The following is a 72089-nucleotide window of genomic DNA, read 5'->3' on the forward strand; positions in this document are numbered from 1 at the left end:
TTTGCAGCAAATGCAGCAGCTAGTGGTTTAGTCAGTGGAAACCAAAGAAGGTCAACACTGTAGTTACAAAGTCCCTGCATTCCTGCCCAGCTGGGGTATAACGTTCCCACTACCTCTCCCCCTTTGGAAATAATCCACTAGATAGATGAGGGAACAGAGTTTTTCGTTATCCTGTTGGAATATATTCAGTGAGATGTAAAGCAGTGAATCCTGAGAAATGAGATGTAAAGCAGTGGATAAAAAGTCTGTGCAGATAACCACTGCTGTCATCTGGGTTACCAGTTATAATCAAAGGTTTTAAGATATTCATGCCAGTACTCCCAGAGATTCCCTGCAAATGGGTGTCTGTGTCAAATAATGTGTAAGATACTGGGGCAACTTCGAGATTATCCCTCAGCTTTTTTTCTTTTAGTCAGTGTGAATTTGCCCATAGAAGCTAAGTAAAAACACAGGATTATTACTAACAGTAGTTATACTTTTCACAAACACTCCTTCCATGTCAATCACGCTTGTTAGCTGTCTGGATGATCTCTGTAACATACATCTCTCACAGACTGTTCAAATTATTCATATGCCATCCTAAGACATGGTCCATGTACAAGATTCATTTTAGTATCCTTCATCACCTCATTCTTCAGTCCTTTCTGGACCTTTCCACATCTTATTTCTCAGTATTGTCTATATTTTCTCTGACAGTATCCGGCAGAGTTGTGTCAATAATCTTTCCCAAAGTGCATCCAACATCAGATACATTAATTCCAGATTTTTCCCATCTGAATTATCCATATTATATGCCATCTTATATTAGCATTAAATTAAAAACATTTTTATTCAGGGTTCTTTTCTTAATTGCTCTCTGAAAAAGGAAGAAAAAGAATATCAAATGAAATATAGACAGGGATACATCTTTATGTTCCAATTAGGATCTATGATGATCTATTAACATACTGCTTATTATTAGCCAATCTGTGTATAATGAACATGTACTTGCTCCAATGAAATAGTGCTGATTTTATTTTCTATTGAATATTTATTTCAAGCTCTTCACATAGAGCTGGTTCCTACAGAATAAAAGGGAAGAACTTGGTCTCTGTAACACTGATGTGGAATTTGGCATTGAGGAATGCCGGGTGGGGAACAGAAATTAAATTTTAGATCTCATGGAGGATTTCAGGGTTTCAGTTCAGGAATAAATAATTTAAAAATCCTGAAATTCTTTGTGAAAATACCCTGGTAGGTTGGTATTCCAAACATTTTTCTACGTAGGCTGCCAAAGAGCGAGGCAGGATGAGTAGCAGGAAACTAAGATGTATTTAGGTCAGAGATCTGCCTACTTTCCAAGAAAATTTATAGAGCCCTAATTTATATCAGCATTCAGCAGCAGTACCTTTGTCAGTGCAGGATGTGTCTGTACTGTTCGAGCTCCGTTCAGAGGCGCATGATGACAGTGAACCCCTCAACCCTAGCCACTTAACTGGGCTTCGGTGAGCGTCTTGCGGTGGCCTGGGAGAGCACAGACTGTATTCTTGGCATACGAAAGTAAAATAAAAGATGTTCTCCAAGAGTGCATCTAGTAAGGTTCAGCCACTAATGGGCACCCGTTCCGTGCGATTACACTCGCCTGAAGCAAAATCCCCCGAAAAGCTTGAAGTGAGGCCATCAGGTCCTCAAACACTGACCTTTTGGCTCTAGAGACCTACTTCTGTGCATAGACTTCCTCTCAGTATTATACAGCCTTCCTCTACTGGACAGCATGCAATGTTCTTCATTGCAGAGCAAACAGAGACCTGCTAGTGAGGTCGCTTGATGAAGCATTTGTCACTATTAAATTTAGTCCGCTGTGGATGGAGTCACTAAAGACTAGTCAGGTGCCAAATTTTATATACATACTGCATTTTTAAAAGATCAAGCCAACACAAAATTGAAATAGATTTAGATGTAGATTTCTGTTCTGATTCCACAAATCAGGCTGTGAAGAAACACTGTATAACAATATAGCATATTGGGAGATTAGACATAATCTGTTATTTATGTTTCATTTTTTTTCCTTAATGCTGAGATAGTGCTAACAATATCTCATACTTAGTTTACAGAGGATGTTCCAAAAATGCATCTGATAAATAACATTAATTATCTTGGAATCACTGAAAGTTTATTCTCTTGTGATGTCTTTTGCATCTTTCGTAAAGCAGAAATAATAATTAGAGTTCATGTCAGGAAGAAATTAATTTTAAAATGTTAGTTAAATCTTACTTCTTTTCAAATTACCTTCTCATAGCCCTCACTAAGCCTGATTAAGCATGCATATACAAATCTGTACTTTGTTTTAAAATTTCCTGTGCAAGTCAACGTTCTAAAAGCATTTTAAGTAATAAAAAGTAATATTAAAACTTCTATGGTATATAATACATTCATTCTTAACTAATCTTGTATTGTGGTATGAATGAGTAGAAGGTCTCTTCAGTTTTAGAAATGAATGGATTGAAAACTCAGTAGAGCTTCTATTCCTGAGTATCTTTTGCAACTCTACATTTATCAATTGTTTTAATGAATTATCAGACTATAATTGTTTTGGGAAATACAGTTCTTCTAATGTAAAAGCCTGGTAGAACACATTTTCAGACTAAGTCAATCCAGGTTGCAGTGCAAAAAGAATAGGGGAAGTTAATATATTTCTACAAAGTTATAGCACTTGGAAACAGGAATTACTTATGAGAGAGATTTCCAGTAGTGTGTGCATGAACCCCTCAAGATAAGCACTTCCTCCTTTAGGAGCTTCAGGAAAAAAAAAATCCAGTTACAGAGGCAAACTCTATTTCTCTCAGAAAGCTCTTTACAAAACCTATCAACTTTTCCCCCCCTATTTGGATAGTTTTAAATCTATTCCCTTGGCTGAATGAAATCCTACCAAAAAAGCACAGCCTGTTCAGGAGTGTTCAAAGAGCCTTTGCTAAGCTAGAATATCATAAATGAGTCTTCTTGTCTTAGAGGCTCTGAATATTATTTTAGGTCTCCTCTCTTCAGCCTGCATTTTTCTCCAGTGGAATTTCACATTATGTTGAGTTAACTGGGATGGATCACACTTGACAACATTTACCCTACAAATTCTGCTAAACTATGAAATTTGATTTACTATGTGAAAGCGGTATTCTATCATGAAACTAATATACGAGTATGTCTTTTTTTTTGTAAAATAATAAACCACTAACAAAAATATCAGGGGCTTTGCAGAAGAAAGTAATATTTTTGCAGAATTATTAAAGGAAGCAGTACTTTTAATATTTAATGAACAATAAAAAAAAATAAAACAAGAAAATAGTGTTCGGAGTACATGATACTTACATTCACCTAACCAAACTCTGTCCTCAGGAAGAAAGAAATCATTCTGTTTGGGGGAAAATAGTCTAGTAGTTTCATGTGTTTGGTTCAACTCAGGTTAATCTTTTTAGTGAGATGTGTTATTTTTCAGACACTGCGAGTATTGTACCTATGTCATAAGCCATGTTCCTGTAGCAATTACATTATAGAATAGTAGGATGTGCTTCCCTAAGGTTTTGAAGAAAAGATTCTCAGCAAGGCATCCAAAATGAAAAAAATATTCAATACTGTTGTCACAATGTAGTCACAGGTATGCTACTGCAGTGTGAACCGTGGCTTGTTCATTTAGCTAAGCCTTTAAAGCAAGCAGATCCTCAGTAACGATCTTAAGAGCTAAATCAAATGGACACTAGCATCTAGTTCTGAAGTTTTAAATACAAAAGGTAAAACGTTTATAGCTCTGATAAAAAGATCTTAAGACTGCTGCAGAGCCGGTACACACAGCGCCGCGTTTCCCTAAGATATATTTTCAGGGATAGAATGCCACTTGGTGGCTGTGGTACTCTGTTCCCACTGTGTTTAGAAAAGGTGGAGGAAGATACACTTGTTGCAGTTACACTGCCTTATATCAGCACAAAAATGCCTTTTTAAGTGATCTCAGACATTGTATTATGACCCCGGCGATACCGAGAGCACAGTAGCTTTATATAAATGTGTGGGTTTTTGAAGAAAAATTTCTGGATGGAAAAAGCAATTCTCACTCACTTCAAAAAGAAATTAATGATCTGGGTTTTGCATCTTCCTTTGCTCTACTTTTGCATATATTGTGACCCTTAGCAGACATTAGTGCTCATGTTAGCAGTTCAAATACACTTAGAGAAACATCCAAATTTCCATCAGTGTTCAATTTCCACTCTCAGTTTCACTGTTGCTTTATATGGCCTAGTTCAGCCCTTGCCCTAGTTCTCATCTCAGCTGAAGTTTCTGTTTTCAGTGAATGATATTTCATATTTTTCACTGAGTATCACGTCTTTATTGTAGGTTTTCCTCTTCACTCCAGTGTCACTGTTGGGCTTGGTCCATGCAGGTTATGCTTCCAAAAAGAAACCTTCAGGTTTTCCCTAACCTTACGCTGGGACTACTCAGATGAGCTAAGGAGCCCTAAGCCTAATACTCTTTTTGGGTAACTGTATGCCTTCTAGTTTGAATTTCCTGTGAATCTAGTTTTCCATTGCTCCCTCTCTGTTTCTTCTACAGGGACTCTTGGTCCCTCTGTAACTTCTGGTTGAGTGTTTTTCTTAGCCTTGATCCGTGCACTAGCCCATGATGGGGACAAGGTTCAGTGGAAGCCCCAGGAAGCGTCCTGGGTTTTTGGGCTGACAGAGGTTTGGAAGAGGAATTTTTCTGTTCAACTTGGGGTCCTTTTCCCCTGAGGTCTTTACGCTTATGCCCCACTGTTTCTAATTTATAGTTCCTAACCCTAAGCCAAACCCAGCAGAATGTGTAGGGTTTTTTTTTTTTTTTTTTCATTTTCTGTTGAAAACTGTTTTCAGTTTCATCTTCTCACTCTGAAATCAAATTAAATCCTAAACATATTTTTTATGCACTTTCTCAAGCTGCTGTAATTGTCACTACAGAGTTTCTGGACTAACAAATCTCCCACACTACTCCTTACTGTCAATGAAAAATGGGAGTAAGTTCTTGGTCTCCTAAAGGAATGCCATTCGCTATTTTCTCAGTGAATAATCTAATGTAACATGTCTTAACTGGCTGTGGTCTCTTTCTTCCAACGGCCGTCCTACTTTCCTGAACCTCTGAACCAGAAATGGAAGGGTTGGGGTTGGGGTGGGCGTGGAGGGGTTTGGTTTGGGTTTTTGGCAGCATGCATGGGGGTGGTGGGACAGAGGGGAGGTTGCTTGTGTTTTTGGCCTCATAGAAACTAGACTGAAAAGGTACATGACATGAAACCAAGTTTGAATTACTGAGATATGTAGCCTGACTTTATTTTCACTATATTTTTTTCTTTTTTTTTTCCTGTCTGTTGCTTATGTTGAGGTTTAACAGCCTTCACTTTTAAGGAAAAAAAATAATTGTTATTGAGGATGTCTTTTGATATTTTTTAATTGGGTTTTGAACAATTGTCAAAATCACACAACATTCCTAGAATAAGATCTTGACATGAGCATTTCAATACCATGTAGCACCTGTAGCTTCTATTTTTATTTAATAATGGAGTAAATATTGCATTAAATGCATTAATCTGTTGGTGAATAAATCACAGATGCTCTAGAATTTCCCTTTCACTCATTCATTTTTATGGCAGGTTGCAGACATTTAAAGATAATTGAGTGTATATGACATGTAAAAGATCAGTCAAAAACAATTTACAGCAGCAAGGGAAAGTGAAACTCAGATTTTATTTCAGAACTTGGCAGATGTTCCCCTAAGAAATCCCTCACCGATCTCAATATATATAGTGTGTATACATATATATGCATATGTAAATACATATACATATACAAATGAAGGCTTGCAGGAATAGAGGTCAGAGCTATGAAAATGTTGTTAAGCTGTATTTTGAAGTGCCCTTCACCATGTGTCTACCTGCATACACATAATGCACATATTAAAATGTCCAGTTACTAAGTAGCATCAGTGAGCTAGATGAATGAAGCACAATATTACTCATGAAAATGTTGGCAAATTTCAAATCACTGTTCAGTGTCTGGCACTCAGTGGTTGGCATTCTCAGGAGGTAACTTCTCAAATTTTTTGTTGTTTACACAAACATTTGGCAAGAAGATTCTCTTTGCACAAACACAGGTATTTGCATGAATGCACATATTCATGTCCAGGTGAATGTTTTTCCTCTCACAGCCTAATATTCATGACAGAAGGCTTGCTTGCCCACCTTGTATGTTTGGAAGTCAATGGGAGTTTTAGCAGGCAAGGAGAGACAGTTTTGCAAAGGACAGCATTTCATAAACAAAATAAATAAATGCAACATCAGAAAGCTGTTAATAGGGAGGGAAACAAAAAGTACAAAGACTATTGTTTAGTGGCAGAAGAATTTGCTGCCAAATAGCCAGACATGGACCCGAGGGAGCTGCTGTATGGGGCTGGCTCTGCATGTGGCATGAACCCAGCCAGCCTGCTCATGCCCTGCTAGTGGGACACCAAGGAGGCGCAGGAGTTTGCAGCCACCATTGACAGTGGTGAAGGGTGACAAAAACGAAGAATCGGTGGTTAAATCGGAAATTCCTAGCCTCTTCTTCACCAGGCCAGAGCTGTTTCTGGAGACAAGAGCTGAATGAGGCACATGGGCATACCTAGCCATAGTAATGCTGCTTACACTGTGCACCCGTTGTGATAGCATGATCTAAAGAAGGCACTGTAAAATTCAGTCCATTCTCTTGACAATATATGAATTAATAAAAATGTCATCTTTTCATTTTTATTAGAATAAATCAGAACCCACCCTATTTAAGTAATTTCAGTTGCAACAGTATATACTTTAAATAATCAAGCCCAGTGTCATCACTGGCCCACTGGAGCAATGGAAGAGACTGGGTAAGTCTGTTTTAGATACTTCTCAACAGTAGATTTATATGTGGACCAGGTACAATGATATTCATAGCCTTTAATGGAGTTACTCTAGAGGTTTTGTTTTTTTACTGGAAACCAGTAAATAGTTCTCCATTCCTAATTTCTGCTTCTGAGGATTGATAGATAGACAGATACTTGTGGTATTGCATATTGACATGCAACTGGAATAGGCATTGCATAAATATGCAGATTTATCTGCACAGCTGCACCAATGCTTTCAAGCTAGCTGTGAGGCAGCTCCAATCCAGAAGCCATGAAACTGTGGCAGCATGTACTTGATTCAGAGTTAATATACTCTGCATTTACTTTCCAGAGAAAAGGAAAACATACTGAGCTTTCTTAAAGGGAATATACCCTGCTTTTTCCTTTCAAGGAAAGCATCGTTATACAAGAGGAAAAACGCTGATTATTTTTTGTAAGTCACATTATAAAAGCATCTTCTAACAGTGAATCTCTTGCTGTTGTCATTAAGGGAAGACAAATACAAGTGTGAACACTACCATGCTGAGACTCAGCAGCACCATTCTGGAAAAACACACAAAGCCTATTTTAATCTCTACTGTTCTAGTGTCCCTAGTTCATTTAATCAAATAGTAGAAGTTCAGATATATACCGCTACACACAGCTATTATATCTGGCAAAACACTGCTACAGCCTGTTCAAAATCTTTTAAGCAGTTACACAAAAAAAAAGGATGTATAAAAGGGCATGTATTTAAATGGGTATATAAATTAGATTTAAAAATCACAACTCTACAGACTTTGGAAAGCTTGTTAAACTTTTTATTTCTCTATTAATTAAAAACTTCCAGTGCCGGTTGTGTATCCATTTTTAGATTAAAGTACTCCAGTAATTGGAACCTGTCCATGAACATACATATATATATATATACATAAAAATATATAATGTTCATATATATTTATCTCAAATATATATATATATTAAAAATACAGTATCTTTCAGTAAGATAACTCTCCTTTGCTTATTAATCTGCCAACAAGTACTATTCCATGCTGGAATGTAGTTGTTTCTGAAATGTTTCTGTTTATAAATTGTTTTCATATATAATCTCCACAATACGGTGTGATGCAGGATTTGCTGTACAGAAATAACACAAATTTTTGCTAAGAGTTCTGTTTCAGGTATTTTAGAACTGCAGCGTATTTTAAAAATTTTGAAGCATATATAATCACAATTTTAAGTAATTTTCATTTGATTTTTTCCTGTAGAACATAGAAGAATAAAGCTAGTATATTGCTCACAGCAACAAGCTAATATATTGTGCACAAACGTTACAGGCAAAAGCACTCATCTTTCCAGACACTTTCATGAAAGTATGATAGCTATGGGTCTGGTTTATGTTTAGCAAAACACACTGAGACGTCTAGTCTTTTCTGCAATATCTGTGATTTGTGTTTCATATTCAAAAGGGTAGGAAAATGTTTAGTTGCTCAGCAAAGGCTCATGGTGCATTATGCTTCACATGTGATGAAAAAGGGTGATTCAAAGAGGATATTTATTGTAATATAATGGTGTTATTTATGAATGCTAGACTTCTCATCTGTTTTGCCTGTACATTTCCTGGATGCCTCTGCTGGAAGACAAAGGTCTGGGCTCATGCGAGGAAGTCAGAAGATGGTAATGCCGTGGGTACATACTTAAGAATTAGATATAAACACGCTGAGTGCTTAGGTCTGTCCTTGTCATTAATTTTCCAGAATGGTGCTACAGCCTGTGTAAATACAGTCTGTATACATACAATGGTTCTGAGCCACAGTATCTGCCTTATAACTAGTAGTTTCCGAGTGTTTCTTGAAGTGATAAAAAAGACGTATAATAACATCTTCCTGAGCTAACAAAGAACATTACTTACACTGTGGGGAACTGCGTTTCAGAGGTTACAAGATTGCTTGCAACTCAAAAACTGAATGAATGTGTTCTCTGCTAAAATCTTTCCGATATGCTCTGAACAGCACAGTGTCACCTCTGTAGACTCCAGTAGAAGACAACTTTGCATGGGTACACAGAGCATCCTGAAGTAAGTAGAGGTTAGCTGGGGATTTTTCACGTTGGTGAAATTCACCTTCCATATTTAACATTTAACAAGAGCGGTTTTGCCATTTCCTGTACAGTTATTTGGCCAGGTAAGTATTTTATTGCCTGGCCCTTCCAAAAGCTGATATCTCCAGGATTTGTTGTTAATAGATTTAGCACCTGATTCTCTTTCTATCAAGATTTCTTCATAATAACCAACAGACAAATTCATTTAAGGCAATGTATCATTTTCAATTTCACTGCAAGAAAAATATTATAATTTTTCTAGCTGATAATATAAAGCTCAGTTCTATGCTGATATATTCAGACATGCAAATGAGAGTGAAATTACTGGGTGTCAGACATAAAAACCAAGAGCAGAGCTTGGTTCCATGAATCTTGAGATAACCTGAGTTTACCAAAAATAACTCTGAGATTTTCCATCTACTTGATATTCTTTAACACAGAACTCTCTGTCCCCCTGAGCTTGTGTCTATCAGCTACATTTCCTTATTTTTTAATGGTATTCTGAAAGACTCTGTCACCTTACTACTGACTGAGGTATAAATGTCTGTCTAGCTAAGTAGGAGATAAAAAATAGTCTTTGTTTTCTTGGTTTCATTGTGATATACTCAGAACGTTGCCATGGACGATAGTTCAGGTATCATAACAGGGACAAAAGAAGTAAGTAAAATCATCTTAAAAAGAGAAATGTTTAAAAGAACGGGAGCAAAACATTTACTTCTGAGCAAACGTCTTAAAAAGGACGAAAAACATATCCATTCAGTGTAAAAGTTACACCTTGCTTCCTTTTATTTTGAGTGATATTAAAAACAATTTTCCTCCACTTTTCAGTGTCCATCAACATCCTCTCGTTGCCTCCCAAACTCTGTTGTCAGACTGTAACTAGAGTCTCGCCCTATTCCCGACCACGGAGGTGTCACCTGCACTGCAAGCATGTGTTCATGAACGTTGCAGAGAGCTGAAAGGACGAGCTTCTTGGACAGAGGGACAGAATGGCTTTGAAACAGCTGTGGGAGTAATTTTAGCAGGAGAAGCAAATCAGTAGGAGAAAACAACTCTTCATATGTATAGAGGCATTTTGCTCTCGCACTGCTTTCTCGGACAGGTTCCTAATCCATTTCCCTCATAAAAAGTTCTGGGAAGTGGGGAGATTTATTTTCGTAAGAATTAGTTGTTTAGGAGACTGTTTGATGCCACTTAATGAAAATGTGATAGGAGCTCATAGTCACATAGCTGTTTCAAATGGTGTTGGCTAGTGATTCTTAGGGGGCAAATGGTTTCTTTTTTTGCATAGATTGCCCACGTTCTGTGTTCCTTTTCATTGACTTTGATAATATCAAACTCCACAGTTCTTGTTACAGTTAAACTCCCTATGCTCGTTTGTAGAAAAAAACAGATAGCACAAATCCAACAGGGGAATCAAACACCCCACCCCACCCCCCACCCCGCACAACCCAAACGCAAACTTTCAACCGGGGCTTTAGCTGAACAAAGCACAGCAAGAGCAGATTTATTCATGAGAAATTTGTAACCCTTTGGGGACCTCAGATTCCATTTACATGTACTTTACTCTGGTTTACGCATTTCTTGACAAATTAATGTTGAGAAGCTTCTATATAAAGTATTAGCATAATTACTGTCTCTTTTCTTCTTGTTAAAATGGGACTTTTTAATAATGTAGTAAGAGAAACAGGCTTTTAATAATAACTTGAAAGGCCTTGGAAAAGAATTCCAAGAAAATATGAGCTGTCAAAAAGTATTGTCAATCTTTGATTGACTTGTGTCACATCTGTTAGTTATGCATTCTTTGAAGGGCTCCTTAGGGGTGTCTAAGTCATATTATATTTTATACTTAGTTTATTCTCACAGAATAATCACATACACAAAATAAATATTTCCATTATTAATATCTATTCTAAAAATGTCATTGGCTTAAAAATAGCCTCAATATCCTGCATTATAAACTTCATAAAAAAAAACCTAGCTATAGCATTATATATATTAGCCTACCATAAATAATTTCCTTAACGATCCTTCATCTGCCAACAGAAGAAATTTTAGTTTCCAGATAAACCATCTCATATGAAATTTATATTTATTTAACAGTACACATGCTGGAGGAATTCCGGAGAAAAAATCATTAAAAGAATTTGAAGGAAAAATGCATTTAGTAGGAAACAAGCCCACAAAGGCAACCTAGAAGTGTATTTCCAGAATATTTATGAATATTTCTCCAGAGATTTGATTTTCTTTGAAATAAACAGATGAGTAATTATACATTGCTGTCCAGGGCCCCAGTTATGCTTTTTTATAATCTTGTGTGACTCCTATCAGCTTTAATATAGGCTTTGCCCATGAAGACAATGGCATAATTTCATTTTGGTAATACAGATTGAAATTGTGATGCACTAAGTAGGAAAACTGTAAATAAGTAAGAATATAGGAGCCAGTTTCTGGTCATGCCTCCTATGTTGTGCTGTTCGATGGAATCAACTATGGTCCAACAAAAGTATTACATTTGGTCACAGCTGTTCTTGTTGAAACCCAGTTCTGCCTAAATTCCCTATAATAAGAGCTTCTGAAGCCCTTTATCTGAAGAAGCATACAGTACCTTCTGTCCCTTTTAAACCCTGTGTAACTTAATATGTAAATAATCAATCATAACCAAGCATATAGACAGAATCATTTGGGAAAGAGGTTTTAATTTGCTTTTTTGGAATATTTTAATTTTGTTTTGTAAGCATGCTAGTGAAATCCTCCTAGTAAAGGATAGTTTTGACATCGATTTCTATGTGTCTCATATTCAACCCTTGAATATAATGGTGCAGTAGCACCTTGCCTAGCATCAGCAAAGTGTTCTTATAGAGTTTATGAACCTGCAGATATTCTAGGGTATTCTTTAGGAGGCATATAGATGTATTTGATAGCAGAAAGATAGGTAATTTAACCAGTTTTAAAAGATTCTTTGAATAGAAGAAAACTCAGCAGGAGTAGTAGCACTGTAACGTTTTTGATGATAATATGCAGTGGCTTTATAGCAAACTCCTGGATGTCGGCACTTGTTTTTAATGTCTAACAGCTATAAATATGTACATATAGGACTTGAGGACTAAACTGGATAAACACCCGAGTCTTTCTCATGCTTTGTAAGTGTTAAAAATCCTTTTAATGTGCTTCTCCCTTCATTTAATTCCCGATTTGTTTCTGCCTTCGACCACTTTTACATCTGTTTCTCCATCTGCTAGTGTTCTTGAAGCACCAAAAGCCTGATTGTTTAACTTTAAATGCAATAGAGAGATTTGTCAAAAATTTCAAATGGAAATGGATCAAGACCTGGGTGTTAGCCACCATTGTAGCTCAGCAAATATGTTTTTTTTTCAGCTTTTACTAAAGGCCACATGCTTCATATTAACTTACCAGTGCAGGCCTCAGGACTCATCTGGACTTGTCTCAGCCTGAGTGCATTTGAGCTTGTTTTAGCTGTGATAGCAATTGTCTAGCTGTCAGACAACTATTACCTAACTTGTTTAAGCTGATCTCTGTGAATACCAAATGTGGTAAATGTCTGATAAGCCTGAGCAGCCACTGCATAACAAACAAAAGACCTCTTCTGATAACGGGGGCTGTGGGAGGCTGCTGTGTGGCTTTAATAGCCAACAGGCAAGGATAGTTAAACTGTAGCTGGGAGCCAGTGGGAAGAAAGTGCATGGGAGCAAACTGTCTTAAGAAAACACATAGTAATAGCCTCAGGCATCTCCAAGACTGGGGAGAAAGAAACCCCCACCATGATCACCGTACTCTTCCCAGCAAAGTCCTCAGGATGCTGACAAGTTATCGATAACACCTCCCTCTCCAATTTTGTGAAGACCATGGTTGCTGTGGACCTTGGGACCTACAGGGACATTAGAAGGGTGAGCATGACACTAGAGAAACGGGGTAGGTCCTTGAAAGCTTATCTATAACTATATAATTTTAACTCCGTTATTAATGAGGTTTTTCTGTATCAGTTTGGGCTGTGAGTGGTAGTATCATTGTAAATAAGCTGATAAAACCTATTCCTTCTATTTTGGTTAGACTGTTAAGACTTTGTTTGGACTGGTGATAAATACATGGATCCAATCTTTTGCCCGTAACAGGATTTTACGGGTAACACTGTTGTGTTACAACAAAACAGCAGACTTTGGGGGCATGATGAAGTTGCCTAAACTTAGGTATCTAGTGCCATTTGAGATACCCAACCATATCTGAGACATCCACAGTGGAGTAATGACATTGACCTTAAATTAATATACAAGTGCAAGATTCGTTCACTTCCAGAACACGATAAGAAATCCAGGTTGGATACCCAACGATGTCTAAAATGACACTAGGCACCTGTGTTTAGGGTACTGCATTGCACCTTCTATGTCATATTGCGAAATACCACCATCAGGAAAGTAAAATTAATTAGGTTTACTAACCTAACTTGTACGTAAGGGTTAGGGCCACAGTCCTGCAAAGACTTATGCAGATCTGTAAATTCCCCAGGTCCTTGATACGTTGTTAATTTGACTGTGGAGAATTAAAAAGTATGGCACTAGGCACCAGCCTTCTGGGTTCTGCAATTTGGAGATGATCAAAAATCAAGGGAACATAGAGGAAGAAGTATGGACCCAAAGAAAAAGCAAATAAACAAACCTGAGATTCTTTACTAAATCACTAAAAAAGTTCTAGCCTGCTATGGAATCACCAAAATCTGGAAACAAATTCTTGGTTTTTTTCCTGCTTTTGTTCAAAATGTTGAACTAACTAACTTAAATTTTGGACTGTATTAGCTCTGCAATGCTTTCTGATAAAGTAGCTTTGCAACAAGTCTGCTTTCTCTGTAAAAAACAAAGCTAGGCAGGTCAGTCTCAATGGCACAGTTGTAGAAGCTGAGTTAGGAAGGGCTTACAGTTTTAAAAGTACATAAGCAGGCTATAGGATAATTCCACTTACAACCTGCTGGCACATAAAACAAGGTATCACGATAGTAAAAATTTTACCAACATACGATGCAGAATATGAATTTTGTTCTTTCCAAGATATTTCCAAGATAATGTAGTTCTTTCCAAGAGAGAATCATTTTTGTTTTGTTTTGTTTTAGAGATGAATTAGTTAGTGTCTCCTTCTTTCATTCTTAATTCCTTCCATTCCTTAAAGAAAATCGTACAGCCATTTAAGAACTAATTCGTCATTGCTAAGATTCAAGTAAGGGATGATATGTTCCAGTGAGATCATCAGTGCCACTTCACACTGATTCCTCAGAGAAATATCCACTACAAGAAAAACAAAACCCTCAGCTGCTGGACTCTTTTCTTTTCCCAAAGCAGCTGCATTTCTATTTCTCTTTCTATATCACACATAATTTTCTTGTAAACCAGACTAATTCAGGAAGGCCTGGCAAAAGCTTTTAAGCAGCTCAGAAATGAAGTAATTTTCAAGGTTAGGAGAAAGAAGAAAAAATTTCCATATGTTTGTCCGTGAGTATTTTCTTCTAGCCAAAATAAAACACCTAAAAAGCCTTGTGGGTAATATAACCTAAAGAGAGGTAGGACAAAAAGCTTTGTCCTTGGAGAAACATTTTTTTATATGAGCATAAATATATATATACACACACTCAACAGCAGAAGTCAGGTTTGGATTTAATATTACATGAAAACACCAAGAACTACTGGAAATCTCATCCTGGTCTTCTGCCTTCCTAGCCAGTCACATTATACTGCTGAATGAAAGGTATTGGTACTTATTCGCACCTTTAGGTTGTACTTTCTTCTGACATAAACATTGTTTTCCCAGTGCATTTTAAAATGCCTATTTAAAACACTATATTCAATTTAATATCTTACAGCTGTATTTGTCCCTGTATTTTAAACTCAAGCATTCTGTGAATTTTAGTGTAATATTTTAGTATTTATATTTCTATGATTGAAAAAAATCCAAATCTTTTTAAAATGATTAAATAATCCATGAATGCCACTGTGGATGATTTGAAACAGCTTGCAATCGATGGTTCAAAGGCTTAGTTGCTCTTTTCCATTTTGTATTCAAAGAAGAATTGTAACTTTGGTAGTTGGGGATATGGAAGACAGCTCACATTATTACAATAAAATAAAATAAAACTGTAGGTCAATAATTTTCTAATCTCAAACTGGGAATGGTTGACCAACCATTGACTGATGTCAAAAGAGATGAGCCAAGCTTTATTTTGTTGTTTAAAGCTAATAAAACCTAATTTAAAATGAGAGCTAGGAAGGCAACACTGGAAAGTAATTGATTTAGAAATGCAACTTGAAGGCAGCGATTGGTATATCCCATGGATTTCAGAATGTACTGTCAAGTAGACATGTCACTTCATGTAATTCAAGATACTGTTTTTCAGTCATACATCTTGAAGTATTAGTTCCTAAGATGTGAAATATGTCTTATAAGAATATATGATAAATTCCCAGAGATTCTTATGTAATCTTATCATCATTTATCAAAGAGAAATACATATCTTTTAATTTTTATTTTTATTGAGTATTTGAATAAAAATAAAGAATAGAAAGAGTCAGCTGTGTCCTGATGTTCATGGTGGAAACCCCTGTAATAGCTGACAAAAAGGAAGCAGTTCCTGTAGTTTCACTGTGTTGAGCTAGGTTCTCTCTGGACTAAGGACCAAACATAACACCTCATTTCACAGATTTAGAAAATTGCAAATGTATAAAACCATAATTTTGCAATAGGAACAGCTTTGCAGTTATCCAGTTATGGTTTTTATGTGTTGAAAATGATTTTTAATAATACAAGGAAAAGAAAAGCATCACACAATTATCATCTCTGTGGATGATGTCAGGAATGTTGGGATCTGGGCATCCATGGCAGGTCAGGAATTTATGGATGCTTGTTGTCTCAGGTATAATGGTAAATCAAGGTAGTCTGATGTACAAATGACTTTTTGCTGTGCTGGTATAGCAAAATAGCATAAGAATTTGTTTAAGATTCTTCAAGATTTTATTTAAATATAGGTAATTGCAAGGTATAGCTAGTGAAGAATTTATGGTATTTCAGGTGCCCTTGGCCAATCTGCTTACTTCAGATTTTCTGTTTTCTACAAGCTGAAATGCTGTTTTCCCCAAATCCCTGTTTCTTCCAGATGTGTTGTCAATATCTGTAAATAATGCAAAAGGCACTTTCAAAATTTAAATTCTATCACATCACCATTTTCCTTGTGGAATTACTTTCTATGAAATATGTTTTCCTTTACAACTGGAAGTGGAAATGTTCTTCAGATTTTTGAGGCAACAGATGATGAGGCAACAGGCTTTTCTTCATTCTTTCTGCATTTCATCATCGGTACCAGACATTCTTTTTCAAAAATTAAATTAAAAAAATACGTAGTGTTGCATGCTGATAATTTGCTTTTCACAAAACAAGGCTGACATGCATTGGCTGTTGTTAGAATCCCATTTTACCCCTAACAGGGGAAGGGAATGTCTTACTGTATCAGAGTTAGTGATGAGTTTGACTTAGATAAATGCTATAAGTTGTCAGAGCACTAGTAAAACACTAATGGCAGTTTTTCAATAGGAAATGTGGCCATTTTAAGCATTTAATCACTATTGCATGAATTCCAAGAGAAAACTTTGCTTTTGTTTTTGATCTACTTGACGTGGTTTACCAAAATGTTTGCTTGTAGGTAGTCTTGTGACTAGCTAATGCTGCAGGTGAGGTTTGTGGCATCTGTGAAGTTGCTGGTTTTCCAAATATCTGTGTATAATAAATAATGAATGAAATATTCTTCTCTAACATGTAATGCAGATAAGTCATCTGAGTATAGGAATTAAATGTGAAACAGATGCTTTTAGATTTTAAAGTGTTGCCAGGATAGCACCAATATAGTACAAGGACACTGTCGGGACAGCTGTTATACACGCTGAGTCCCAGCTGCAAATGTGATGTACCTTTCTGAAAGCAATCCAGAATTGCCATAAATCCTTTGCTAATAAGTTTCTCTAAGGCTTCAAAAGAACTCTGGCAATGATTAGATTTCTGAAATAACAAGATTTACTTGCTGACAAGTTCTAATATACAACATACACTAGAACTGAGATTTATAGTGAATGCTCACTCTTGAGAACCTTTCATTTGTCATTGCCTTGGTCACCAGGTTATCACATGTTTCTGTATTATTTACTTTTAGTAGAAAAAGTACTGTAATAATTGAGTCTGGTGATAGAAGATGAGGCTAGACAGTAACACCTTTGAAGCAGAACATCGAACAGTGAAGGAAAAAAAAGGGCCAAAAATTGTTTTTCTTTTGAGACAAGTTTTTATAACAGTGAGCAAGCCGTATGTGTGCCTAACTTCAAGCACTTCTGACACCGCTTAAATATCTTACTGGATCGGACCCATATCACACTCCAAGTCGGAAAGTTGAGATTAAAGTTAATCCCAAAAGAAAACAGAAGCCTCTCATATTCTTCCTCTTGTTTTTTTGTAATTTGTACACACTGTTCTTCCTCTGTTTGTCATTTTAGCTTAAATATTTGCCTGTGGAATCTTTGCTTTTTTCTTCTAAATTATTCTGTTTGGGGAGCTTTTAGGTGTCAATCATTGCAAAAAGAACTAGTAGTAAACAACAAACCGCAATCCTCCTTCATCTGAAAAAACAAAAAAGATTCTGAGAGTCTCTCAAAGGACAAACTTTAAAGTTATATTCTTTCACCAAGAAAATCATAACCAAAATAGATTAATTTAAAAGCATACCAAAGGGAATTTGCAAAGTATACAGATCAATAGAAAATAAGGTTTGTTTATTCCCCAATGGGTGCTGCTTCATTTAGTACATTGTTATCATGGATGGTTTACTGCTCATGTGAACTAAAAGGAAAAGAAAGAGCAGAAATATTGCAGCAGAGGAGGATATGAATTAAGGATGAACAACAAGATGGATTACTGTCAAAGAGTGCTAGTCATTAGTAGGGGTACACCAGTTTAGGGCATTTCCAGAGCATGTAGTTTAGGGTTTATATGAGCTGTGAACCTTGTAACAAGCTGCTGAAGCGATAGATTTCTGGGACTTCAGGGGCCAGTATTTGCTGTGTACTTACTTCAGGTTATGTATATTTTCTCCCTCCAGTGGTTTTTTGTTTGTTTTTTTTTTTTTTTTTTGATTGTACAAGTCCTTCAGCAGCACATAATTCATTGCAAAGAAAATCACTGTCTGTCACTGACTTTTACAAGTGTTAACTGTCTAAGAGTTTGGTCTACAATTTTGCTTATACATGTGTGTAACGTGCGTTTAAATATAGATATATAAAATATGCATATATCCACATGCATGTATGTGAGTGGATATTTGGGTATATATCTCCATATATATATATTGTATGCATAATATATGTATACATTATATGTGTGCATGTGTGAATAGATACAATAAATCTATTAGAAATGTGTGCAATAATGTGTAGTAATAAAACTGTTCGTCTTCTTGTCATGGAAGTAATTCTTAACTCTTTATCAATATTGGGACTATCATATGACTAAAACCCCTATAAAATTTTTCATTTTAAATATATATTTTAGAGACTTTAGTTGCATATCTTTAGTGGTCACATTCTTTGCTGCAAAATGCAACTTCACTGAGAACAGGAGCAAGAACTGTCAGATCAAATACCTGATCCTGCATCACTTAGTTAAAGTTGAAGACAGAGGTGTTGCAAAATTAAGTGGCAGCTGTGTATGTGTGCATGTGGATGAGAGACAGAAATTGACTTATCAGCCTGAATTCAAGAGTCTCTTAGCTTAAAATCCCAACACAAAAGAATATAGCAACAGATTAACATCCTTTTCGGTTTATTCTTTGTCAGCATTTATCCTTTCTGTTATAGAAGATATTTGGGAAATAATAATTTGCTTTTCTCTAGATAGTGAGTGATATTCTGTGTAGGAAAATTAAAAGGGACAAATTCAGGAAAATGTCTATATAGGTGCCCAACAGCACAGTGCTAAAATTATAAGGTATTAATTCTGGCAGTGCAGTTCATGAAGGTGGGGTGGCTAACGAAGAGAGCTGGGCTTCTAGACTAGTCCTTCAGGAGTGCTGCGATGCTGCAAATGAATGCGAAACACACACACTCACACATACACATGCTCCTGTCTGAAATGTCATATTTTGCATAAAATTATAGGGTGGTTTCATACCAGGCCAACCTAAGTGTGCTGTTATAATGTCACTGCTGCTGTACAATGTGTTGTGCTGCTCATTTGACAAAGCTGTGGTCAAACCCAGGCCACTTAGCCAAATATTGGCAGACCTGGGATTTACTACGTCTGAGCCCATAGATGCCCACAGTGTCGCAAGCAAAGAGCATCATCACCAGGCTGTCTGCCCTTCCAGTCTGGGAACTTGACTCCCATAAAGCCAAGAGTACAAAAATTCACATCCATAGTTACTGAAAAAGAGCTTAACTCAACAACATCTGCCTCCAAGACTGTTGCAGTAGTATATTTGTTGTTGTTGCGATAGTAACTGGATAAGTAACAGAAATACTTTAAGGAAAGGGGAGATTCCTTTTCCCAGGTAAGAAGTATGAAATCCAAGTGCAATCCTAGATTCTCTTTCATCTTTTCTTCTGACTCCATAAATTTTGCATAATGCTTTTTATCCCTTTTAAACCACAGTCACAAGCCATAATTATAATGGAGTCCAGGGTATGTGAGCAGCTTAAGCTGTTTCTGAGTAGATAATAAGACTCCTCCAATACAAAAGGTATAATACATCTGTTTTCTGGACTCCAAACAGGCTTATTTAGAAAATAATCACCTGAAAAGGAAGTTAGGAAATAAAATAACTCTTACTAGACACATTTGGTGGCTCAAATTTTGATTCCAGTGGAAAGTGGAGCCATAAATTCTGCATAAATTTTGCATAAATTGCCCTTGGGAGTTGCCCTTGATGTTTAAGTTGTATATCACTTCTTTCTTGAAAGAGTTTTTATTTTTATTTGACTGAGAAGTAGAACATAATGTCTAATCAAGTGACACCATAGAGTATATAAAAAAATTAGTGAGACCTATGTTTCTAGCCAAGCAGGAGAAAAATAAGTACTAAAAGTATTTGTATAAAAAGATAATTAAAATAAATCTGATACTTTTAGAGAGAACAGGGGTTTATGAGAGATAAAGTGAAGAGATTTAACATGCTTTTTTATAAGCAGTAGCCAGTATTCTCAAACTGAAAAGGAAAGGATGGTACAGCCTAGTAACAGACTACTGCTAAAATTAGGTTATCACTCTATGAAATATTGTTAAAGGCAGAAAGAAAGCCAACAAAGAGGTCTAGCTAAATATTTACCATCTGAACCTTGTAAAGGACTCAGTCATACAACAACTAGCAATGCACTTGATGTCTTTCTTTAGGAAGAGTCAGATTCCTTGGAACTAGATCGTAATTCTTTCTTATAAGAAGGCAATGTTTAAGGGTCACAAAACTAACAGAGAGGCATGGAACTGCATTTGTCTGGATTGTTGAGAGATTAATGGGAAAAAAAAGCAGTCGAGTATACTATATGGCCAAAAAGCATAGGCTGAAAAATACTCAACTGTGTACAAAGCAGATATAGATGAAAACACTTAGCGGAAAGTCTTAACCATTAAATTTGTCTGACTGCACAGAGATACTTATTCAACACCAAGATGGAAGACATAAGATTAGACAACCATAACAATGCAATAGTCTCATCCTGTTTTAAAGATTGTTTTAGTTAGAATTGTCAAGTAGTAGAAGAAATTACCCAATTAACAACCCTCTATGAAATTTTTACACTTGTAAATTTTGTTTACATATGGAGCCCCATTCCCCAACAGGAGAAATATTCCACATTCATAATTATGCGCTTATATCTACAAAAGATAGACAGACAGATGATGCATGAGAAGCCTATAGAGTGGCCACCCACAGCCATCTTAGTGAAAAATAAATAACTGAAATTCCCATGTGTTTCTTGCCAGAGCCATGGAGACGTCCAATGAGTGGATGCCCAGATTTTCTAAAATAACATAAGTGTCTCAAGATCTGTTTGCGGGCATGCCAAGAATGTGATAGTTCTTTAAACATTAACCAATTATGTGTGCGTATTTAACCTAGGGAGACATTCTCAGAGCATATCTGCCAAACTCGTACATCAGTTACATGAACTGTTACAGTTAATGTTGATTTCCACTCAATTACCTTGCCTTCTGGGGAGAATCAGAAGCATTTCTTTACTTTAGGTTCTAAAAGCAAAGTTAGTAGGTTTGGAGGATGGAAGATGATGCTGACTTTGCTCTCACAGTAAAATATTCTTTGGATATGAGCGTGTCCAGTGCTGAGCACGAGATAGGGGAGCAGCTTGTTCAGGTGAATGTCTTAAAGAGCAGAGGTATGGCTTTCAGGTCTCCAGTGAATAATTAATATAAACTATTTACCAACATTAATACCTCCTTCTTTGCCTTATAATTTGTGCAAAGCAGCAGACTCTGGCACACAAATCTAGGAAAAAGCTTGAAGCTGAAGACTCTGGCTGGAGGGAGACCACTCTCACTGTACAAAAAGCTCGAGAGGGCTCCATAATCTGGCTCCCCAGTGCTTCCTGCTGGCTGTTCGTGGTGTACTCTGGCGTCGATGAGCCCCTTTCTTAAACTCCCATTTGAGGAATCCCCATCCCACACATTGGGGAAGGAACAAGAGGTCCCTAAACACAGCATTTTGCCTTCACTAGGGACAGAGGGCTTGGGAGTTAGCCACCCGCTCAGATAGATGGTGAGATGCTGAAGTCACTCAGGTCTAGTCCTTTCCTAGTCTAGTTAAATGAGAAGTAGAAGGTCCATTAACTTCAGTGAATTAGCAGCAGGGAGAACTCAGGAGTAGATTATCATTATTGACTGTTTGAAAATATTATTGGCCTGCTTTTAACCACCCTCCTTTTAGACTGAAAGAATTATAATGTAAAATTCAAGTTTTCTTTCAAAAATATGCAACCAAACCAGTAATTTCTATGCCAGCTTTCCAGTGTATTTCCTACTAATAAAATCCCAAGCTGATTATAATATATTACGTTAGTACCAGCTCAGGGACTGGCTCCAAAATTGATATTTAATGAAGAAATCTTAAAAGAATGGTTTCAACATCCCTTTATAATGACATTAAGAAAAACAGAGGGGCCAGTTATCATTAATTCATAATGATATGAACATATGAAATAAAAAAAGTAAATTTGTGCTAGTTTTCATGTAATCCTATTATTTAAAACTATATCATCAAGCCAGAGCTGAGCACAAGTTCTTATGCATCTTAACAGACTTAGAGCTGTTAAGGATTGTCCTTTCCTAAAATAGAGAAAAAGTTTATTGTTATTTGAAAATATTGATTGTTTGTGTGCATATAGGGGGCCCAAATACTGTTGCAACATTGTACTGAGAAGTTTTATTATATATTGAATCTATAACATTTTGTATTATTTAAAGGGCCAATAGGATGTTGCGGTAATCATAAAAGTATTAAGTATAATAGGATTTATTATGGATTTTTTAAAAAGCAACACTACAGTCTTCATTAATGTGGTGAAAAAGCAATTCCAGAATTTCTCAAAGGAATTTGTACCTCTGTCATATGGTTTTACCTGGTTGGAAGAAAAATCAGGTGAATGCAGTTCTATAATTTTTCTTCATAGGTTTTTGTCAGTGGCTTGGGGAATTTTTTTGTGGCTACTTTTTTTCCTCTGCAATATCTCATGCTTTCCATTCACAAGCAGGGTTTAACAGCAGAAATAGTATGGCTCTCTGTGGCTATCTCTATTTTTTAAAATTCCAGACAGACATTGTTTATCATGCAGTTTAGGCTAATAAAACCATTCCTTTGCTGATCTTTTGACATTGATCCAATCTACTTGGCTGCAACTTTAGATAAAAAAATGGAGGTGATAGGTAAACATAGCATAAATTAGACCTTCTTTATATTAACTGGACGCTACACTTAGTTTTTTTAGTTTTACCAATACTAGTTGTGTTACAAATGAAAACGAAAGCAAAACTGTAACTGTACGGTGTTTTTATATGTTGAGAAAGCAAAAAAGCAGACAATAAATTTTAAATTTTAAAAAATAAATGTGTTGATTTTACATTTTGCCAGCCACATCTGTATTCTGTTCATTAGGCAATCTTCCAAGAAGTTTTTATAAAAAGTCAAGCATTTGACAGCTTCAGATAAATATATCACTGTTTCATAATTCTCTCTAGACCAATATTTAGCATTTCAATTAGAAATATTATTTCATATATACTCAAATTATGTAAAGGAAGATGCATAAGGATGCAGTTTAGCCCACTAATTACTGTCATCAAATATGGAATTTTATCTGTGTGTGTGTGTCTGTGTCTTAAAGATTACCCAGACTGGCAAGGGAAGATAGCAAAATTTTCGAGTGAGCTATTCCAGCTGTGAAATAGCAAAAAAAAGTAGATATTTTCTGTGTCAGAGATTGATTTTTCAAATATTCCAAAACCTATCCCTTAAGCATGTACCTTTAATTTAATATTTCAGAGGCATTTATAAAGCAACAGGTTGTGGCACTTTAAAGTCAAAGTGTAACAATTTTCAAATGTTTCCTGTCTGTCATCTTTTTGTGCTGGCAATCTGCATTAATAGCTTTACCCTGTACCTTGCAAGGCTGTATTTGGATTAGAGATGTACCAACACTGAAATATTCAGGGGTTTAAGAAGGCCATGCTGAAGAAGAACATGGAACACTCTTCTAAAGCAATTGCTTTTTTGGTTTTGAAGTACTTCACTGATAGGGCTTTTTTCCACAAATAATTCTATTTATATTAGCTTTCTTCAGTGATAATGTGCTTTAAGTGCCTGTGGCGGACAGATGAGTGAACTTTTGCCTTAAACATTTCTTGGTACATAAGGTGCAAGCAAACCATAACCCCAAACAAGCCATCTGTTCCCAGCGGAAACAGGACTGAGCTGCTGCGACCCCTGAAATGGTCTCCCTGCGACCATTCGGGACACACCAAGCCTGCGCTGAACCGGACCATGATCGGACAGAGACTTTGGGACCTGGACTGCAAATTACTGCTGCTTAGCACAACTTCTATAAAACTTGCTTAGCATGAGTAGCTAAATTTGCTGAAGCCTTAGGCCGCACTCCCTAGTTCAGTGAGAAAGGGCCCCAGAGCTGGTGCAGGCAGGAAAGACGAGAGGGTTACCAGCAGTTTGCATTCCCGTGCTTCACACTCCAGGAGGGAGGAAGTGAAGGCTTTGAAATAAGGCCTGCTTGGGCACCAGGACCCTGGGAAACAAAGCCTCCCCTCACTGCTGAAACAGTGTTAATTAGGGGGGGGTCTGGATTATATCCTCCTCGTCAGGACCTTGGGAAATAACACCTATTGTCACTGCTGGGGCAGTGCTAATTGCTGGAACAACGCCTGTTGGTCAGGGCCCTGAGAAAGAAGGGCAGAACCCGAGGAATCAACACATTTGTCAGCAGAAACCGCAACAGTAAAGATAAGGGAGAAAAGCAGCCTGCCTAGGAACAATGATGAGACCCAATAGGGAGCAGGAGACCCCAGACCCCAAAATTACTATTGGTCTGAACTACCGCGTGAGGGGTGGGAAACTTAATTTGAAAAAGCTATAATTGCCCAGGGATTTCTTTGTTCGGGGTCCCTCTTTGGAGGCACCCAACTCGAGCTGTAACTACTGCACGCGTGTCATTACAATTTATTTATTTAATTTGCCTTGATTTGGCTCCGAACTTTTCAGCGGGAACCTAGGGTCGGACCCTGCTCGAGTTGTAATTACTGCATGCGCATCGCTAAAATTTACACCCAGGGTGAAGAGGGCCAACAGGACGCCGCTGGATCCACGGGTGGTGATATCTCTTTCTCTCTCCCCCTTTTCTCTCTCTCTCTTTCTCTCTCTCCTCCCCTTTGCCTTTCCCCACCTTTTCTCCCCACTTTGTGGAAAATAAAGTTAAAAGGTTGTACGATATTTGACCGGTTTTAGCGTCTTAATCTCGTCCTTGGGATCGTAACGAACCCCCCCTCCCCCCGATATTGGATTGGGACAGTGCCATGTGTTGTTTTCAGAGTAATTTTACAGATTTTTGAAGGTTAACTATATCAGACCTTTTATTTGGGGTTCTCAGTTATTACATTTAATTGTTCAAACTAAATGGTAGTTTTATTTTTTAGGTCTTATTTTTGCTTTCAAAAGAGCCAAGTCTTTCAGTGCTTTCCTTTCCCTTTTTTTCACCTCAAATCGACAAAATGGCTTAGTTTCTGTCATGACAGCATCTGTGCTAAATGTATTTGACTCCCACTCTGCTTTCTTTTTCCCAAAGGAAGTGAGAAATGGGAGTAAGCAGCATTTTAAAATTATTCTTTGAGCAGATTTGTGTATGAGGTAAAGGAACGATGAACAGAAAGGATCTGAGGAATGATAAGCACTAAACAGTGAGACTGAAACAAAACATGAGAACATAAGAATAGCTGCTTTAGGTCAGACAGAGCCGTTGCCCCCATATTGTCTCTTGAAATACAGCTAAAAGTGGAAGTCTCACAAAGGGCATAATAAAAAGTGAAAAGAATATGAGACTCTCCCACAAATACTTTCCCAGAATCCTATCATTTCTTGCTCAGGGGCTTTGAGAGTCTCATTGCAGTTTGAAGTTGTCCAGGTGCACCTTGGATCCGTATGAACTTTCAGTGTCTATGTCCTCCTGTGGTGAGGGGCTCCACAGCATCAGAAACAATTCATTAATTACCTCGTCATGTCTATCAGCAAGGAAAACACATTTCTGGAATACGGTTCTCTGCAAAAGAGGACAATTGCTATTAGCAAACCTCCCATTGGCTGTATTATTGGAAAAAAAAGTAAATAAACATGCAGTAAGGAAATACAATGTACATGAGTCCCTCACACAGTGTTAGCTATTATGCATATAGAGAGATATGTATAAATATATATGTGTGTGTATATTAGGCATCCTATAGCTATGTCTAAGCATTACTTATTGCATTTCAGTGTGCATGTCCTGGCTCTGCTGGATGCATCTTGTGTTTCCAAGGAAAGGAAGGAACGTTACATGCACAGGGGGAAAGGCAGCGACGATGCCCTTCAGCTGTGTGGATTTAAAGTCTGACCATAATTAATGTGAGTTTGGGGCATGGGCACGCATCCTTTTCTGTCCACAGCTTTTTGTGTGCCAGCCAAAGTGTTACCACCTGCAGGGGCTGGGGATGCCAGAAGTTACCGACCCGTTGATTAGCCAGAGACGTGCACCAAGGGTATCATAACAGGAGAAACAAATCCAGCACTGCTCCTGCGGTATTTTCCCATTATCTTATTATTTGCTGCTGAGGCACTTGCAGGCTCAGGTTGTTTCGGCTAAAATGAACCAAATTCTCAGCAGGAGAAAGAGGTCTTTTCTGACTGGTTTTCTCTGTTACGGGTTAGTCTATAGGTGTGCTCCTGCGGCCAGTTGTGAGGGAACAGTAACTTCTGGCAAGGGGATGGCGAGGAATTACAGTTTTGCCAAAAGCCGGTTGTCGTGTGAGACAGTCGAACCAATCTATGGCTAAGTTGCTATCTGCAAAATCAGGATAATGTTTCCTTAACTCACATTCGTGTTATGAGACTTCTATGATGCTACACAGCTCGGTATTGAATAAAGGCATAAAATACACTTTTTCTTCACGTTTTTCAGGAATATTAGAACAACAGTAAATATGGTCTCATTCAAGTTAAGTAATGAACTTAGGGTTGTTTTTTATTTTTTCTAATTGCCTATAAATTACTATAAGAAGCAAACAATACTTCCACCACCTCTGATGATATTTATGTGTAGGAGTCAAGTGATTTTGTGGAATTTGCTGTTCTAATTGCTGCTGTCCTGCCATAAGAGAGAATTATCACAAAGCTCTATATGTGATGTAAATTTATCTTTACAAAGCATTATCAGTGACAAAATTGTAGCAAGAAGAGAAAATGACATAAAACCATTTTATTCTGTGCCAAAAATGTAATGAGATCTGAAAATGGCAACAAAAATTAATCCATTTTGTGACAAATCTAAGATTTTAATCTTATGGAAGACTCTCCTGAAAGCCATATATAAATACTACTAAAGTGCTGTTGAAAGGAACAGATGGCATTTTTTTTCCAGAGGATGCTCTGCATGTGGATGAAGTGTAATGTTATTAATGGTCATAAAATCATTTGCAAATATTTTAAACACAAGTATTAGCAAATCTCAGACTTGGCAAATGTCTTCTTTTGCATATGGAATTGAACTCTGGAAATATGTTTTCCTTGATCCTAGATGTAACACTGTAATTAATGAACTGAATGCTCATTCAGTTTGATTGAATGTTCAGGTAATGGAGTCAATATGATCCAAAGTCAGGAAATGCAGAAAATGAATGGTAAGCTTTCAAGGACATTGCGCCTTTCTAAATTGCCCCTTAACACACTACACTGTAGCATTAATTTGTCTGCAATGGATACCTGCATTGATACATTTTATAGGCTTTACTGTGTAAATAATGCATATTAAATTACAAAGCTAATAATAAAAAAGGGTAGAAAATATAGCAGTATGTCCGTAACTTCAATCTTTTTCTTGACTTTTTTTGTCATAGGAATTGGATGCTCATTGTGCAGACAGCTGCTATTTAAGGTTACATGCAATGCTCAGCCAATTATTGTTAAATATAATTTACATTAAGAAATAGAAATATGTATCATATTTGTCTAATTTCCTTTTATTTACAGTGGCCATATACTATTGTTTGATCACAGTAGTATTCCCGATATTCATGAGGAAGAGGAACAGCATCAATCTCTATGATGTTATTCTCAGAGATGGTAAAGGGAAAATACACATATTATATTAGATATATACATTAAGCTTCAAAAGCTCTCCAAATCTTTAATTTTTGTTAATTAATTTTCCCATGAGACTGACTCCACCTCACAGAGGTTGTTCTAGGAATTTATCTGACCTATTTTTACAATTAATCACGCCATATACTTATCCAAGGGCAGCTAGGTCTCAGTCTGTCTCCTGGTCAAAACTGTCCAGATTGAGTTTTTGATTGATATCTTTTTTTTTTTTTTGTCTCCTAACTTTAATGCTAAAACCCTAAACCTCCTGGAGACCAATGGAAATTAATTAAGTGGATAAAATGGGAGCTTTTCTCCTCCTTTTCCCTCTAATTAACTGTTTTTCCTGACTCTCAGCAATTTTAACTACCACAGTTTGTCAGTCACAGCTCTTCCTCTCTGGTATCTTTTGCCGCTCCCCACTGTAATTTTAAAATACAACTTACTCCTAGCTAAAATCTCTCTTTTTTTAATTTTCCTGTTATCAGTCTGTCACAGGAAATCATCTGTCAGAAAACTGATGGATCAGAACAGGGGAGAAGGAATAATTGCTCCTCCTTGTAACTGTCTTGTGGCACCAGCTGACCAGTTAATGGGCTGCACACGTCTTGCCTTTCGACTCCTCAGGCCTCCGGGTCGGAGGCTAGCAAGGGCAGCATGCAGATCCTTCTCGAGAAGAGAGGATTGTGGCTCTGAAGAGCTGGCCAAAGCCAGTAGGAGTTTCTGGGTTTTGTTTTTCTTTTTTTCTCCTGAACACTTCAGCCATGAGCTGCTTGGTAACACACTGACCTTTTCCAGCAACAGAGAAAAACTGCTAAATAAATATGTACTGTAAAATATTTAAGTAGCCGTATTAACTTTGACAGGACTGGCACTGATAAATGTTAAGTACTTGCTGTGGGGCATATAGAGAGGATTTGGCAGTGCTGGGAAAATATATACATACATGCATGTATATACATACATGTATATGCACTGGTGAACATATGCTCTAATGAATTCAGCTTTTGTTCTGCTCTGAAGAGAATAAACCCAGTGTCAAAAGACTGCCTACATCAGATGATAGCAATGATTTCTAAATGACCCCTTATCATGAAACTTATGGTCATTTTCTGTCTCTCTCACAGGTGCAGTTGGTACTAAATCCTAAGAAACCAGATATCCTTGGTCATAGCTACGAGGCTGCAGGGACATCAGTAAGTATCCGTATGCACTGGGTCCTTCGGTATGCTAAATGTACAAAAAGCCAAGCTTATCTTTTCTGACAAGATATTAATTTCACCAAAATAAGCTCAGTTACAAGAATAACAGTGAACTCACCCAGGAATGTATTTCTACCTGTGACCTTTTCTCTTTCTGCATGTAGTTGTAATTAAATGGCACATGGCTTCTCTCTTCTGGGCCATCCTGTCCTTAAGTCCTGTTTCTTGGTTTGAGCTCTCCAACACTACCATCCTGAGGTTCTTGCACCCTGATATCTACCTTTAATACTTTTTATGCCTTCTGTGGTGAGTTTCACATTCCTGATGTGATACTTATTTGCTGCACTTGAGTAATCTGCAAGTTTTGTGCAAAAAAAAAAAAAAAAAAATCTACTTTTGGTCTTATGTACTTATTATCCAAATACATACATTTGTCCTTAGCCTGAATCAGGAAAACTCCTTTGGTATTTAGCAGAAGTGTTCCTACCCATTTATGTGACATTTCTCAGAAAAAAGGCTCCTAATTAGTAATGGAATTTTTCCGAATTTAAATCATCAAGTACTTGAAATATAATTCAAATGTATTCAGCTAATGCCCCAGTTTATAATACTTGAGGAAATGAAAGAGGATAGAAAAAACATGTAATGAAATAAAGCTTCAAGAAGCAAGGCTGAAGTCAGAGTCTCAATGCTAAAGGTGGAAGCATGCATTTAAAATACAGGAAAAAAGTCAAGAGGCTTGACCAAGCGCAGTTTTGAACATTCACAAGGACCTCTAAGGCTGAAGCCTGTGATGTGGTCAATAACATTGCGGGTGTTTGCATGGGATCACATGAATAATACTAAATAATTCTCCACTCCTTTTAATGCCAATGAACTTCATAGTCTTGGTTTAGGATGTTATTGCAAGAGTCTGAGAAAAGGGCAAACACAGTAGAAGAAAGTTGGCAAATCTGCCCAAGATTTATTTGTGAAACATAACAAATGAAGCATTTCCCTAGAGAGACAGATATTAGCCTTCTGCTTATCAATATTGTTTGACTCTGGAGATTCTTCCTAGCTTCAGTTGCTTCACATAGTTTATGAACCAGATTATGTGTTGCACAATTATACTAAATGCTGACACTGTGGGATTTACTCATTGGCTAAGTCTGTTTTACCCCTTATTCAGTGAGCGGGACATAAGATGGCAGAACTTAAGTTTCCCATCCAGACAGCCAAAGGCAGCCTGAGATGATCAGCATGCCACCTACTCCCTCCCATGATGTTAAGGCTCACCTAGAAAGATCCTTTGAGTGACTTCTCTGATATCATCACAGACAGATATTGCTGTGAGGACACAGTCATTAAGCAGAAAACTTCTGGAAGCTGCTTATTGGACTTTACACTAAAGATTAGGAAGGACACTTTTATTTCTCAGTCCTAATGCCCATATCTGAACCTGGACTTGCTCCCATACTGCATTAATGTGAAGCAAATTTGGATTAGAATATAGGCTTGGGCCCATGCTTATAGTACAATTTATAGGTACCATTGTGAAGAACTCATCTAACATATTGACAGGGATATTATGGAATATCCTTACACGAATCAGTGCTCTGTACTAATTAAAGTTATTCTGTTTGTGTTGCACAATCATACTTCAAGTTTTACTTAGTAATATAAATTTAATATAACAGCTGATATTTAAGGCTATTTATATAGGATGTAGTCTTTATTTGTAGTTTCTCTTTTGTGCTTAGAAAATTTTGCAAGCCCTTTTGACATGACTCCTTGGCGTGTAATAGTTTAGAAGTTGGTTTCCATGGATTTTGTAAATGGGGATTTTAAATTCCCTTTCACAAATGCTCTTATCATTAGAATAAAAGCAATGAAATATTTGTGAAAACAAATCCAATAGGTAGTTATTATTATTCTATGCGATTTAAATTTTCTGTGACCTGTGCTCTGTGAGACTAGAAAATTTAATCACCAACGTAAGATAAAAATCTATGACCTTTCAGTAAATTCTGCATGAAGGCACCTGAAAATTCTGGGCAGCTTTATTTAAATGCAAAATGTGGAAACATGTTGAGTTAATCATAATCTTGAATTGGGGCCAGTTCCAAATATAAGTGGAGCAAAGCACATAGCTTAGGGTAGCAGACTGAGGATGGGAAAAGGCTTGAGCTCACTGGCCATGGTGTTGGAGCTCTAGAAAGGCAGATTTGCTGCTGCTGAAAGTAGCAGCAATGTGTATTAACTGCTTTGGAGGGAAAGTATAAAGTCCGGAAGTCTTTTCCTTAGAAGCAGCTTTTGCCACTCCCACCTTCCCATATCTCCCAGCAGTATCCAGCCAAAATTCAGTAAAGTCTGTATCTCTGGCTTTTCACAGCAGCTCTGCTTCCTTACCTCTTCACCCCCATCCTGAATCAGAATACCTAAGTCATTGCCACGTATTCTGAAGGGCCAAAAGTTAATTTAGCCTGTGGTGCTGATAAGCCTTTAATTACCTGATGCTGAATAACAGAAACAGTTAAGAAATCTTGGTGTTTACATTAAAGCAAAAACGAGAAGGTTGTATACTTACTGGTGGCATGAGAAGTTATTGACATAACTAGTTCTATCATAGTCAAAGACTGCTTGACATCAAAGAATTTAAGTTGCTTCAGTGTTGTCTCCATACTTGTAGAGGTGTTGTCTCCATGCTGCTCTCTTTTGTACCGGCTACGCTCACAGCCGAAGTTGTCAGGAGAAGGCTGCGTGTCTGGCACTTGAGGAAGAAGGGCAGGGGATAAAACCTGCGAGATTAACATGTTAGCTTAACGTTTCTGCTAAAGTGATTTGCAGTGAAATAGTTTACACCCTTGACAGTTAGGTTTTTATATGTGCTTCAGTTGCCTCTGCCTTAGGATGCATACATCAGCCGAGACGAGACAGCTCTGCTTTAGCTGATACTCAGAAGAGGAATTTGCATTTGATCAAAGTGTGTGATGAGTAATTTAATGCTGAAATCACTCCATCATTAGAGCCACGATAAAAGAAAAGAAAGAATTTGGGCAGGGGGCCGGTTCTTCCTCCTTCTGCAGTACTCCTCCTCCTCTCCTTTCATTTGCTAGTAGTCGCCCACCAATGCACTTTTGTTTATTGTGTCTTTGGATAGGAGGCAGTCTTGTGCTAATTGGCATGAGGAGGAGATTACATCGGTAAAAATGATCATATGCTTGCCTAAGCTTCCCTTCCTTCCTTTTTTTTTTTTTTCTTCTGAAGCATCCAATCTGGACACTTTCAGATGGATTTCATTTACTGTGGTAATACTTCCGAATGATCTATATTTTTAGATATGTTTGTGTATGCCTAGCTCAGTCGTAATCGTAAGAACAGAATAGAGAAATACTGTTCTCCTCTAATTATTTGAAAGACTGCATGCCCAATTCAATCAATTCTATTAATGGCTGTCTTGTACATTTAGTAGGTCTTGCTTCCCAGACAAAGTATGGGCTATCTCAACTCCAAAAACTAGAGCTGACTATGTTTATCAAATAATTAGGATGTAAAATCCTTATCAAAGATGCAAGCTTTCCCATAGTAAAATAATATAGAGTTGGGGAAATAGCTGCACATTCTTTTTCTCTTCCTTCTGAAGTAATAGTTGCATCGTTACCACTGTTTTACCTAGCTTCAGTTCTCACTCATATCCCATGCAACTTAGTAAAAGTTGCTTCAGCAGAGAAATAAAAGGAAAATAAAGTGAGAAATAAAATTCCCCCAGTGCCAACCTCATTGCTGATCCTTTATATGAGTTTGATCTAACTGCTTTCTACTGAGAATAAAACAAACTCCAAATGATGAGGTCAGTAATCTAATTTTGCCTGAAGCAATCAGATAAACACAATGCCAAGAGCAAAGTGAATATTCTGCAAAGATAATAGGTGAAGGAGAGAAGTTAGTCAGTCAAGGCTGGAATTGGCTCAACCAGGGACTTATTCAACCAACTTTAAAATCCATTGAAGACTTTCTACAGCTCTTGAAATATCAAAGATGTTAAATACTAATATATAATTTTTCCTGTCATTAATTTTTCAATCCAGTCTGGAATACTCATTGTAATTAAATTTTCTGTGAAAATCATAACCATATCTCCAAAGACAATGTGGTTTGATTAAACATCATGAATTAGAATGAAACATCTGCATGTAACAAATTCTCTTTTGGTGATAAACTTCAAAGGGCGATTAATGAAAGATGTACCTATTTATATAGGCTATGTCTGTGAATGTGTACAATGTGTCTGCATTTAAATCTCTGAGATGAGTTATCAGAAAGTTGTTTTCTATTTTTAACAATGCTGTTCATATATTTCTTTTCAATTAAGTTGACCCAAAAAGGGGATAGAGAGCATATTTCACTAGCTTGAGAGAAGGCTTAGCTCTTCTAAGCCTAAGAATGTTAGATAAAGAAAATAACAAAAGTATATTCATAACTCCTTATTGTTCAGTAATGAGCAGCTGGTATTTCAAAGAAAGAGTATAGATTCCTAACTGTTATACTTAGAAGCCTAGATCTGCTTGCTTTTTTTTTTTTTAATGAAAAGCAGGAACATAAATACCTCTGATTCCAGTGAAGACAGATGCACGGGCCTTGACCAGTCTCTCCTGCCTTATCTGTCTCAGGATCCAGTGTCCAGACATAGCCACTCAGGTAGTTTTTCATTAGATTCAAGAAGCTGGAAGCCTCCAGAAGGTCATAGACCTCATTCATTGCCTGATCATGGATTTTCCTCAGGAGATTCCTTTAAACAGGGAAGCTGCCCAGAGAATCATCTTGCACTAAACACACATATTTTAAATGCGTCTTGATTCTTTCAGGATCCAGCTAATGCCATTCAGTGGCCAGACAAGTATGAAAGTGCTTTCAAAGGTGCATAAACACTTTGCAAAAGTAGAACTGGGCTCCTCAGTCATTTTACAATTTGACTCGTAATTCAACCTGTTTTCAGTGTACTGGTTAGCACTTTGTATTCATTTGTTATCAAAATCATCCTTATCACTCTAAGAGCTGATCTCTTACTCATACTCCATCAAGGCTGGTAGCATTTCTTTTGTTGTGCTAGAACTTCCAAAAGCTTTTGAAGTATTTATCTTTAGTAACAAAAGATACTACTGGTGAACTATTAACTCCTGTGCTAAATGGCTTTGGAATGGTGACTCTCAGGTAACCAAAGGAGTTGGATTACACCATTATTTGTCACTTGATGGTCTGTTGACTCATTCACTGATAAGAATGTGGAATTCACCTGCTCTCCATATTACTTGCACTGTACAGATATTAAAAGAAATAAAATAAATCTAGAGGTATTTTGAATTTACTACAGTGGTTATCATATTGATTCAGCATATCATTTCTTTTCAATTTTGGTAATATCCAGGTATTTTTATTTAATGAGAAATGGCTTTGTAGGGATCTAATAGCTACATGCATGTGTGAAGTGCTCTTTATAATAAATAGCATTATTGTTTTGGGCTGTGATAAAATTCGTTACCTGGACCCTGATTGCTCCTACTTTTTGGAAGGAACCAAAGAATATCAAATTGCCTCTTGTAAATATCTGTTTTCATTTGCTTTAGAGGGAACCTAAAGCATCTTTAACTAAACAAGAGGAAATTAAGACAGAATCAGGTCAGCTCAGATTTCTGTATTTATCATAGTGAATTTGATAAAGTCTGTACCCCCATAAAATAGAATAAAATAAATCAGTGCTACCAGCAATTTGCCCTTTGAAGGAAGGCTCATGAACATGAGTCCATTAGGTCATCGCCAATCTGTTACCAGAGCGGTGCACTGAAAGGAATTAACCTGAGCTGACATGACAACAGCTGTGGGTCCTAACAAGTGGATGGCACACACAGACCATCTCAAGCTTGGACAAAAATGTAGGCTTTGTTTGTTTCTAATGGGATGGTACCTTTAATCCTGGTGTACATACATGTAAGATTAAAGATAATGGTAACAGCAGAGGTTTGCAGGTGTTTGGCTTAGATGCAGAATAAAGGCATAATTAAAAGAGCGGACAGCAGAAAACTAGATCTGTGCATCATTATTTTTAATTTAAGAAAACCTAGAGCATAATGCTTTGCATCAGCAATACACCTCTTCAAGCAGAATGGGTATTGTAGTCTATTCACGGATTTACCAGTGCTTTATAGATTGACTCAATAAATCATCTGACTGTTATTCAAATGTGCTATTTTTTTCCTGTTTTGTTGTATTTATAAATTTTTCTGGTACTTTTATGCTTTATATCGTGAGTGATCATTGCAGGACTTGCTGATCTCACCTCTACTGTCTGTGGTACTGAAGCAGTAAATAAGTCAGGGGCGGCAAAAGTAAGTCCTGAGAGCTGTCAAGTGCTGGCTGTTGCCACAGAAACTACTCCTTGGACTCTGCAGGCTCAGTGAGTTTCGTTTCTTGTTACCCTCTGGAAAAGGTAAAATTCCTCTCCGGAAAAATGAAAAACCCAAAGCAATTGGAAAGTAACAAAGAAGCAAACAACCTAAACATCTCCCTCACCTTTTCTTTAGAGACAGGACCATCTAATTGCATGGGGTACTGATGCTGTGCCAGAGAGTTGTTTCTACTTTCACTGCCCAAGGGATACTATATTTTTTCCATCAGTTTTCCCAAGGCTCCTATTCAGTAAAAGTGTCATCACATAGCCTTTTCTCAGGCTTAATTTGAAGGTTGAACTCTTTTTTTTTAATCTTGCAAGGTAGGAAAACAATCCTGTTATTATCAAATCATCATATTCACAATTCTCTTTAGAAGCCAGCACACAACAGCTGTGCCATATAGTAATTTTTAAAGATCTCATTGCTTTACAGTAATTTGTTTAGTAAAAGCCTAAAATATCTCAAAGGAAATGTCAGACAAAAGAACACTTACTGCACTAGAGAAAGACACATGATGAACCAAAGCCATGCTTAAAACACAATGGAAGTGAAGAGGGCACTTGATTCTAGTGGCATAAGCAGGAAGGAGAATTTGAAGTTTATATCATGCTCTCTTTCACAAAAACGAGACTACCTGACTTTATACAAACTTACACTGCTGCTTAGAGAACTGGCCTGTGATACAAAGAGAAATAACAGAAGTGAACAGGGTGGATGCAGAAGAAAAAGATTAAAGAAGTGGAGAATGCTTTATTTTTCACTGAATCTCATATTTGATACTCTTAAAAGAAACTCATTTCATCTTAGTACTCTGCAAGGCTTTGCAGAAGCTCTTTGCCATAAAATCTCCTGTGCAATCATAAAACATTCAAGTTAAGCATATATTAGAGAAAATAGCAAACAAAAATGTTAAATGGTGCAAAGATCTAAAAACATTTTTCTTCCTACTACACATTTCTGCTTGTTGTTTCTTATGAAGATGATTTTTACTGCAGTCATTATGGACATGCTTTCAAGGGAGATTGCTTTTAATGAAGGGGAAAAACATCACTGTTAGTTTGAATCCTAAGAAGTCAGATATTTTTGATACATGACAAGTAGCCTAATACAAATTTATTTGTTTTCTCTTCCTAAAAAAATGTTTAGGTTCACAGATTATCTCATTTTGGTTCACTTATTTTAATTTTCCTGCAATAACTAAAGTTTGTGTAGCGCATATCTCTCCTTGTTCAATTAAGTTGAGGTTTGGGGAATCTTAAACCACAACTTTAAGCGACAGTGACAGAAGAGTGAAATTACTGTTCTACATTTTGAGATTGATTATTTTGCCAATAAAAATGCTGGGGAAGAGTAGGAAAGCAAGATCATATAATAGAGTGGCTTCATTAGTCCTCCTGATAGTAAATGCATGGATAAAAAGAATCATTTTAAAATATGTTTTTATATGGGGGGGGGGGGGGGGGGGAAACAAACTGAGTACTCTTCCTCCAGCCCCTGAAATGAGAAGGTATGATTAGAATTAATATCGGGTAACAAACACTGATGATTCCCTGCTTTCCCATGCTGCTGAACTGTCCTCAAGTGACTGATTCTCTTTTTCTCTTGTGGAGATCAGGCTCTAAACTGGAGGACTGAAGAGCTCTCCCCAGTTTACACCTGCAAGTGTGCTGCTTCCCTATTGCATCTTCACTTGAACTGGAGACCAGACCTGTGCTTAAACCAGCACTTTATTGTCCCGAGTGTGGGAGGGAAACCTTGACATGGGGCCTGTCGAGCCCTGCGTCACCGTCTGGACGGCTCCAAGGTCCAGATGACGGGGAGGCCAGGGCCTGCCAACCTGAGGGCCTCCCAACTGGGGACCCAAGCCAAACGGAGAATCAATTTGGGGATTTCTGTATGTAATAAATGGCATCTTCTCCTTGCTCTTATTCCCTGCTGTGGGCTCTAAAAAAGGGGAAAGGACTTGAGCTTTATCACTCAGGGAAAACAATAATGTATTACATTCTACGTACATTTTTAAAAACAGGATTTTGACTAATTTTACATTTCTCTCAGTCTACAGAACTTTTAGAGAGCCAATTAGATGATTTTTTGCACACCTCAAAAATAATTGGCTCCTTCTGATTAGGGAAAGCGTGTAAGAAATCCAGAGCTCCTACTGTAGTTAGCCTACCGTTCATTGCTGTTGACATTCTGGTTTATTAACTCTTTAAGCAAAGTTTCCCCAAAGCAGCAAGTTGAGAACTGGGTTTGTTAGACCTCCATTCACTGTAGAATTCAATGTACTTTCTAATGGATTTAAACTGATTTCCCCTGAAATATCAAAACCAGTAATGGGAATAATTGCTGTAAAGCATAAAAGAGTGTAAATACATACTTTAGACATTCCACAGTTTTCTTAAAAGGTCAGACTGGATAATGCCTAGAAACATCAGGAAACCATAAGTAAAAAGCACAAATACATTACAAGAAAATTATTACTCCATTTCCTTCACTCCATCAATCTTTATTCTAATAAATACAAACAGTACATATTATAGTATATAGTTTTGATTTAAAGACATTTTTTCATTTATTATGAGCTGGTTATATTTTCAAAATTTAGACCTATTTTTGTGCTAACTTTTAAAACTTCGCAAAATAATGAACAATTCTTGATTCTGACTCCTTTCTTTGAGTTATTCCACATGGGTAGAAAAAAAAAAGGTCCATCTGTATACCCTGGGATGATCAAAGAGAGGCAGAAGTCTGCCTTTCCTAACTTCTCTGCCCTCTTGTCCCCTTTAGAAGAGAGAAGAAATGAAGAACAGGACACTTGACCTTTTTGATTCCTTTTGTCATTGCCCTCACAGTGCCAAAACTTTCTAATAAAGAGGTTATTTGCATTAACACTCAGGGAACCCTCTTCAGTAAAGTGTCACGTCTCTGAGGGAGGGGAGGGAAATATCCTGGCAGAAACTATCCTTTGACTGACTACTCAGTCAAAGAGTTTCATGTTCATTCATTGCTTAAACCAGGCTTCCCACAGACCTTTGCCTTTGCAAAGGAAAACAACCAAATGAGATGTGATTCATCTGATTTTAATTTAAATCTCCAAAAGTTAGATATCTTTGCTGGGCCATTTGTCTAGCCTGAGCTAATCCATACATATAACAAAGAAACCGGACCTTTTCAGGTGAAGGAGCAGCATTTAAATATACCTGTTAAAGGTGGAATTTTCTTCTGGAGATATTTATCTTTTCATTGATGATGCAGTCCTAAGTAATTGACTTAGACTATATGCATAACTTTCATATTTAGATGATTTTATGGTTAGCTGACATTAAGTTTGTTCTGAAGAAACTGGAGTTAAACTTGAAAAGCAGGAAGGAAAGAAGTTTGAAGGAATTTAGTTTGCAAGATGAATTCTTTTCAGTAGACATCAGGACATGCCTACTTCATTCCTGCTCTATTAAATAAGTCTTTAAAACCTAGTAATCGCAGTAAATGGTATGTTTCATTCAGTCATTTCTAAATCATAAAACAATTGACTGTCAGGATTAAAAAGCATTTTTTAAGAATGATGAATTTTTTAGGCTAACAAGGATTCAGTAGCTCCTATAATATGGGGCACATCCTTGAAATCCTAAATTGTATAATGAAGGACAAACTTTGGCATCTGCAGTCTCAGAAAATTCCCTGAGACAGCGCATTAACTTAATTAGTCTTTCTGCATCATTACATAGTTCACTTAGGGTAAAAGAAGAAAAATAATGATAACCTGATTTATTTTTGAGCTTTAATATCTGTCAATCAGCTCTTCGTTATGCATTTAAGCAAGCACTTTTAAGTGTGGGCTACTATTTGTTATCTTGCATGTATACACATCAGGATGAAATGTGCCATATGATTAGAAATACATGAAGCCTGTGGTTTTTGCCTGTGCTCGAGACGGTCTGTGTGCGCCATCCACTTGTTAGGACCCACAGCTGTTGTCATGTCAGCTCAGGTTAGTTCCTTACAGTGCACCGCTCTGGTAACAGATTGGCGATGACCTGATGGACTCGTGCTAGTGATCCTTCTTGCAAAGGACAAACCTCAGGCTGCGCTGCACTGATCTTCCAGCAAGAAGAAAAAGCCATTATCCAAATTTGTTTCTTTTTAAGAAAATAGCAATCTGAGCCAGCCTGATTCTGCCTTAATTTCCACTTATTTATATAAAGTCCTCCTCTCTGTACCCCATGGAAAATGGATTTTTACCAGCATAAATTAGAAAAAGCAGGAAACCTTATACATTAATTTTTGGATCTATTTAATCTAGAGCTTTTATTCTGAAAAGAGCAAACATACATTCTCTACTACTTGATGTTATGCTCTTATATCCTTCTCTGAAAAATATCCATATTTTCAATGTATTTTCCCGTTTTGCGCACCTGCTTATTTACCAAGCTAAAACTTTAAAATATTAGTTATAAAACCAAAATAACATTTAGCATCTAATATAAGAATCTCTATTGAACATTTTCTTATTAGTATACTAATCAGATGAGTCAAAGCAATAGAAATAAATTAGGCCTAAGTATTTTAATTTTAGCCTTAATAATAATAATTTTGCATTCAAAAGTATAAATGGAGCAGATTAGTATTCTTTCATACATATCAAAGTGCTTTAAAAAAGTAGGAAACTATAATTGTTCCCACTTCACGAGAAAGTAGCTAGGCATACTGCATTGCTGTGCATTTTGTGGGGTAACTTATGCAAACTGCAAAGTGATATTGTGAATAGCTGCAGCCTGGAAAAACCAAAGACTGGTGGAGAAAATGGCAGAGATCCACGAAATCATGCGTGGCAAAGAGAAAGTGGGTCGAGGCTGACTGTGCCCTGTCTGTTCCCAAGCGAGAATTAGGAGCCATTGCAAAGAACTGGTGGGAGCTGAGTCCAAAACACGGGATGTCACGGATGCAAATCTCCATGGGCTCTGGTGGCAACTGGGTGCCTACCTGCAACATGCTTTCCTCTCGAGGGGGCTGCTCATGACCACTGCTGGAGCAGCACACTGGGCTGCATGAACCCTGGGGCAGAGGCAATATGGTTCTTATGTTTTTCTGTCTGATACTTAACCGCAGGGTAATATTTCTACAGATAAGGAAATAATTACATTTCAGGACAATGGAAACTCAAGTTCTAAGTAAGTAACTTATTACCAGCAGCTAAAATTAAATTCTGTGTGTGTTGACAAATCTCAAACCGAGCAAGTGTACTGAAAGAAAATTATTCAAAAGAAGCAACACAAATTAATATGACCAACTTTTCAAGATCATGCATTTTAAATACTGAGTTATTGTTAAAACTGATTGCTGAAGCTTAATAAAATATTGGAGATAAGAACAGCTGCCTAGTAATTATTCAAAAATGCATATGCTATAAATGAATCATTTTTATTAGTTTATTAAACATGGAAGGTCTGTTCAAGCATTTAATTGGCTTTAAAGGAGGCAGCTATGAGCAAATTCATTAGATATTAGTTAATTACTAAACAAAGTAATTGGCACTTAATAACTATTTTGATTGATATCTTTGTTGGTCTGGTTCTAATTCACTGTTTCATCAAGAAACAAGTCATGGTTTATATGTGTTTTATATACAGGCCTATGGCTGGATTTTAGAATATAGCCACTTCCTCAAGAAAATGCAGAGGTCATCAGCCATGAGTGTGAACTACAGGGACATACAGAGATTTAAAGTATGTAGTGAAAGTAAGCAGAGCAGATTATAATAAATACAGTGTGGAACAATCTCTGGATATCAAAAGGCGGCAGCACAGATATTATTTGCAAGGGAGTGTGCCTTTTCTGCGACTTAAAGAAATTCAGCTCTTTCTTTAAAAACTGACACAGCTTCCAGTTTAGGAGCTGAATGTGGCACCCTAATCTAGCTTTCAAAGGAGGTGATCATCAAGAGAAATGGCAGATATCTTTGGATTTCCTCACCTAAAGAAACAGTTTAGTCTTCCTTACATAGCCTTGACATACTGGCATGTATCTGGGCATGCACAGGAGCATTAAGTATCTGTAGAAGTTGTCACCAATGCAATTGGTGAGGGATTTTGCAAAGCAAACTCTAGGTCAAATTGCAGCCATTCCCCTTCTGCTGAAATCCTGTTTTATGTTCTTAAGTCCTTTTGTGGAACTGGGTTTGTAAAAGCCATGAAATTTTTATTTTCCTCAGAATTATTCAGAAATGTAATATCAGAGCTATGTCTTGGACAGTCACATGTTTTGTAAAGTCCCTTTAAAGTACTTTTAAAAGCAGTGGACTTCCATTGTAAGAACATTTGGTCCAGAAGCATCATATTCATAAATGGATAAAGAATTGTATAGAAATTGGATCTGACTGATGCTTGTAGATGCTTTGATCTAACGAAAGAGCTCTTCCAAATTCATTTTTGCCTGTAAAGAAACAAAATTATCTCTTTATTAGACCACCTACTCTACTGTATAGCTTACTCTAAAAAAGGTAGAAATTACAGTGGCCTCTATTAATACTGTTATAATTAACCAGAAAACTTACAGCTCTGAACACATCTGAGCTTTTTAGACTGTTTAATGTTGATGTCCTTCCCATGACCATATCCTCAATAAATTGGAAAGAACCAATTCTATTCCTCATTTTTACATATCAAACATATTTCAAAATAGCAACAAAACACTAACTAAAACACTGCAGAGAGATTATTACAGTTCTTGTATGATTATAGTCATTTGGCTTAGTGCCATACAGCACCACCTGAGGTATAGTATAATTGCCCAAAACTGCAATGCCTGTCATGTTCTATTTGCTAAGGATCTATCAACACTTTCACTATAAGTCCTAATTAACAATGACAGAAAAGTGATAGTCGTGTTAATATATATGAATTCAGGTATGCATGCACATATGTATAAAGTCTGTGTGTAGTGTATATAATGTATATAGTTTATGTATTTTTATATGCAATATATCTATTATTATATATTGCTTTTAATATATAGTATACATAAGTATAAATATATATAGACAGTGGTACAAAGACATTTTCATATGTAAACATGCCTTCTTATTAAGGCCATTAATATTTGCACCTATATTTATGCCTGTATATAAAAAGCAACATGTTTATAACTCTGTATAAATAGAAACTTCATTAATGTGACATAAGGATTTCAAATGGATGTATTCTGTGAATTAACTTGTTGGATGCTCATAGATCATGACCTTCAGCAGTCAACTATTTTTTTACTAAAATGTGCACAAAGGAATCTCTTTTGAGTGAACTGCTAGTCCAATGATTATTTAAATTAAAAATAGACTGTGAAGTATATAGAAATATAATATCAATACATTGTTTAACATCTCATAATTGAAGAAATAAAACATATATTTATATATCTATTCCTGTTCTGTAGCAGACTGTATTTTCGAAGAACAAATTCAGATGAGAGGAATTGTAGATAAACTACGGACAAACTAAAAAGGGAAAGTAGAATAATAAGGCATCAAAGAATAGCAGAATCTGGAGCCAGAGAAGGAAGGATTGTTTTGAAGTTAAGAGAGACTATGATTCTGAGACAGGAAAAATATTTAAAGCCCTTTATTTGAAATAGGCAGCAAACTTTCCTACTTCATTGGAGATGAAGATGCCTTCATTAATATTAATATTTTTTTCCTGAAAACTATGATGATGATCATACTCAGAGAATTAAGAAACATCCTATATACCAGATCATCTATAATACTGTACTCATTTTCTATCATAAAAAAAATCAGCACATCATCTCCTCTGTGTCAGTGGAGAATTGAAAAATATCCACCACAAGAAAATAGGTGATCCTGAATGCCAAAGTAAATTATATCAGAATAAAGCTATCTAAAGGCTTAGAGGAAAGTCCCTCTACATGATCCACATACTAGCAAATGGCCCTTGCATTCGGTGGAGACCTATTTTTATGTATAGTGTCACCCTCGCCATTACGTTTGGACTACTGTACATCATTTCAGCAGGATAAACAGTTGTAAACCTAGATTATCCAGACAGGCCAGCCCACAACAGTGAGTCATTGACATCCTCATAGATGGCATATAGAATAAAACAGTTGCCTACAATTCCTCCTGCACAGCTATGACAGCATTTATCAAAGGCTGTGCTACATGGGTTTGGCTTTAGGTATTTCTTTCCTCACTGAGAACTCCAGACTCTGCTAATGCTGCAGCAGGTACTCTGCAGTGACTAAGGCAAGGTGACCCATCGGGACAAGGCAAGGAGAAAGAGGCTTTTCAAAGCCTTTCCACCTGAAGGTCCACAAAAAATTATACCTTGTTTCTCATCCTCAAGAAAACAAGTTTAGATTTTTTTTTAATCCTTCATTAAAAATAAAAAATTAAGAAGGAAGATATTGCACTGACATTATCAATTAAAAGTGCAGGTTGATAGACAGTAATTTTCACTTAAACTTTTCGTGTTACAAGATCTTAGTTAAAAGGTCTGCCACTTCTTTTGTTGGCAAACAGACTTCTTTATGTTGCCCTTTAAAGCCTCTGTTACTGAATAACAAGTGGGCAAATTGATCTACATATAGTCTTTACAGGTGATAAACATTTATGAGTTACTGAGTTCATTTGTGTGATTTTATCCATGACAAGCCTGTGAGCCACATAAATACAGTTACTATGTTATAAACCTGCTATGGTAGAGCTGGTTTAGATATACTTCAAAGACTGGGCAATGTGGAGAAGTCCTCATGTTCTGCATGTCCTTGGCTATTCTGAGTGCCTCAATTAGAAAAAGCTAATTTAATTTTTAATACCTCTGACCTCTGACGTGACGTGTATATGGCTGGCAGAACTGCCACAGTAAGAATAGTGCCCTCTCAAAACTACATCAGAAATTTGCCCTGATCATATATCACTTCAAAAATTTAGTCATACTTATATGTGAAAGGGTTTCTTTTTTTTTTTTCCCCTGCCCTCCCTTTAGAAAGATGACTACGGAGCAGCGATTCTAATAGGAAGCTGAGCACTAATGATTGAAAGGAAATACATACATCAAGAGGTACTGCTATTTATCGTGAAAATATATTTTATTTTTACTAAGCAGAACTACAGAAAACAAACTATTCATCTGTTGCTTCAATGCTTTTTACACTTTACTGAGTAGGTTGTTTGCGCTGCCTCAGGAATGTCAAGCTGAAACATGATGGAAAACTGATCTCCTATTTATTTGTATGTACCCTTTAAAGTCTGGAACCACATTAAAGATTCTTGACACTGGCAGTGCTGAATATTTTCATGCTGTTTACAGCCTGAACTGTAACGGGCAGGTTCAGTGTTAACAGCTATTAGCATGGGAAAAAGGAAGGAGATGAATCAAAGAGCAGATGTTGGCGGATGAAAGAGCTGTAGGTAATAAAAGGACATATACAGAAAAAGACATTGTTTTTTCAGGAGGCACTATTACTCAAATGTACAAACATTATTCATACCAGCTAGTTATATCGTTCTCTTCGCGGAGCAGTTAAAATTGTCTGATAGCCCACACTTGGTTAAAAAGTCTGAAGCACGCAGGCTATCAAGTATCTAACAGACAATTCCATGTTTGCACCCATTATTTGGAGGGAAAGAAAAACCCAAACGATCAGACAAATAAAATCAAGAAATACTTTTAAAAAAAAAAAGCCCTTTTCCACTTCTACAGGATTCGTAAATGGCCTTGTGTGGCTAGGAAACTGCTGCTACTCCAGCTCATGGAGTAGCGGGTGCGCAGCGCAGTAGCTGGCGGGATCCTCAGGCCTTTTACATTGTCGGGGTATGGAATAAGCCATCCTGATTTACACCAGCTGAGGTGCTGGAAAGCAAATCTTTTTCTCCCCAAAACGCAAAAGATATCCTGGTGTAATTTTCTGTGCCTTTGCAGGGCACCTTTAGGGCTGGCGTACCTGGCTGTGTCTCCCGAAGAAGTTCATGTGGCAGCTGCCTCCTCCATTAAATCTCCAGAGGACCCCAAAGTTACTCTAGCACTTGCTTCTGATTTCCTCCCCTGGCTTGCCGTTAAGCAGGGACAGTCTGCTGCTGGAGGAGCTGCTGCCGGAGCTGCCGAGAGCTCACGCGGGAAAATCCTTCCCTTCCCCAGCAAGGATTTCCTTCTGTCTCCATCCCCTCTGAAAGGAAGACATTTCAGACCTGGTAAATGCCTCCTTTACCCTAGATGGGAAATCAAAGCAAAGCAGAGCGGGGCTTTTATTATTATTATTATTATTATTATTATTATTATTATTATTATTATTATTATTATTATTCAGCCTGATTCTAACATGGAAAATTCTCAAAATTTCTACCCCTTAAACTTGAGCAATCAGCTGATGATTGCTACTGTGCTTGCAAATTACTTCCATTAATAAGACAACGATCCCATTTTTATTCTCTTGAGCTGTATTTGAGATTCATCCGGACTGTGAAAGGTAAGAAATATCCACTGAGACCTGTGTTGTGAGGAAATAAAACGAATAAAATGATAGAGGAAAAACGAGGTATCACATCAGAGACTGGAGGGTATTTTTTTTTCATTTCCATAAAAAAGGGATAATTTGGTGGCCATTTGAGGAGTTATAGTAGATCTTTATATATGAACCCTGATAATAGAAAGAGCATAATTTGAGATAAAACTCACCTACATATAAGAAGAAAAATAACTGCATGAAGTAGTTATAACTTACAGACAAATGGATGGTTATAATGCAACCAGTACAAATAGAGGAAGTACACATTTATTGAAAATGCAAAGTTGCAAAACATATAAATCTTTTCTCAAGTACATTCTACTTTATATATTAATAGCATAGTGCATATGTTCAGTATACTCTTTTTGCGTTGTAAGTGAAGCATGCATCTGGCAAATAGCAAACAGAATAATGAGCCAAAAGGTAATATTCGCAAACCTTTTGTCATGCATGGCACCACTCAACTCTGAGTATACCACAAATAATCCAGAGAGTGCCAGTAAAGAGGTTTTCTGGGGAAGGGAGAGGGAATCTGTCTTTGCAGTTTCATATCAACTCTATACTGCCAAAAATATGTAAAGCAAATTCAGTGCAAATGAAAATCAGCTCCTCTGTACTATAGTGCATCTTAAATGTTGGCAACAGGCCTCAAAACACACTCCTTTAAGTAGACACGATCTATTTTTAACAAGTGTTGCCCTCCCTGCCCCCACCCTGATTTAGGGCTACTAATCAAACTGTATATTCTTGACACCCTTGAACTAATTTTTTTGATTACAGATCTCGAAAGGCTTGTATTGCAGAGTTTGCCATCCTTAGCCACTCTGAGTAGTAGTACTCTATACTCTGAGTGGACCAACCCAGTCAGTACACAATCATAAGGTGATCTATTCATTATAAGAGTTTCAGCAGCTAGCCCGAGGTGAGCAGCATTACAAATATCCCACTTTAGCATTTTTCCACACTTTTTCCAGTTCACTGAAACTTTCCTCTTTTTATATATATGTATATATATAAGAACAAAGACAATCCAGAAAGTGGGTTCTGCTTAACTATATGTTTCACAGATGCCTTACCTTCCCTAAATCAGGACTTAATATTTTAAGGCTACATATGCTGAAAATATCTTGAGATGATATACAAAGAATGCATGAAGCAGAGAATATGAATAAAGAAATATGAATGGTTTGTGAATATAAACGTGTGAGAGGCAATGAATGGTTTTGATTCAGCATGGTCAACCGAGCACAAAGTCTGATTCAGTATGAATGAATGTGAGTGAAGCAGTGTAAATGGAAGTCAATAGGACTATCAACAAAAGATTAGGAATGTGCAAGGCAGAAAGTGACAGGGCATTTATAAGCATGTCAGATTACAGATTATGATGAGAAAGGAATTTTAAATTTTCTCATACAAAAAGCAAACACATTCTACTTCTTCAGAATATAAAACTCCATTTTATGAGCAAAGTTCTTTTACTCTGAATCATAAGTGCACAGAAAAAAAATGAGGAATGTATGCAGGTATATACCCCTCTGTCCAGCATACACTTATTTCAAACACAGCATGTGAACATTAGGTGTTTCTGTAAAACATAATTTGATGTGAACAATGATTGTGTATGAACAGCACTGTCTATGTAATGAAAAGTAAATTGCATGGATAAAAATTTTCTAAAAAAGCAGCAAAAGTAGAAGGGTAAATAGCCACGTTTGGAAAAATGCAACTGTAGCTCAATTTTTAGTGTTTAAACATTTAATAGTAGTTTCTGACATTGAGTAAAATTTTCAGAATTCCTGGTCCTCGTGAGTGTCGTGGTCCCTGGGAAAGGGCTCCTGTATTAAGTCTATTTTAGACACTGGAAGTACTTAGAGAAGTCTTTGACAAAGAAATCTACAACTATGAAGCTTGCTTATCTCAGAGGCTTGCTCGTCTTCCTCACTTGGAAGCAGCATGCATATCGTGAAGTTTGGGGTAGCGTGTGTGTCTCATATATGGAGTGTGGATAGCGTGTGTATTATATATATGGAGTGGTGCACTGGCCTTTGAGGAGAAAAGATAATTCTTAAACAAACATGTCCTCAGTGTTCGAGAAGATACTTATGGTTTTCCACATGTAATCCTATTCAGATAAATGGCATTCATTATGCTTCTGGAGATTAATTGAACAGATTGTTTTTTTAACTCCTGGGCTCTTGTGGATAACTAATAGGTGTGACTCACTACCAGAAAAGGTACTTTATTGCCAGTGGCACCAGGGTATCCAATTTCTTCAGTACAAATGATATCCCTAGCAAATCTGGCGTCTTGCAATGCCATACACACATTATGACACCTTATTTAATTTTATCTGATGACATGATTGGGAGTCTCTCTAAAGAGGAAAAAGGCTGTATAGAAATCCACACAGATACATATTTAATCTTATACATACATATATATGTGTGTGTTTATCACATGAGATATGCATATAGTTACCATAACTGGTTTTAGCAGTCAACAGTTAGAAGATATGCTGCACTTCTAAGTATTTTGTTGGCTGTGGTAGGATATATTTTCCATCCCTATAAAATATACAGTAACAGCCAGTTTCCATTTCTCTCTTCTGAGTTGCTAGTACAAGAAATTTTGGACAGAAATTTATTTTCTCTCTATATATCTCTATCTCTATTTTATCTCTATCCATCTCTATTACCCCCTCTATTTGAAGTAGAAATAGGATGTAAGGGAAACATGATGTATTTTAATAACATGCTGGTTAATATAATTTACAGGAATTTCCACCTATATTTGGAAAGCATGAGTAAAATTATATTTTCTTTTTTCTCTCAAAAAGGATTATTAGTACATCTACCTTCCTAAGCAACGTTTTTTCTGAAGAACAGCCCATCTTATTCACAAAGACAGAAAAATCCGGAAAAATAAATTAAGATTTAGATTTTTAACTTGTGATCAATTTGGGAAACTAGATGCCAGCTGAATTTCTATTTGATATTCACATTACATTCAAGGTGCAAAGAAATGGAAGCCACAACAGCGATAACACAGAGCTAATGTATATGTCAGCTCTAATATTACACCTGTACTGCTGGAATTCTTGGTTCAATAAAATCTCTTTATGTTTAACCATGATATGAGCCTTAATACCACAGCTACCTTTTCACAAAATATCTGAAGACTGGTGCATCATTTGTCTAAATCACCTAGATGGGCACTGTACTATAGATTCAGATTAAGTCTTCTGAGGCGAGAGTGGGTGGCTCTGGAGTTGTCATTCTCTGCTACAAGCAATCTGCATTATTTGTGCCCGAGCTCCCCGAACTGGCATGAAGACCTACTAGAAACAGAAGACGAGTTTCCCCTCTGAGTGTGATCTGTATTCCACCTCTGTGACCTTTGAAGCTTATAAATAGTTATACTTCTAATACTAAAGAAGAAGTAAAAGCTAGTGGAATAGTATCTGTGCCCTATGAATATGTGAAAGTGCACAGCTATAGTCATTTAAAATTTTCATTTTATCCCTTCTATAAATGCAGAAAGGCTCCTTTCTCAAGCCTTTCTTTTGTGAAATGTATATCCTCACCCAAAGAGCAGAAAGGGCAACACAAATTTTTCACAGCATATATTTTTGCTGTTTGGGAGGGAAATGGATGGAGGTGGACCAACGGTTTATTACTTTATGTAACTATACAGAAATAGATACTCTGAAGTGAAATTTTTCATTTGTTTTTGCATGTTAAGCTTGCAAATGAGCTTGATATTATCGCATTGAAAACTGTTCAGCTGCTGAAAAGAAGCGCTGTGTTTCCTAGTTCTGTGATTTCTATGGCTATTCCCTTTTCCCACTAAGGCCTTTAGAGGCCATCACAATTTCTTTTATCTTTTAAAGTGTATTCTCTGATGTACTGAAAAGGAAAGCAATGTTCCTGATAATTTTCTTCAGGGTGCTCTTCTGCTCAGATTTTTCTCAGCATTACTCACCGTAAGCCTCCTTTGTCAGAGAGGCCCCTTCCTGTCCTATTTCATCTGTAGACTTCCAGGGGTAAGTGCTTTTTTTAAAGTAGTCATTACCGAAGTGTTTTAACGATTCTTTTATTAAATATATTTGATGATTTTTAATAGGTTTTCATATTCACTAGGTAAGAGATTTCAACTAATGTTATACTAAAATAAAAAAACAGAATTAATGTGAATCCCATTTTTTTTCAGAATTATGGGAATGCTCAGTATACTTTGCTATTAAGATTACCAGACAATGCATTTTATTAGTACCTATGTGTATACAAGGGTTTCTCATACAACATAAGGCACTGGAAATAATAGATTCCTGAACAAAGCAAGTAAGCTAAGTAGTAGGTGTCACTCACAATGGCATTGTTTACCCTCGATAAATGATTTTGTTTCAAAAATTCTTGTCTTACTGTGGTTCATTTAGAAAATTTGAGGAAGGTCTTCAGCTGCAAAATACAAGACAAATCCTCTTACATTGCAAATAGGCCTCTGTATTTCCAGGCCCAGGTATTTTTACTGCTTAGATATTCTAATTTTTATTGCTTAGATAGTCTAATTAAACAGGGCAAAAGTAAAACTCTGGTATGTGCTGTGGCTCTGAAACAAACAGACCCCCCAACCTGGACACATATGTTGGCTCAGATACTTAGTTTTTGCTTTCAAGGGTGAAGAGGCGAACTAAGAATACCTTCCAGATTAGTGTCAGATAGACTGAGGATATCTGCAGTGGATGGTCATGGCATGGTGGATAGTCAATAAAATATTTTGAACTAGACGCTTCTTTCTGTCAAACATAGAGATTGTCCTGATGCCCAGATTACAAATAGTAATTTTTAACCACCTGCTAACAACTTTGATACAATTAAGTGTTCTTTAAAGGAAAATATTTTGGTATTTGATTTGAGGGAATATTTTGATTTTTTTTCCTGTAAAAAATACCAAAAATACAATCTCACAAGCAGCCCATTTGATTTCTGAACTCATCTTTTCAGTCAAATTTACACAGAGCCATTTTTTATTGGAGGTTTTTTGCTGGTTTCAAGCTGTAAAATAAGGTATAATCTGTATGTGCATATGCGTGTGTCTGTGCATCTGTGTGTAAATCAGAAATTACCAATAATAATGTGCTTGCTTTTCTTTTCCTAAGTTATGTAGGCATGCTGTAATTTATGTCCTTACCTTTTGACACTGTAATCCTTTCATAGCAATGTCAGAAGGAGTTTAATTCTTCTTCTCCTCTGTATTTTTGATTAAATTGCTATAATCAGTGCAAATACTTCCTCATTTACATGCATTTCCCTCTGTGCAAGCATACACGTACAGATCTAGAGAAAATAGTTTCTCCAAATGCATTTCGAATCACCAGAGTGAAATATCTAATAGCAAATGACACAAGTGAACCAAAAGAAAAAAAATTCCAAAATCCAGAATCTTACCTTGTCAACACAGACATAAAGCAGAATGGAAAGCATTGCACAGCATCATTTTGTATCTTCCGGAACAAAATAAGTGAGGGATTTCTGGCAGTGTGAATGGTTTCTCAGTTTTATTTTATTAATATTGGTTTCCTGATGGTGTTCAGCAAGGAAATAGCTAAGCACATTAGCAGCTTTAATGTTTCTTATCATTTCAGTTCACCTCTGAGGTAAAAAATTATGTTAACTCTGTGGGTGGGGAATTTCCTCAATTTAAAAAGCATCTATTGTATGCGAATTTAATTAGACTACATGCTAATATACAACATCCTAGTTTAAAATGGGCATATTTTCATTGATATTCTCATTACAATGCAGGGTTTCTCTCTGTTGCTTTCAGTATAGTGTCTACTTTTGCAAAGATTTTATAACAGCCAGTTTATCTTTGAATTAGGAAGGTGCAACTCTTATTGGTACCATGGCTCAGTTTGGCCCCCAAGTTTATTTATATCAGAAAAAGGTTTTGCTCTGATATTTACGGGTCTGAAAGTGGCTGCTTATTTTACATAATAATTCTTCCAGCTGTTGACTCACACACCATGAGTTTTTACTGCTTTACCCTACTTTTTAACCTACATAGTACCTGAAGTACTCCTTATGTAAATAAATATATGCATGAATTAAGTGGCTAGTTTTCCAATTCATTTTCCGGATGGACAACTCTTGATGTGAGCTAGTATATGCACAAGCAAATTCTGGCTAAGAGGGGATCTGAAAATCTGTCCTGGTAGTAGTCTCCATGTTCTTCTACCACCAATTATCATTTTTGTGTATCTGTTTGCAAAAGATGGGTGATGTTGCTGGCTTCTTCATGTCTTAGCACCACAAAAATTGTCTTCTGGTTTTTTTGGAATTTGTAATTAGGGGTGCCAACTCTCTGTATGAATGTGAAATAACAACTCTTAACCTATTACTACCGGACATCAGAATTCAGCGAGGTCATAGTATTAATTTTTGGTAAGCTTATCCATCTCTTTGCAGGTAGCAGGCTGGCTCTGAACTGACTGTACAGTCTTTATAAATGTTTTAATTTTTATACTTATTCAAGTAGCAAATTTCAAGCCTACTGGGCTTATGACTTCTCTGCTCTTCAGAAATGCCCACTCTGTTATTTAAGAACAGTAGTAGAGTGTATCTTCTGTCACACTGAGACATAAAAAATATTTCAGACAGTGCCTGATCCAAACCCCATGGAAATTAATGAGCCTTTCAAATTCTGAATGTTGGATCATCCCATTTGAAAACAGCTCTAGCTGTTAGACTCGCAAATATGGAAAGAACAATCAGATTTATTGCTAGTTTCAGACTTAGCACTCATTTCATTCTTATATATTTGCATTGAAAAAGGCTAAAAAGAGGAGGTAAGTACTTCTTATATACAAACGAGTTCATATATAGCTGTTTGCATATAAACTTATGTTCATATGCTAATACATCCATACTTACATGAATAGAAGTTCTTATCTAAACACTTATCCTAACAAAAGGCAGTGTCCGCAATGTACATGGAAAAGCAAAAGAAGTCTGGTACAAACATGGCTGAGTCAAATTGCTGGATTTAGCAATCATGTTTGTGAATACTTATTCCACTTATTGGCCAGTAGTAACCAAAAGTGAAATAAATCTTTTCCAAGTAAAAATGCCTTTCAATATAGCTGTAGAAAAATCCTCTTCTAGATTGCCATATAACACTGAAGTAGAAATGAGAAAAAATAAATCACAATAGTTTCTGTCTTAAATTTTGGGCAGGCTCCTTTTATGTTTATTTTGAATAAAAGAGCAAGTATCAACTACTGAATTACACATAGAAATCCTATCCCTTAATTTTTCTTGTGAAAAGTCATGTCTTTCAGAACCATACAGGTATGCATTACATCTCAAACTATTATTACTGCGACAGAGAAAAATGGCACTATTTTCTTGAAAAGACATTACTCGCTTGGACCTGGGTCTTAACTGTGGAACTTGGTCCTGCTTTAAGGGATTCAAGAAAATGGCATTATTTCAGGGGACCCATTCATACAATTGGAATACATATAAGAAGTAGTCCTTAAATTCAGAGGCTTTAGCTGTGGTTCACTTTCATTTGAGGCTACACAGCATAGGAAAAAACTTCTTTCTATACTTCTTTTTATACATATTGAAAGACAGTTTTAATATAGTCCCTATTGCACTCTGATAAAAATTTGCTAGAAACACTTCAAATAATTTGACATACAAAATACAGTCAAATTATAAGTTGCAGCTCAAAATATAATTGCAAAAGCTGAAAGATGTCACCTAATTGAAACTGAAACTGATTGACGTGTATTATAAATAAAAAATGATAGATAAACACCAGAAAAAGCAATACATTCATTTTACAAGCGTACCAAATACGTACTATAACATTACAGTAGGTATCAGCAGGTGGCACTGTTACAAATAGTCTTTCAATTGATTATCTGAGCAACTGACAGCAGTTGGATGACACGGGTTGTGCAGAAGGAAGGAGAAATATAGGGACAGGGTGTGAAGTTGTGTTTTAGTGTTACTCCTTCTTGTTCTGATGTCTTGCTCTGATGTGAACGCAGCCTCAGAGGGCTTGGGCTTAGTGCGGCAGGAGAGCAGAAATCAGTGACGCTCTGAGTCTAGATACATGCAAATATCTATAGGCACAAACTCTGCCAGAAAAGGTACCCTGCTGATTCCTGATGTAAATGGTACTACTACAGACTAGAAAACTGACTGTGAGCAAAATTGTATTGCAGTACACTCAGTTTGGGGGTACCACAACCTGTGCAGACAGCCAGTTCTTAGTAGCTATTAACTTATGTCCACAGGATTACGTCATCAACGTTGTTATAGGAGGAACTGCAAACAGTGGTACAATTTAACAAACTATTGAGTGCCATACATTGGGCTGATAGGACAAAATGATGAATTCACTGTTTTACCTTGGCAGTGATGCTTTGGACCAGGCTTCTTGCAGCTTTGCAGCAAGTAAGCCATATCTTAGATATGGGCCTCAATTCTTTCACTCTAGTCCATGAAGACTATGTTCCTCAGATGATCTTCTAATAATGACATCTATGGCATTTGCAGCTGTTTCAGTTAGGGAAGAAATGAATTCATTTACGCTTTTCATAAATTTATAACTAAAAATTAGTAAGTAGAGACAGAGTGCATAAATTGTCCTGAGACCACCAGCAAGTGATTCATAGACCAGACTCTGGGAAATGCTCTCATAGGTACATTAAAATTTGAAAAGCTATTGATCTTAAATTAATTAATCACACTGTCCTACAAAACCTAGCCTGGCTTTTAGTGGTGTAGAGCACTGTAACTACATCCAAAAATCCCTAGATCCACTAGTAATGTATTCATTTGGTGGCGGGGGGGGGGGGGGGGGGGGGCTCTCCCTATCATTTGCTGGTCTTTTTTTTTCTTTTTTTACTTTGTTTCTTTGTGCTTTTGAAGTGATGCTATGAGAGGAGGCAAGTGTGTGTTTGTACATGTGTCTGTGCTGTCTTTCCAGCCCCGACTCTTGTGTCAGCTTTTCCTTAAAAGACATGTCACAGTACTGGAATATGGGGAGAAAATCAGCAAGAAATTCAACACAATTTTGCAGACATTTCACACAAACGTGCTTACCTCTGTTTATAGCTGTTGCCTGCTTATGGCAATCCTGTTAATAGCAACCCAAGGAAACTCCAGGGCTGTGTGATGTAGCTAGATGTAGATTTGCTCTACCAAATCATTCCTATCTCAAGTAAGTTAATTTCCAGGAGGTGCTTATGTCTACTTTAAGCATTAGAGACATGGTTATCCTTTGAGGTGTAGCCTGTAGGTCAAGGAGGATTAGCTTTTTGCGCTGATACTGTCTCTCTTGATGTGCTTAGGCATAATCCCCAGCGAGGGCGCTGTGTGTCTCTCCTGAGTGTGATAGCAGCTCAGAGGTTGCCTGGCTGGGGTCTCTGTCAGAGCCATTGTGATTTTTTTATTATCCTAAAATAGGGTTTTAGTTCAGACTTTGCATTAGTGTTACCAGTGTCCATGTTCCTGTGAAAGAGAAGGAAATACAGTTCAAACGGCAGCACACCGGCTGGTCAGAGCGCTGCTCTGCTTTGTTTTCTCCAGCGACTGTGTGAAGGCAAACAAAAACACAGCAGAAAAGCCAGAAAGAGATGTAGCAGAAGAGAAGAGAGCATGGGCAGCTACACGTCCCCTGCCCTTCCGCACGCCTGTGTTTGACGGGTCGGCCGAGGACTGGAAGGAGAAGCACTAAGTCCTCAGGGGCGTATAAACAGGACAGGACTTGAAAAGAGCCATTTTGCTGAACACGCTGGGTCAGGAAGGTCTGGGCTGTGGATCACTTGATCACAGCAACAAGCTGAAAACACTCCTGCTTCGGAGGATGTCTGAACAATGCCTTAGAAATACTGTGATCCATGAAAAACAAAAAACCACAAATGCTGCATTTGAACAGTATCAGTTCTGGTCCCACCAGTACTGAGAAGAAGAGCAGGGAGACAAGCACGTAATGGAGCTGAGGGAAAAGGCACGAAACTGTGAGTGGGAAATTGCTGAGAATGACATGCTCACAGATAAAACTGTGTTCAGTGTCACTGACAAATCACCTACGTAAAGGTGTCTGAGGAAGGCTGATGTGGGTGTGCAAAAAGAGATAATCTGTAGAGCTGGAGGGCTGCACGCCGATGGAGGTCCTGTCTGCAGCGCAGTTTGCGACTTGCAGAGGCTCCTGCACTGAGAAACGTGCAAAGCCGCGTGGGCAGGACCCAGGAGAAACCCCCACACCTCACACGAGGCACCATGTCTGTGCTGCGGAGGGAGGCACTGTCTCAAGTTTGCCCAGATTTTCTGTCACGAATGCAGCGTGTTTAATCAGTATTCTTCGCCTTCAAAACAACAAACTTACCCAAGGGATAAAGCCACAAATCTCTGGCTGAGCTCAGATGTGACTAATCTCTTCTGGTGGGTGTAGCATCATGAAACAGGAGAAACCCCACAGCACACACAGAACGTACTCCAGGGCTCGTGTTCAAAGGGTTCGAGCTAACCACAGGAGCTGAGGCTCACCTTTGAAAACAGATACTACATCCCAGTCCAGATAAAGAAATTTAATGAAGTACCTGTGCTGTAATGTAGCTCCAGAAAAAACTCTGACTGTGAAGTCACCTGAACAAAGGTGAAGGCTGGAGAAAGGCTGTTCTTTGACCCTCAGCCATGAAAGCATCAAGAAGGCCAGTGTAACTCAAACACAATTAAAATTTTAATGCAAAGTAGACATCCAAATGCACGAAGCATCACAGAATACTGATCACAAACACCAGAAAGTCTTGAAGAGGTTAGTAAAATCCCTTAGGAAGCAGCACATATATGTGTGCATCCATCGATCATCCCTGTCATGCACAGCTGCAAAATTTGCTTTTGCAGTGACAGAACGCCTCAAAGCAACGACTAAGGAAATGAGAATACAGACAAAGCAAATCTATTCAGTGTGGGGGCTTTCAGCAGGACACCAACCAAAAAGAAGAATGGTGGAATTTGGGTGTACCTGAAATCCAGCAGTCTCAAAAGGTCTAAGCTGTGATGGCAAATGGTCAAAGCAAACTGGTCTGGTAAAAATACTCCAGCTAGGAAGGATGGATACTGACAAGTCAGATTAGATGAAGAATGATATTAACTGTGCACTTTCAGTACACTCCAGGGTAGAAACAAATTGTACTGCCTACCTTCTGGAATAAGGTCAGCTGGTGAAGTGTTTCAGCAAAAGAACAAGGACTATTTGGAAACATTTCAGGCATCCAGAAGATAACTGATGGCATAGAAGTAATGGCATCAATTCCAGTGAAGCACTTACCGGTGCTGAAGAAAGTGATAACAAGGGACCATGCAGAAAATACTATGCTCCATCCAGATAGGATCCGGTTCATGATAATGCAAGTCAATGGCTTTGGACATACATATTTTCATTAAGAAAACAAACAAGAGGACAGCAAAGCTTAAACCATAGCATACATGAAAGCTTTGCAGGACAAAACAGAGAACAAAATATTGCATAGGGTCATTCTGGAGTATTTCTGGGTGATTTCTTCTTCCAGATGACATACCTCTGCTTGCTGTCCTGCAGTTGGAAACAGTAAGTGGTCATTGTCATGGGAAATGACCAGACGCTGCAACAAATAATACCAGCTCACTCCACTATCCTGGGTCAAATTCCCACGTCCTAGCAAGCAAGACATGATTAAACGCATGCATCCAAAGATAGTCAAAGACCTTCTCCACTAAAAAAATTTCATATGCTGCATCGAGCAGCTACCCTGCAGTGTAACACAGAAGCTCATGATCAGTGCAAAGCCCAACTTTAAGTGGCAACTTGTCAAACATACTGAAAGAAAAATATCCTTTAATATAGGTGTCACACAAGCTGTTGGTAGGAGCCAACTGGGAAGAAGACAAGAAATGAATTTCAGGCTGAAACAACCAAATTATGTCTATGACACTTTAAATACTTCCTCTGCATTGGGTGGTTTGCATTTATTATTGTATTTTTAAGGAAGTGCCAGGTCTCTCTAACTTCTCCTCTTAGAATTCCTCCATGATATTTTTACCTACTGATTGTATTTTACCTACTGACTGTATTGAAGTTTGACTTCCTGAGACTTGTATGAGAATTTAATACAGAAACAGATGAGTCCAGTGTTAAGGATTAATCAGAGTTTCTGTGATAGTCTGCTCAGGCTGTAGGTCTGATGGGAAGATGTTTTTGAGATGTTGTCTAGTAGCAGAAAAGTGAAAGAAAGGGCATTTGTGATCCATATCATTACAGAGGCACTAAGGGACCTCTTCAAAAGAAGCAGCATGTCTCAGACATTGTAAGCGACACCCTCAAAAGCTTTTGCTTTTCTTCCCAGTTTCTAATGAAGAGATGGAGTATAAACCTTATATTCTTGCTCATTCCACATTCCTGATAAACAGAGTATGAAGCACTTAGAAAGCACAGCAGAAATGCAGCAGCTTCTAACAACTCCCCACATCTTGTCGTTCACCAAAGGAAGTTGCCTGGAGAAATGACAAAAATGTTGTGCGGCAGCTCAGGCAGAAGAAAGACACGAGTCCCAGCTTCTGAGGCAGATGTCACAAACATTTAAACAGCTGTCAGAACCAGTTCAGGCTGTCATCAGCCTTGACCTTAAACCCAGTTTAGTTTTTAAATGTTAGGAAAAAAAAAGTGGGGGAAAAAAAAAAAGAAATCCAACACAGTAAAGTTACACAGCTGCCTGAAATATTAAATGAAAAGACTGAACATCTGTTCACTTGCTTTTCAAACTTTAATGGCTTGGAGAGATATTCTGTTGTCTTAGATCTTTAAGAACATCTGAGACCCATGCAGCTTCCACACCTGTGAAAAATCCCCTCTCAAAACACGCATACACTTCAAAGCTTATTACTCCTGTTCTTTGCCAAACATATGTTGCCAAACACCACAACAAATTATTAATAATATTTAGGTTGTATTTGACTTTTGTGTAGTGATTTTCCTGAGTGAGCACCAAGTAAGTGATGCTTACTTAAGCATCAACAAACTTGCAATGCAAGAAGTCAGAAAGGACTATGCACAAAGAAATAACTGGAGAGTGGTTTAGGAGGAAGTAAGCAAAGCATGAGGTTGATCCTTTTTAGTTTGCATTTGCTTTCGGATTTTTTAGTTACTCCTTCCCTTTTTTTTCAAATTTTTAACTAATTATAGGATTGCCAGAATCACGCACAGTGAGTAATGAACTTGTAAACTTCCTGACATTGGATACTATTGACACAGTTAAGAAATTATGAATGGGTACAGGAGGGAAGTATTAGGCATTCATATGAATAAGAATAGCTTCTGCAGTTAAACTACATGGTTTGTACTTATATCAACCATCAATCGTTGTGTTGCAGGACATAGGATGTAAAATACAGAGTAGAAAAATCTGTAGTATAAACATTGTAATTTCAGAACTAGATGCTTTCAGTGTGCTTCTGGGACTGACTGTGCAGTGCAAAGTTGTACTTTGCATATTTTTGCAATACCAGATTTTAAGAGGAGGCAGAAAGTGAACAGAAAAAACTGGTCAGCAAGATTTCTGTTTACATTTCTGTTTTCATTTCTAATGGGTTTCCACTGGAGGCATTTATTATTGCTCTGCAGGGTATCTTTTGGTCACCACAGCTTACAGGCTCAACTGTGTGAAATTTCAGCATGCAATATAAAATTACACACTTTAACTCACTCCATTTTCCATATTTGGAATGTTAGTTTCCATGTAAATAAGATCTAAATTTAGGCGATGTATCTTTCCCTATGTAACTTCAAAAACAGAAAGGAGAAGGCCCTAGAGATATGCCAACTATAAGTGAAGCTGTGTAGCTTCCTTGTCTTTCATGCATTGCATGTATTTTTAATGTTCTATAAGTTTATGATTCAACTGAAAAAATGTATACCGGCAGAGATAGATAGGCAGAATTAATAATAATGACAATGATAGCATCATTAATAATGCACATCCCATGTAAGTCTCTTCAAATTCTATGAAAGATAAAATGCAATTTCTAAAAAAAACCCCTAAAATTATTAATAAATCTTCATTAAAAATTAAAACAATGGAATTTAAGCTAAAGAGTGCAGGAGGGAAAAGGTATGACACTGGGCAAAAAGTAATTAATCAGATGGGGGGGAGTTATTTTCAAAATAAACACAGACTGCGAAGACAGTTTGTGGTTTGGGGACATAGGCAATTTAAGATAAAAGAAATGATATGACTAAAACTTGTGGAAGAATGTTACACTTCACTAGGAATCTGGTGTTTTTCACTGACTGAAGCAAAGTAATTCTTGGGTATTTCTATAAAGGAAATATCATCATCAGGTGCTCTTATTTATGAAATTAAAACTACATAGTGAATGGAAGGCTAATTCCGCTACCTTACATTATTTTTGAATTGCAGTACTCCTCATGCGCTCGTACAGTCATATCTACTCTTCCCATTACAGAGTACTCACACAGAATGAAAAATTGTAAAGAGTTATAATTTCCTACATGAAACTAATTTACAAACAAAGATCAGAAAGCCCGGCTTAATAATAAAGTGCTAGATAAACCGTGTGAAAATAATCCAGCAAAGATGTAAACTGAATTAGGAAGAGATACATTTTGGAAGTAATCCACTGTTGTCTGAAAGCTCAAGCTTAGGGGCAGTAAACTTCCAATATTAGAAATATTTTGCCCTCCTACAGGTATACAGCTATGAGACTGTGGCTGGCATGCCCTGATTACAAATATAGGCTCTGTAATGGCCATTTATTGAGCTGTGCAGTTTTAGATGCCATTCCACATTTAACAGCTGTGATGGAAGACCTCTATGATATTCATTCCAACACTGACACCCTCAAGTCATATTTCTTCTCTTGTCACAAAGTATTTATTTTTATCAGCAGGTTGTCATTCAAGTGTATTAAAAAAATTGGAGAAATGGACAGTTGTGGCGCCCCTATGTCAACCGTGAAGATAATGTCTCTCAATTTAGTGCCGCTATTTGGTTATTATACATTCATAAATAATCAAATATCAATTCAAAGACTCCAGGCTTCAGAGCTGAGACAGGGGACTGAAAGCATAGGTGGTATTGAATTTTTCACTTACTCTCACAAAACAAGTCATCCTGTTAATAATCTGGCTCTCATCCCAGCCAGACATAACACATTTTGAAGTCGTCTTTCTCCCTGGCTGTGTCAGAATTGGCAGCTATATTCATAACTAAAAAGTTTCCAAGTGGTCAGACAGGTTTGTTTTGAGTTTTTTTTTTCCCACCACTCTAAAGATTTTTGCAATGCTGGTGGATGGAAGAACAGAACAAAAGCAACTGGCTGATCTGCAATTGCAAATTAGCTTGGTATTGCATGAGTATGAACATATAAGGAAATAAGTTGAAAAGAGGGGGACGGTCTTAATGCTGTAGGAGATCTGTAAGTATGAATCAGTGATTCCTAAAATAATAAAGCTAAATCCATTTGAAATTTGTTCCTTGTCTGATTTGTCTAAATAATTTGAAGCAGGAAACAGTTAGAAGCTGCTAGCTGTTGATAAGACAGGGAAAAAAAACCCCACTCTTGTCGTTCCACATTATATTAAGAGAAGTAAAAATAAAAATATGAAGGGCAAGTAAGGTCCACCTCTTTTCAAGGCTAAAGCCATGGTGTGTTGCAGCACTGACTCAGCACCTCAGCACCCACATAACAAGTTATTCACAGAGACATACTCAGATGTCATCCGATTTATACTTCATCACACTTGTCAAACAAAAATTCTTAATTTTAAAATGATTATTTCCTTTCTAATGGGAACCAGCGAGGGCAGAAATTCAGGACAGAAGAGTCCTGGGATGATCATGAAGCCAAAGTTGTTTCTAATATGCTGCTGATTCTGTAATACATATTTCTAACATCATACACAGACACGGCTCCGTCACACACCTATAATTGTTATATTTATGCTGCACATTTACCTGTGTCCTCGTGCTGCAGCCATTGGGGGCCATGGGGGCGGATTTTCCTTAGCTCTGCCTTCGGCCCGGGGCTCCCATGCCTCACCTCCACATGCACATACGTTCATCGCATCATGTATCAGCCTCTGCCAGCTAGTCAAGCCTGCCTAAAAGCAAAATTACTGATGTGAATCAGAACCCCACTTTTCATACTACAGTGAATTAGCTTTCAAACCCACAGCCATTTCATCGTGCTTTATCCAGTCTATTTACATTGAAGCCCAAATTTTGCCTTAACGATATCATGCATATGCTTAGAAGGCTGAAGAGAAAGGCTTTATCCGAAGAGGAATACACTTTCTATATGTAATAAATGCACCATAAATATTGAAAATCAGTAGGTACCTCCCAAAGTGTGGTGTATGGATTTATGATGCACTGTAACTCCTGTCCCATTCTATGAAGAATACATAATTTTATCTCCTTCAGTAGATTTTCTACATAACGTGGCTTTGCTTGGCAGTTTGATTATATGAGTCCTTTTCGTTTCTTGGAAGTGGCAATCTATTCGCTTTTAAGCTTTAATTTTTCTTCATAAAATGTACGGCAATATATGCTGGATAGCTGGGGGATGCTTGATGTGGCAGATCACGTAGTCTCATTAAGATCAGACATAGTTACTGAAAACTCTGAGTGTATAAAACATGTATAGTATAGTCCCGTGCTTACATAAAGACTCAGGTGTTGAAAGAGTTTTTGGACTGTGATTTCTGTGGCAAAACCAGCAGTTTTTAAGCCTTCTAATGAATCGCTGTCTCGTCCTGAGCGCCGAGGTTTGAAAATGCCATAATAACGCCGCGTAGGGGGTCCGTGAGTCTCTGCTTCTGTGGTGCCTGAGCCTTGCCCGCAGCTCACCTCTGGGTCTGCAAACCAGGCCCTGCTCTGCCTTTTTTCACACCAAAGCCTCTAATCAAGGGTGAGGGAGCAGACATGCACAGCAGCCCATGGTGGCCACCAATGGCCTTCACAAGGCCACCGAAAGGAGACCGAAAGACATGTCTCCTTCCCCTGGGCCAGGGGCTGCTTTGGGTGGAAGAACCCACCTCCCCCCATTGACACTCTCCCAAACCATAGGAAAAAAAGTTAAAGAGGGGGAATAGGAGAGTGGTAAAATAGTCTTTCCCCTTGGATATCTTCTGTGGCTTCCAGCCTGCCATGCAAAATTTTGAAAATACTATCCCAGGACATTTACCTTTTACCAGGCACTGTTTAGGAGATATAAGTATCCAATTCACAGGGAACTGGTGCTATAATGATGAAAGCCACAGTGCTTCTTTTTTTTTTTTTTTTGACTACTTGCCTTCAAAGTAGCAACGTGCAAGAACCTGCTAATTAACAAATTTCTGTCAGCCTCCCTTTAAAATTCCCCCTGGATAGCTTCTTCTTTGACATCTTCCAAATATGCTCTGCCTACAGTTTTCTCCCCATAGAAAATCCTGAAGCATCCCATAATATTCTGACATACACCAAGACTCTAGTATTTGTTTAGCACACCTCCCTAACTATGCAGTACAACAGACATTTATACTGCTGTAAAATTAAGTTAATGTGTTTAGTGAATCTGTTTTTGCAGAAGGTGCTGCTTCTATCATTGTAGGTGAAGCATGGCTTCTATGCGTTTGACATTTCAGAGTGTTTTTTCATAGGTCCTAAAAGGTCTTTTTGTCATATCATTACCTAAAACTTGTTCCCTTAGGAGACCTGAAAATGAGCAGCTTCTCTGTTCATATGTATCAATTTGCTTGCATAGAATATTGATCCTCATGGGGCTTTTCTTGCTCTGCAGCCCACTAGAAGGGCTCATGTTTCTGTAGCTTTTCTATATATATGTGAATATGATCTTTTCCTGCCTTGTAAAGGTGATGAGGAGGATTGCAAATTACTTTATTTCAATTTGCTTTGAAATGTAAACTTTTGTGAATGCATTTGTATTTCTTTCCCAATGTATCATAATGCTATAAGAGTTTCACAGATACCATTCATATTTTACTTGTGTCTTTCTGGAAATGTCAGGGGCAAGTAATATCATGCATTGCAGTCTGAGCATGTATTTACACGTGCAATTTTATATTCAGGTGCGAATAAACTGGTATGCATCACTTCTTCGAGAAACAAGCTTTGATCATTATTGTTGCTAACAATATTAATACTAATGCTTGATATTCTTAACAAAGCAAATCATAGGCATTTTGCAATTCAAATACAATTAGAAAGTAACATCAAATAAACATTTGATTTTGATTTAAAATGTAAGAGAGATTCAGCTCTCTAAATATGCACCAAATTAAGAATATCAGAAAATAAATTCCTAGGACTTTGTTGTCCTCCTGTGTGAGGCAACTTAAAAGGGAGCAGGGCTTTCTACAGACTGCAGGAAACTGAACCTCCTTCTGACCTGCAAAATGAGGCTGGAGTCAAGTCATTAACCCCATGCATCTTGGTGCACCTTAGCGCTTGCATTGCTACCTGATTACCTTCATAACGCCCAGAAGTTTGTTTCCACTGCTGCTTCTGAATCAAAATACAGTTTAATGGGTCCACCAGCTCCACCTCAAAGAAAATGGGTGTGAGATTTCACTAACAGTAAGGGCTTTTTCTGATGACAGAGGATATTCAGGTGTGACTGAAGATCACAGAACATCTTCTTCAAAAATCTCAGCGCTGCTGTAAGAGAGAGCATGATCCCAGCCTGAAGGTCATGATCCAGCTAGAGCATGAAAAGCTCTTAGAAAGGACAACAAGCTAACATTTATTCGCAAATTTATGCAGAAACTCACTGCAAGGCAATCACCGAAACACGTAACACCATTGTTTTCTGAGTATCACTACAATTTGAAATCTCATATTGGTTTGCCAATGTTACAAATATTTTTCCTGCTTCCTTAATACACATGTACATGCAGAAATCCACTTTTCTTGAGCTAATTATTTGACCCTGCTTTTCCAGAGGGTCAGCCTGAAGTCTCTGCACTTGGGACATCTATTTTCTTTTTTAAAATCAACACTGCTCTTTCAAAGTAAAATGAAGGCTTCAGAATGTAATATATTTCAGATGAAAAATTTACAGCTGACTGTACAGCTTCATCTTAGTTGATAAATTACACATTATGACACACTGTAACCCCTCCTGGTAGCACTCCACGTATTGTATATTAGTTTTGCATATCATCTTCTCTGGGGAAGAATGCTTTTTCGCTTGTGAGCTTAGTCACTGCCTCCAGCAGAAGTAATACAACATTAGAAGAATACTGGAAAAGGAAAAATCTAAAGAAATCATTGTATGCCAGAAGGAATGAACACAATAAACTTATCCGTGAGCCCAAATTTGCCCAGCAGCCTCATACAAACCTTTTCACTAATTCTGTGCTCAGGGCATGTGTTGAACCCGTGGTGCGGTATTGGCAAGCAGGAGGGACAATGCTACTTCTGGGAGCCGCCGAGCTCCCTGGCGCTCTGCAAACCCCACTCCCAGCTTCCTGGCCACCCGAGACAGGCTAAACCCATTACAGAACACGTCTAGTTATGAGGAGGCCATTTTAGTTAAAAGAAAAGACATTAAACGCATTAAAACTTATCATAGGTCTCAGGCCACATGTTTCTGGGATCTCCATGTCCAAATATTGGCACCACTTTGTTAGTGTCATTCTGATCTCGTGTTTTCAATTTCCCCTTCCACCTGGCACGGGTTCCCTTATGTTTAGTTTATGCAATCTGGGTGCTTGTTCAGGAACAGTGCACTCCCCACAGCTAAAGGTAAAATGTTCAAGGAAGTCACATGTGCTTCTCTAACAGAATTTGTCATACTGCATAAAAACATGTAATAATGCAAAGGAAGCTTTGGGACTGTTTAATTCGGTTATCTCATAGCCTTTTCCAGGCAGGACTTACGCTTCCAAACGCAGATAAAATGTGGCTGATGGAAGGGAGAGGACTCCCTTACCTCTGCAGGGGTGCAAGGGACATGCAGAGACTTCTGCAGCACCTCAGAGCTATTCTTCCAAAGTTGTTGCTCTGCCCTAGCTTCCCCACAATTACACATATCTATTCATGTTTCCAGAATGACGTGTTTCCAAGCCACTGCTAGGAGAAAGATGCTACTATTTGGTAAACTACTAGTATTTAGGATTTAATACTATTAATATTTGGCATTTAACCAGCTCCAATGCCTAGAAATGTTAATGACTTTTCAGAATGACATACAGTCCTTAAGATGACCTGCTCTACCCTATTTGTATTTTGAGATCCAGCACTGTTGGGTGGTTCTGCTATTATGTATTCTATTGCTTAAGGAAAGCATACCTCTTTTAGGAGTAGGTTAAAAATACTTTCCACCTCAGTCATATAAAAATATTTCTTATAAAACAATAACATTGATTTTTTTTCTTTCATATATTGTACCTGGACACTAGGTAAACCTATTAGCTGTGAGTGAGCGAAACCCCCTATCTCAACCTCTCAAGCGCTGGCATCTGCTCAGGAAAATCTTCATAGGTTTGGCAGAAGATTCAATAATGTTTTATCTGGGCTGTCTTTACAGCATAAAGCCGATACATTTAGCAAAAATAGTAACCAAAAAGATACAAGCAAAGGGAAGAAAATTATTTCTAAAGACAGACATATGTAAAATACAGCTGGCATGACTTACACCACTATGAATTTTCTCAGGAAAAAAAAAAGAAAAAAATGGTGAGTATCTATGCTTATTGACACTCTTCTGATCCATATCTAATTAGTCTGGTCAAGGAAAATGGTGGATTAATGCTATCCCTTGTTTAATGCTGCAACAACACTAAAATGCAGTTGAAGCTCAGTAAGTCATGGGAGGAGGGGGTACTCCTAGTTGCTCCTCTCAGTAAATACAGTAGTCACAGGCCCAACAGAAGGCTTCTGGCAACAGCAAAAGTGCAGTCTGCAGAATCCTATTTTTGGCAAACTGTTGGCACGCTTCATCAAGAACCCATCACTATCACCAGCAGTACCACACTTTTCATCCCGATTTTTTGTAGTGCTCCTACACTACAACTCAGATTTGGCCACCATTTCTACCTGTTTTTTAAAAAAATGGGGTGCAATAATTGTTAGACAAGAATGAATTTATACTAGGTAACATATTAGACTTTCCTTCTTTCTCTCTCCCCAGGACCAGTATGAATGAACAGCAGCAAATACAAACTTTCCTCTCTGCCACTGGTTTTGTGAACCAAGGGTCATAGTTTGTCTCAAAATATTAAGTCATCAGACATGACATAGGTCATGTGATTTTTTTTCTTTTTTTTTTTTGAAACTAAATAATGACCCTGAGGTTTGTTTGTTTTCTTTACATGAGACAGTCCCTTGATGTACCTTTGATACAACAATATTGGTGTGCAGGTATGTTAATGATAGAAAGCCTTAACAGGATTCATGAAGTCACAGCTCATGGTGATGAAGAAGAGAAGATCTACTTACAAGTCCATCTAAGAATGCCACATTAAAATATTATGGATATTCTCTTTTCATCTTGAGGAGGAGAAATCCAAGATTCCTATGAAAAGACTGGAAAGTATTGCAATAGATCACAGCTTTTGAAACACCCGTTGCTACATGGAACCTACCGCAAATCAGTCAGTCATGTTTCTGCTGCAATAAGGTCGCAAATTGTCATCTTTGGAGATCATAATTGGTGCTACTATGCCACACAGTATGTGCAGGTACACTAAAACATTCTCCACTCTATTTCAACGATTTTGGAAAACATGCTATTTCTTACCACTTTGGAACAATTTTGGAATGTGGAATTTTTTGGAACTAAAAATACTATAAGCCCTCTCCTCCATCAAGAAAACAAAACAAAGTTCTGCAGCTTTTTCTCAAGACTAATTCACCAACCTAATAGCACACTTTCTTCCCACTCTGCCTATTACTTCAAACAACCAAACAGTAGAAAAATGCCTGTTCCTTCCTTTATACAGGGATATTTTTTCCCCGTATAATGAACATGGACTGACACTGAACAATGCTCAGTAAGATTTTTCTTTCAGCATCCCTTTTTGGGGTCTTTTTGCGCACTGCATGCCTGGACAAGGTGGTAAAAACCAGAAAGAGAGAAATTTTTCCTATTACATCATTACATCTCCAGGGGGTTGATACATTTTGAGCCTTGCAGATACAAATAATACCATTTGCTGTTTGAGACAATAGTAAGCCATATTCCCCAGAAATTGATTCTAGCACCAATGAAATTAGCATTCCGGAAAGAAATGGGGGAGAGGCAAATCTGGCATAATTTGGGCAAAACCTGCTGTAGGGATGTTAACTTCAAAAAGTATCTCTGGAGAGCCACAAAATGCACAGAGATAACTCGATTAAGATCACAACAGATAGGAAATGCTGCCTGCCACTTCTGTGTGCTTCAGACCTACTACCAATATATAACCCAAACCATTACTTACTGACAAGATCTTGTCGTACTGTTCCAAAAGTCTTTAGAAGATATATTTTTACAGCACAATCACCACATCTAGGTTAAATCATTGGTGACAATCTATTTCAATTTCTTTTTCACCTTCAGCTGTTTGACCACGGACCACACAGCCATGATTTAGAAATCTATTGGCTACTCCTTAGATCACAAGGACCAGACTAGTCCCCAGCTAGCATAAATAATAGAGACTTCAAAAACAGCCTAATTTTGCTCATTAACACATTAGGCTCTCCCTGCTGTATTTTCTCTTCCATTTTACATAAATAAAAATGTTACAAATACAAAATTCGGACAAATTTTCTTTGCATCATAAAGGAACTTTTCCCCTCATCCAAATTCAGTTTATTCATTGAAAGAGACGCAAAACTGTATTAAAAAATGTCATTTTCCCTCCACCCCAGGCCACCAAATAAAAATAAAGCAGTGTTCTTCTAGCAGTGTTAAATGGTGTTTGATGCTCCAGAGAGCCTTCAACATTCATTACAGAGTCAACCAGAGCTTCATTAAATATCAGTCTAGCATGTGTATATGTGGTACTGAGTGCTGGCCTCAGGAGCTCCCTCAGGCGATGTTCTATACGTTTCTTTCATCTGTCATTTTGCTTTGACTTGAAGCGATTATCACTTTTATCACTGACAATAGAAAACTCATTCCTGTGTGCATTTCATTTTCATTATTCCTCGCCCCGTGAGGATGACTGACACACACAGATTCTTTTTCATCTTTTAAAGTATTGTAATTAATCATTTTGAATTCTCGCCTTGGAGTGTTCTTTTATTAGCATTGTTGAATGAAATCAAATTAAAAATATGTATTTGTACTAAGAAAACTTGTTGGGTTATTCTGGCCTAGTAGCAAAAGGCTAGCTTTCATCTATTTTACACCGGTTTAACTTAGTTGCCATGGATATAGTCTATATTGATTTTCATTAGCATGAGCAGGGTGGGAATATGGGCTAGGGAGTGCCTAATGTTTTGAATCATCAAATACAAAAAGCTGAAACGGCAGCCTTTTTTCTCCATGGGAACATCACTCTGAATGTTAGTGCAGGCAGTTATGAAACAATTTTGAAAATGAGGAAGAAAGATCTCACGCTTGCAGCGCTGGTCAGAAACTGCAGAGACCTGGGTTACTTCTGCTGTCCGGGACTTCACAAGCTATCTTGAACAAATGACAAACCCTATTCTTGTTTTCCACCTGCACAATTAAGATACGAGTGCTCCTCTTCCCTCTTTGCTTCATTTATTTAGGTTCTGAATTCTTTTGTACAGAAACAGTCTCTTATAATTGGCAAGAACTGTGTCTACCACAATCTCACTTAAGCACTGATGTCATATGCATAATAATTGTGTGCCACTGCTATAATAGTTACTGCGTGAACATTAAATTATCTGAGAGAGGCAGCATTGACAGAAACACAGAGAAGACTTACTCCTGCAGGAGCGGTGCTATTCCTACCATCTCCACATATAAGAACAAATTACCATAGTAACAAACACAAGAGCCCGAGCAGTGCTAAAACCTCACTGGAATTTAGGGGTAAAAGCAATTTGAACATAATAATAGCAATATTGTAATACTGTGGGTTTTTTTTCCCTGCAATTTGTGTTTACTTCAGAAAGTTTAAAGCTTATCTGAAAAATTAGAATACAGAAAGATAATATTAGACCAAAGTTTCAGTAGAAATATTTGGTATTCCATTAAAATGTTTTGAAAATTTTTAAGCTTTTGTTTTTTATTTACTATTTTTTTAACCAGTGCCCATGCCAGCTCACACTGGTTTATTCTAGTGCCAAATTTTTAAGAACATGTATAAAACATGAATCATTTGTGTTCTTCTAAGAGAATCTGCAACCCAATGGCAGAGAAGGGACATTTTTAGTATTAAGCCAACCTTCTTCTCTTTGTAATTCCTGAGGTGATGCTGAGACACTAAGGTTGCTAGTACATCACAGCCTTTCCTGCACTTTGGGGGAAGCCTTATGCTTTACACCTTTCCTATAACACTATTACCTTGGCTGTCTCCTATATTTGAAGGATTGCCAAGAACTCCTTGGAACATCAGCTGCAGCCCTCTCCATCAGATGTTGACGTGGGGAGGCATCCCTTGAGGGACCGTCATGGTTTCTCTTAAATGTGCAACAGGGATGAATGATGGGCAGCGCTTCCTGTGGCTCCAACATCATTTCTAGGCAAAGTGCTATTTCAGTGCAACAATTTCAATAGGAAATGAATGCCCTGCTGTGGATAAAAAAATTAAATAAATTCCAAAGAGTTTTCCTTCACACTATTTACATGACCAAAATATATTTTATTGTTATTGCTGACACTTCTGCATCAGAATGTACAGGTTACTATATATAATGGGAAGATAGCATCCTGTCAGCTGTCCCTTTTTGATTTAAAGAACAAAACCTTCATCCTTAAAAAGACCCACTGACAACTATCCAGCCATCACTCTTTAAATACCAAACTGCTTTAATGTCTACAGCCAGATGTCTGAGAATAAACATTGGACCTCTATTAAGACAGATCTGGGACCTTTATTTGAATTTATTCTTGACTATACTCAGAATAAAATTAGTCAAAATTGTTGTATCACCCATTTTACAGTACCACATTATTATAAATTAGCACAGATAACTCAAGGCCATAGCCTAAAATGCGAAGATCACCATTTAGGGCATACTTCATGTCAGCTATTCATGTTCAATAGAGATGCTTGACAAAGAATATTTAAAATTTGAATTCTTAAATTTCTATAACAGCCAGAAGGGCAGTAGAAGTTAGAAGAAATACAGCAATAAAGGTAAAACATTAAAAACTAATTTGTCTTTTAAGAAATTATTTCCTTGAAAGGGATAGAGACTAAGTCTGCAAAACACTGTGCTTCACCAAGTGTTACATTAAATACAATACATTTCAAGTGTGAAAGGATTTTTGGTTTGGCACCCAGGCTCACTTGGACTACCAAGGAATATTGAAAGAATGAGCTAATGAAAGATTTTTCACGGTGTATAGTTTTCAGATAGGTTGATTGGATAACTATTATTCAAGGAAAGTCTCACTTCCGGAGATCTGTGAAGCCAGATGGTGCCCCATGAAGCTGCCTTAGAGCAAAGTATTTCTCTTATAATTTGAGAAATGCCCAATTTTTGTAGTTGCATATGGAATTCTTTTTGCTTTAAGGTTAGCATTTGGCAAACGTATTGCTCGGTGTCTATTCAGTGATCCCCACTGCCAAAATTATTTCTACGAGTCATCAAAACTAGAATCCAATAAGGAAAGTGCCGAAGAACATGTGTCCATTAGTTAAGAAAAGAATCTGTTAAATAAATTGGCCACTAAAATCAGATTATATTTTAAATTTTAGATAACATATCCTGTACAATGGTCCATAGCACATTTCAGTGGCCATAAGCATGTTCTTGAATAAACTGAGTAAACTGGAAGTATTTATTTTAATGTTATTTAATAACAAAATACTTGTAATGTC

The 72089-nt window shown here is 37.3% G+C and overlaps 1 long non-coding RNA gene across 1 annotated transcript; it reads left to right on the forward strand.

The window, feature by feature from the left end:
* The first annotated feature begins 24321 nt into the window (after positions 1-24321).
* Positions 24322-49187, forward strand: LOC112986739 (uncharacterized). Its single transcript, XR_010388958.1, has 6 exons — positions 24322-24902; positions 26060-26188; positions 29047-29115; positions 44543-44617; positions 45479-45747; positions 48898-49187. It is a non-coding gene; the product is annotated as an uncharacterized LOC112986739 (long non-coding RNA).
* The last annotated feature ends 22902 nt before the right edge of the window (positions 49188-72089 follow it).

The sequence above is a fragment of the Dromaius novaehollandiae genome, chromosome 4 (genome assembly GCF_036370855.1).
Source record: "Dromaius novaehollandiae isolate bDroNov1 chromosome 4, bDroNov1.hap1, whole genome shotgun sequence".
Classification (NCBI taxonomy): domain Eukaryota; kingdom Metazoa; phylum Chordata; class Aves; order Casuariiformes; family Dromaiidae; genus Dromaius; species Dromaius novaehollandiae.